The sequence below is a fragment of the Zalophus californianus genome, chromosome 16 (assembly GCF_009762305.2).
Source record: "Zalophus californianus isolate mZalCal1 chromosome 16, mZalCal1.pri.v2, whole genome shotgun sequence".
Lineage (NCBI taxonomy): Eukaryota > Metazoa > Chordata > Mammalia > Carnivora > Otariidae > Zalophus > Zalophus californianus.
In genome coordinates, this window is record NC_045610.1 from 13044366 (window position 1) to 13114296 (window position 69931).

The window sequence follows — 69931 nt, forward strand, 5'->3', positions numbered from 1 at the left end:
GTTAGAAAACACAACTATGTGTGTCTGCTGCTAACTCTTAAGTGGTTGGTGGGGAGAGGGAGGGTCTGGAGAGCCTAACAAGCGATGTATCCCGGTGAAGGTCATGTGCACATTCATCATGCGGCTTGGGCCGTTTTTGTTTTTTGTTTTTTTTTTCCCCTGGAGATGTAGACTTTTTCAGAATAAAAAAATTAGGGGAAAAGAAGAGACCAAACCAAATAGAATAAGCAATTCTGGGCTAGATCCTCGTTCAAACAAAAAATCTAGCCATAAAAGATACTCTTCAGAGACAATGGGGTAAACTGGAATATGGATCATGTATTAGATGGAGTCATAGCTTCTTTCTTTGAGGGGATAATCATGTTGTGGTTACAAGTGAGAATGTTCCTGTTCTTCATGCTGAAGGGTTTAGGAGCAAAAGGTTATGATGGCAGTAACTTACCTCAAAGGTTTCAGAAAACAGTGTATACCTACATGCGGGAGGGAGAGAGAGGCAGAGAGACAGGAAAACATGTGGGCGAAGCATTAGCAATGGCCATTCCAGCCTTCAATTTCTTGTGTGCTTGAAGTTTTTCATGATAAAAATTGGGGGTAAAAAAAATGTATGTGGGTGCTTGAAATGACCCCCTGTTTGCCACCTATCATGTAGCTCAATTAACCCCCATGCCAAATGGGGAAAATGAGGCCCAGGGAGAAGGAAGGAGCTTCCTTTGCTTTTTGTTTGTTTGTTTTACTGCTGATTTACCTTCCTAATTCCTTTCCTCACCTTTGTGCAAGAGTGGGCGCTCGGGCTGGTGGCGACAGGGCACTTCCTGTCCCTTGGTCTCTTCTTTCTCCCCCACTAGAGCTCTATGACAATGGTTCTGTTATGTCCCATTTTACAGAGGTGGAAACTGAGGCCTAGAGAGGGGAAGTGACTTGACTGAGTTGCACATCAAGTTGGGGAGGGAAGCGGGTCCTCAGGGATTCCTGTCTTTCCTCTATGACCTACAGCGAGAACGCTGGCTTTGGAGTCAACACGCCAGGCTCTGCCACCAGCTTTGCTGTGTGACCTGGGAGGCTGACCTAACCGCTCCGACTTATAGTTTAGGGTGAAGAATTAATGAGGTGATGCGTGAGCAGGTTCCGGATCCGCTGCCCTGTGAACGTTTGCCACTGTCCCATGTCACTCTGTCCTGCAGTCCCTGAAATCTCAGAATCTCCCGCTGTTAACACCCACCCGGCCTGCCCCAAAGAGCCATTGCTCCCCCCTCCAGCCCTTCTTTTCCCCAATCCCAGACCCACCTAGCTGCTATTGCCCCCCAGGCCTCGCCCTGGCTCTCTGTGTGTTTCCTCCTCTCAGGGTTGGCACAAGGCTTAGACCCATGACATCACCCTTCTGAGCATCAGGTCCCCCCAGCCCTCCCTCCACCCCCCACCCTGCGCCGTGTGGCTCAGGGCTTAGTGTCTTTATTGACCTGGCTTCCCTCCTCCTCCCTAAGCTTTATTGTTTTTTATTTTAAGATTTTATTTATTTGACACAGAGAGAGACTGAGCACAAGCAGGGGGAGCTGCAGGCAGAGGGAGAGGGAGAGAGAGAGGGAGAGGGAGAAGCAGACTCCGTGCCGAGCAAGGAGCCCAATGCAGAGCTCGATCTCAGAATCCCCAGATCATGCCCGGAGCTGAAGACAGCCACTCAACTGACTGAGCCACCCAGGTGCCCCCCTCCCCAAGCTTTTAGGGTATAGTTTACATACCATAACATTCACACGGTAAGTGTGACTTTGATGACTTTTGACACAAGTATACAGCTATGTAACCACCACCACAAGCATCCTATAGAATATTTCCTTCACTCCCCAATTTTCTTTGTGCCCTTTTGCAGTTAATCCTCCCGCCCCAAGTCCCTGGCAAACACTAATCTGTTTGTGTCACTGTAGTTTTGCCTTTTCTGGACGGCACACAAATGGAATCATATCTGATGTCACCTTTTTAGTGAGGCTCCTTTGACTCAACATAATGCTCTTGAGAGTCACCCATGGTGTTGCTCAGTCCTTTTTCATTGCTGAGTAGTATTCCACGGACAGATGTACCATAATTTGTTTTTCCATTCACAAGTTCATGGACATTTGCGTTCTTTCTGTTTTAATTATAATGAAAAAAGCTACTATTAATATTTGCATACAGGTTTTTTTTTTCTTTTTCTTAAAGTAGGATCCATGCCCAGCATAGAGCCCAACATGGGGCTGAAACTCGTGACCTTGAGATCAAGACCTGAGCTGAGATTAACAGTCAGACACTTCACTGACCAAGCCACCCACGTGCCCCTACATAGACGTTGTGTATATGTTTGTGTGTGTGTGTGTGTGTGTGTGTGTGTGTGTGTGTGTGTGTTTGTGTCTAAACACAGGTTTTTATTTTTCTTGGGAGTGGAATGGCTCATAGATAGGTGTATATTTAATTTATAAGTCTGCCAAGCTCTTTTGCAGAGTGGTCATACCATTTTGCATTCCCACCAGCAAGGTTTCTACACCTCCTGGCCAACACTTGGAATTGTGAGTCTTTTAAAATTTTAGTCATTCCAATAGGTGTGTAGTAAACCTCGTTGTGGTTTAATTTGCATTCCCCTAATGACTAATGATGCTGATCATCTTTTCACGTGCTTATTTGTCATTTGTATATCTTATTTGGTGAGGTGTCTGTTCAGATCTTCTGCATATTTTTTATTGGGTTGTTTGTTTTCTTATTTTTGCGTTGTAAGAATTCTGTGTATATTCTGGGTACAAGCCCTTTATCAGAGATGTGTTTTGCAAATATTTTCTTTTGGGCTTGTTTTGAGGATTCAATGACACCATAAATGTTCAATAAGTGGGTGCTTTTATTATTGTTATATTTATTGCTACTCTTTATTACTCTATTTGGTCCTTGTGGATAGAACAAAACCTCATGCCTCTTAGTCCAGTCTGCCAAGGGAGGCTCCCCTGGGCCTCTAAGCCCAACACTCAGGTCCCCTGAGGGACTCCCTGAGGGAGACACAGCCTCCTCTGGAGCCCAAGACATCCCTGTGTTGTTTGTCGTTTATAATATTCACTTATCAAAACCAACCAGCTGGCCTAGGCTGCTTGGCTGGGGCTGCTGCTGGGAGGGGAGGGTGGCCCAGAGGAGACCTCAGAGATGAGCTCGCCCTCCCTGCCCTGCCTGCAGGGCAAAGCCACATCCCTCCCCATCTCCCGGCCCACAGCCCTGACTCTGGGGTGCTGGGCATGCATGGACGTGCTCCCTCCTTAGAGCCTCACCACAACACGCAGGATCTGATTTCCATTTGCCAGAAGAGACGACCGAGGCTTGGAGAGCCCATATGGCCGCCCAGAGTCCCCCAGCCCAGAAAGGGTGGCACCAAGGGAGAATGGCAAGTTCTCCTGCGCACCCTGGGCACGTGCGCACATGCTCACCCAGCACCCGCCCAGCTCGCGCACTCTGCCAGGCTGAGCGGAGAACAACCGGAGGCAAACAGCGACTGTTTACGGAGCGCCTCGTCCGTGCCAAGCACTGGGCCTGCAGGAGTTATGCCACGTGGGGGAGTAGCTGTTATTGTCCCATTTTACAGATGAGGAAGCCGAGGCTTGGAGAGACCCAGTGACTCACTCAATACAGTAGTGGCAGCGCAGGCTTTGCACGCAGGCACGCCGAGGGCTTGACTGCCCGACCACACTGGGCCCGCAGCCTTTGTCCCTTCCGCGGGGCCTGCCCACGCTGGGTGGCCAGCTGCCTGTGCTCCCAGGCCTGGTGTGTGCGCATCCTCACTGACCGCCACAGTACCGCTGGGCAGTCCTTCCGGCCATCCCCACTGCACCTGTCTTGGGCCCCTTCCCCTCTCCCTTCAAGCTCACTGCCTCTCCATCTCCGCACCCTTCTCCATGCGTGCTGCTTCTCCGACTGCCTCCCCCTCCCAGGCATCGCCCTAGCTCATTAAAACCTTCCTGGCAGGGACAGGCTGGCTCAGACACTCTGCAGGGGCCCCAGCGCGGGGACGGCCCTGTGGCAGGACCTGGCCATGTTAGGATGCGCGTGCCCTTTGCCCCGGCCATCCCCCTTCTGGGACACTCCCTTCCTCAGATCCCCTTGCACGGTGGGAAAGGAGTTTGCCCCAGGATATTGGTTGTAGATGGGAAATTCCGGAGGGCACCCAAATGCCTCTCAGCAGGGGACCTGCTAAATGCATGATGGGAGAGTCCCTCGGATTCTTTGCAGCTGCAGAAAGGATTGAGGGTACCCTCCATGTGCTGAGACGGAAGGGCATGCAGGGTCTAAGGGGGTGTTAAGTCTCGAAGATACGTGCAGGGCAGCGAGAAAAGAGCAGATGTTGCCTTGTCCCTGCTAGGACTCTCGAGGGGCTGAGTCCCGGTGGCTGGGGGACAGGCGTGGAGATGCTTGTCACTCTCATACCTTGTCACTTTTGATTATGGAACTGAAATTTTCCCTTCCTCTGGGAAGCCACCTCTGATTCCACCACCCGAGGTGTTACTTTAAGGAGTGACTTGAGGTCGGCGATGGGCCCCACCTGTCTCTACATCGGGCTCCCTGCCAGGTCCTGGGAGGCACTTTCCACCTGCCCATCACTTGTTTGTCTCTGGGTCAGACTGGGCGCCCCGGAAGGAAGGGCCTGGCTGAGGCACATCCTTCAGGGAAACCCACACATCCAGCTCAAGACCCAGGAGGCCACTGAGTCGGCCCGGATCCTGAGGCCTCTCCTCCTGCCCGCAGGCCTCAGGAGTGGGCTGATTTCATGGCCAAGCCCTGGTTGAGCTCTGACTATGTGCTAAGTGCATTCTAATACGCCCCCCTGACTTTTTAAAGTGAGTACCAGTAAACCCTCCTCTTTACACAGGAGGAAACTGAGGCTCTCGGAGCAGTTATGAAATCCCCTGATTCGCCTGGCCTCATGCACTGGTAAACAGAGGAGCCAGAATTCCATCCCAGAGGCTCTTGGCAGCCCTTTGAAGGATCCGGGCCATGTGTGGTTTTCCCCCCTGCTGAGAGGCCGCTCAGCCTGGAGGTGCCTTTCTCTTGCCCTTGGGTGAGGCTGGGGACCCAAAGACGCAGTAGGGTATGGGCTGGTGGGCTCCAATCTATCATGACGAGGGCAGCACAGCATTGTCAGGAACCCAGAGTGGGGAGCACTAACTCCACCAGGAGCAGCAGGGAAAGCTTCTTGGGGGAGGCGGCGTGGCACTCAGCCTCGAAAAATGAGAGGGCTATCCAACCCTTCCAGTCAGCATGTTTCCCACCAAGCTCACTATCATGTCTTCCCATACCTACTGCCTGGCCCAGTTTTATCTTTGTGATTGGCACCCGTCTCCTGAACCCATAGGAGGCTTGAAGCCTCATCACTCCAGCCTCCTCCCTCGGCCTCCACCCCCTTCCCGTCAGCCATGAAGGCCTCCGAATCTTTCTCAGATCCTGCCACCAAGTTCCTCAGTCCCGTCCCATCTGGACTTGTCTCGGCCTCCTCACTGGAGGAGGAAGTCCCTGGCAGGGGCCCTGCCCTAAGAGATGCTGACACCCTGGGAAGTGTGGGAGATGTCTCTTCGAAGGGTCACTATCCACGGGAAAATTGCCGAAGGGCTGTGGAGCTTTTAAAGAAATGGCTGCAAGTTCTTGAACATACTTCCCGTTGTGAGGCAGAGTCTGTGTCTCCTGTCCTTGAAACTGGGTGGGCTGCTTTGACCAATCGAGTAAGGCAGAAGTGATACTGTGTGACTTCTGACACCACATCAGAAACGGCCATGTGACTTCCACCTGGTTCTCTGTCTGCCAGACTGAGGGAGCCCAGGCAACCGGCAGAGGCTTTGTGTAGGTGCTCCAGTCCACAGACCCAGCTGCACCCAACCCTGCGGTCCTCCTGGCCCCGGGGCCCAACACTGAATTGAGGGGCCTCCCAGTGACTGCAACTGAGGCCCCAGATGTCATGGGTCAGAGCCAGGCCACCCCAGCTGTGAGCATGATAAAATAGTGAATTGTCACCACTGAGTTTAGGGGGGTCCAAAACTCAGCAGGAAGTACATGGGGGGGGGTTGTGACTTTCCCTGTCTGTGACCATCATTGCTTTCTCAATACGTATCTGTTGGGGCCTAGGAGGGGCAGGGGGCTGGGGAGGCAGCGCTGGCTTGGAACTCGGCCAGGGGTCAGACCCTAGAGGCACTGTTTACACATCCTCTGTGAAACAACTGGGCTGGATTAAAGCCGGGGAACTTTGGGTGTGACCCTCTGCCTCCCCCAAAGCACTGCACACACCCAGCCCCTGACACCCCGAGAGTCTGGAGTTTTGAGTCATTAGATGGTGTCAAGTCCCGTGAGGCTCTCAGCTTGGATATTTGAGGAAGACTGCACATAAGAGGCACGACTGAGCTGTAAAGAACAGGCAGAGGTAAAAGTAATGACATTTTGTTTACATTACAATATCAAACAGGGGCACCCTGAGTGGCTCAGTAGGTTAAGTGTCCAACTCTTGAGTTCGGCTCAGGTCATGCTCTCACAGTTGTGAGATCAAGCCCTGCGTCGGGCTCCTCACCGGTCGTGGAGCCTGCTTAAGATTCTCTCTCCCTCTCCTTCTGCCCTCCCACGCTCCTCCCTGCCCTCACATGCTCTCTCTGAAAAAAATGTTTAAAAAAATGTTAATTATATTAATTGGCTTTATTAACATATTAAACTACTACATATTTAATATATATTAAAAATAACACATGGTTCTTACAGAAACGTTTGACAGAAAAGCCTAAAGAAGACAAACACATTCCTTGTGACCTCTTTGCCTAGACATCATCCTGGCGGACCTGCTAGGAGTATTTCCTACATTCCCTCAGCAGCTTGGTCCAGGCAGCAACTGTTAGCAAACTTTCGCGATGGCTCAAGCAAGGCAGAGACCAGCTGGGAGAAGGGAGGGCTCCTACCACACCAGAAGAGGCCGTATTTGGGGCATGTGGCTCAGTGCCCTCCTTCCCTGCCCTGCACAGCCCCTAAGGACAAGGTTATCACCGCAGCACCCCCTGCAGCGGCCCCAGATCTGTGTCATTCACAGAACACCACCGTGTGGTGGTGGGGGGTGGGGGGGTGGGCGTGGGTCTCCTCTGAGTGTGCAAGACCGAACTCCTTCTGGCTACTTCTTGGCTCTCGCATCCCCAAACACAAGCAATAACCTCCGGAGCCAGGGCAGTGGAAATCTATCCCTAGGAGGAAGGCAAAGCAAGCCACTTGTCTAAGCATGCCAGGGGCATCGTGGCTGCCTGCCCACCAGATGTCTGAATCAATCTCGGTCCTTCGCTGGGGCCTCCCCCCAGGACAGATTCTTCTTTCCACCCAAGAACATTTGCAACCCTCCAAATGACAAGTTTTCCCAAGATGGATAACCTGAACACCCTTTCCACCCCTTATACCAGGAAGATCCGTGGTTGCTGAAAAGGGTCTGGACACAGAACATTTTGAAGGATGGGATGGCTGAGCCTTTGACTCCGAGCAGAGCAGGCTGGGGGCTGCAGCCAAGGGCATTTCACCCAGGAAGCTTCCCCAGCGCAGGGCTGCGGGCAGTGCCCTGGCTCTAGGCCTGGACGGGGCACAGCTGGGCCGGAGGAGGCTTCCCCTGAGGCCTCTCTGCGCAGGGAGGTGGGCACCGCTCAGCACCACGTGGGGTGCTGGCCGGGACAGATCCTGGGCCTGGCTTTGGGCTGGACGGCCTCACTACCCCAGTTTCCGCACAGCGGGTCCCTCAGAGCGGCCCTTGGTCAAGGCCTGGGCCGGCAGCCAGACACCACACATTGGCCTCTCCTGCCCAGGGCCCCCCGGGTGGGCACCTGTGTCCCTTTCTGGCCAGCCCTGCAGCAGACCCCGGCCTGGGGTCTCTCCAACGCGTCCCCTCCCTCCAGGGCAGAGCTGCCTCCACCAGCCCCTGGTGCCCCAGCCCGCCCTGGGCCACAGACCAGGGCATAGCCCAGCAGAAGGGCTGCCCCGACTCACGGAAGGCAGGCCGCAGGAAGAACGGCGGCGCCGGGCTCTTCAGCGGTGGGCGTGGCTGCAGCACGGCCCCACGGAGGCCCAGGTGGGGTCTGCAAGCATCTGGCTCTGCGGAGAGACCTGTGGCTTTTCGGGGAGGGGGGGGGAGGGTGTGGCGGGCAGGCCAGAGCGTCTGGAGTGACTGAAGGTCCTCTACACCGATTCCATTGGGGTCTTCCAGCACCTGGGCCTGCTGACCCCCTCAGGCACGTCCTTCCTCTCTCCTCCCCTCCTGCTGGAACTAAGGTCTAGATGTCCGGCCTATCTATTTTCCCCTCAAGTCGACTTTTAATTCTTCTTAAAGCAATGCACGTGCACAGTGTGGAAAGGCAAACAGCACGACCTGGATAAACAGGAATTGAGCATCCGGTGTGTGCTGGGCTCTGTTCTGGCCACTGGGCACGCCGCGATGTCCCCAACAGAGCAAGTGTCCCCCCCCCACCTCCCCGCAATTGATCTTCTAGTGTGACTGCCTGCAACCCCTTTAGCTCTTCCTTCCTTATTTCTCCATCACATGCTTACATGGCCATTTCTGTCTTTCTTTTCGATTGTAGACAGCATCCGATAGCTTCCTAGGGGGAAGGTGAGGATTTGGTTCTCTTACATGGGATCCCTGGGCCTCCCCTCCCCCAGGCGCCCAATCTCATGCCCTCCAACTGTGTGGCTACATCAGTATTTGGTGTTTACAGTATTGTGATTATGGGAATACTGTTCCCAGCTGAGCTGCGCAGTACTTCATGACTACATTCTCTATGTTGTGTGAATTGTTTTGCCGGAGTTAACGATCGACATTTGTCCTTTTTGTGTCAAGGTGGGCACTCAGGCGATCATTTCAGGCTGGAAGCTCATGTCTCTGGGAAGTTGGGAGGCATAACTCACTGCTCCTTTTACAAACTCTTAGCTCGTTTTGTTTCCGTGCCCACCTCCCCCTCCCCCTCCAGAGGGACCTGGCGCCTCCCAGGCTGAGTGTTCCCAAGGGTCTGTCGGGTCGGTGGTGCGGCCTGGGGTTGGCCCCCTCCTCCTCCAGACCTGATTCCACCTTCCTCCACTCTCCAAGTTGGTTACTATTTGTCTGCTTATTTGCTAGCTTCAAAAATGTGGTGGATTCCTCTCATCCTGTCATTGTCGCCTTGTCCTTGTGAGTTTGTGCCCTAAAGATTTATTTTATTTTATTTTATGGTCATTTTAGAGGGGTTTGGGGAGGGAAGGGAGAAAAATATCCACATTTGGTTCATGGTTAACTAGAACCCCCTTCGCCTTTTCCTCTGAGCACCTACTGTGTACCATGGACTATTTGAAGTCAGCTCCTACCTCCAGTTTCACGTGGCTCTTTTTTTCCACCCAAGTCTGAGCTCAGAAGATACTTCCTCCAGGAACCCTCCTCGACTACCCTTCCTAATGGTGCCTCTCTGCCACATCACCGTCCTTTACTTTTGTTCATAGCCCTCCATTTTTGAAATTATTTTATGTATTTACTTAGTTGACATATTGCCTTCCTCCTCAGCCTCTACCAGAGGTTTACTCCATGAAGGCAGGGACCTTGTTCCTCAGTACTTAATACGGTGTCAGGCAAAAGTAGATGCTCGGGAAATATATGTTGAATGGATGGATGGATTTGAGCTTGGGATCTCCAAGAGGCAAACTTCAGCACAACTTCAGCAAGAAGCTGGTAATGGTCACTTGGGAATGGAAGACACTTCTAGTGAGGGAATGAGACCCCTGTCATGGGAAGGATGGAAATTGAGGCTTGGGGATGGCTGGAAGGTTACAGAAGCATGGAAGAGCACGGGTGTGCTAATCTCCAAGGCCTGGCTGAGACAAGTGGTTGGCTCAAGTCACTCAGCTACTTCCTGGGGAAGCCAGGCCGCCTTTAGATCCAAAAACAGCGATTTGTGGGCAGGTATTGGGGTGTGCTCTGGCCATGGAATCAGCCCAGTCGCGATGCGGTTCTGCCTCTCTTTTCCTTGGTCTAGTTGGGCAACTTGTTGGTCTCTGTTATTGCACTTGGCACAAACACCATACCAGGGTGATAAGGACAACTCTGAGGTCCTGGCTTCTCCATAACAAGCATGAGCATTCTAGTAAAATACCTGATACATAGTAGCCTGTTCTGATGATGTGGGTTAAAAGTCTGGTGTCATTCTTCCTGGCAGTGAGAATATGCCTTGGACCTCAGTTTCCTTGTCTGTCAGATGAAGGTCTGACCACGCTGACCTCACCGGGTCACGCGAAGTCTCAGCGTTGGAGTGTGACACATGTCAGTCAACACCGGTCCCTGCCTCCTGGGCAGGCAAGGCCACGTGTGAGGATCCAGGGACAGGCAGGCTCTGGACTGGGCCGCTGGACATGTTCCTGGGACAGCCTCAGGGTTTCTGAGCACATCCCTGCAGAATATTGGGCTGGACAGACCCAAGGGCTCCGTCAGAAGCAAGGGCTTGGCACTGTTCCAGAAAGCAGTGGCGGGAGCTCAAGGACAATTTGTTTTGCTCAGGAGAAGGATGTTGCAAACCATTTAATGGAAGCTCAGCAGAAAAAGGCGGAGAAAACTGTCTCCATCTGACAGTTTCAACAATAGCTCTCCCATGACAGCTGCTTTAGACATCTGCCCGGGCCTCAGTTTTCTCCTCTGTTAAACGGACGTGGTGATAATAGCATGCCTCTTGCTGGGCTGTCGGGAGCCTTTCTCCACTCCACAGTTGTTTACTGAGCGTCTGCTGGGTGCAGGGCACACTGCAATGACAAAGCAGTCACTGTCCTCATGCACCTTACATCACAGTGAGTCCACAAGATGATGTGTTTTGAGGGATTAGCACATAGTAGGTGCTCCAAAAATAGTACTTGCTGCTTTGCTGGCAGGGTCATCTAGCTTGGATGAATTCACCCTTTGATACTTGAGAGTGGTGACAATTTAAATAAGGCAGGTGAGCCCCTGCTTTCCCTCTGGGTTTTCTCCTCTGCTCGCTGCAACTTCGGAGCCTGATCCTGAGGAGGAGGCTCCCGCCTGCTGCCACGCTCTTCCCGCGTGCCCCACCACTCCCTCAGAGTGCCGCTTCCAGCTGGTCCTGCTTTGGAGGAGCACAAGGTCGGTGAGGAGGCAGATGGGGGTGCAGCCGGTAGGCAGAGCCAGGGTCCTCGAGGAGAGGGCTGGGCTGGAGGTGCTGGGGCTGTGTGTCAGGGAAAACCTCCCCACTTGATTTCAGACCTGGGCCCTGAAGGAGGGTAGGACTGAGTCAGGTGGAGAAGGCAGGGAGGGCCTTCCTGGCTGAGGGAACAGCCTTTGCAAACAAAGGTTCAGGGAGGAAAGCTTGGGCTGGGAGTGGCTGCCGTGGGATGACGCCTGGGGAAGTTCTCCACTTAGGGAGCCCTGGCAGGGTTTGGAGCACGGCCAGCTCTGTATCTTGGAAGGCTCTCTCGGGGCTGCAGTGTGGAGGAACTGGGGGCAGGAAGCAAAGAGAAGAGGGGGAGGAGTAGAGAGGGTGGCTGATTCAGCCCAGAACGCCGTCAAGTGACCCGCTCGCGTCCAGCCACCATGCCAGAAATGGTCACCAGAGGGCGTTGTGTATCAGCAAGCCGTGGAGGCCCCTACTGGTGTCCGGGTGGTGTGCCTGTGGATTGAGTCTGTTACTGTGCCTACACCCGTGTGGCCATTCCACGGGCGTATTCACACTTGTGCACCTTAGCTGTGTTCATGTGCGCATGTGTATTTGGGCTCTGTGGACTTACACAGGTGTGAAAGGGGGCTTGTGGGGTTTTGAATGTGCAGGTGGGTGTGTTGGAGAAGTGCAAGAGGTACATATAGGTGAGAACAGCACCCCGCCCCATCTCCCACTACTCCAGCCACAGTTATTCCCCTAGAAGCCATCTACCTCAGGGCCTTTGCACATGCTGTTCTCTCTGCCTGCATGGTCTTCCACCAGACATCCTTACGACTCCTCCCTCACCTCCTCAGCTCTGTGCTTACATGTCACCTTCCAGTGAGCCTTTTCCTGACCTCTGTCTTTAAAAGTATAATCCCAACATCCAGACACAGTCCCTGTCCCCTTCCATCCTTTGCCCCGTAGCACCTATCCCCTGACCGAGCATAATGATATAACCTAGGCATTTTGCTTGCCTGGCTTGCCCACCAGACCATCACCTCCGTAAGGGCCGGGAATTGTGTCTGTCTTGTTCAATGTTTGTGCCCTCAGTGCTAGGCACACAGTAAGTGCTCAATACACAGTTGAATGGATGAATGAATGAATGAGCTTCCCCAATCCTGGGTTCCCACCATCCTCTCTTTCCAGTCCTCTGTCATCCCGGGTCCCTCCCACCTCGGCTCACAGCCACATCCTAACTTTGGCCATACCCTCCACCTCCCTGTGTCTCAGTTTCCCTGAGTCTACAGAGAGGGGTGTTTGGGACGTTCCTTCTCAGAGTCCCGTTCCGTCTCTGAGTTGCCTTCTAAGAGGCAACCTGCTGGGACCCCATCAGACGCTCCTTCTGGTTTCTGAGCCATCACGGAGTTCTTTGGCCTTACCGAGCTCCTGAGCGGCAGAGGGTGGCCAGCAGATGCTGCTGCAGCTAGCTGAGAGGAGCAGGGGCAGCTCTATTGTGGTGCTTTCTGTCGTGGCAGCCATGCAGCTCTGCAGCCTTGGCTGGCCCCCACGTGCGGCCCCTTTTGCACCTCCAGCCCTTCCCAGGGAGACTCTCTCTGCTTTTCTGCCTGACAAGCTCCTGTTGATCCTTCAAGGTCCAGTCTCAAAGTCACTTCCTCTGAGGAGCCTTCCCTGACCTCATCCAGGTGGTGTCTGGCACCTTCCTGAGACTCTTGCTCATGAATCTATTTATAGCACCTCACATGGAGTTTTGTGATGCTTGGGCTGCCTGTCAGGCTCCCTGACTAACCGTCAGCTCCTCCAACCGAAGGGCCTTGTCTGAGTCATATGGGTGCCTGGGAGGCTGGCATGGGACTAGAGTCACTTCATCGATGTCTGTGGCATGCTTTTCATCCTGCCTTTGTTCATTCCTCAAGTACTTATTAGGCACCTACTATGCACCAAGGCCCTGCGCTGTGCATCAGGACTTCGGCAGGGAATGAGTTGGCAAGATTCCTGCCCAGGAAGGGCTGACGGTCTCGAGGGAGAGCTGGATAAAAAACAGAGCAAATAGGAAAGGCATCGGTGGCATGAGTTCTGTGCGGAGAATTACAACTGATTTGGGGACATGAGCAGGAAGGCCTTTTAGAGGAGTTCACTTAAGTGGAGGGCTGAAGGCTAGAAGGGAACCACCACAGGAATCCCGGGAGGAAAGGGGTTCCGGGCAGAGGAAACAGTGAGGGCGGAGTGCCCGAGGCAGGATGGGTATTGGCACATTCAAGGGGCAGCACTGAGACCCTCGAACAGGGCTCATGGGAAGTGTGGGAGTCCGAGCGGATGGCAGGAGCCTGAGCCTAGAAAACCTGAGGGACCAGGCTTACGTTCCTGGTAGGGAGGTAGCTGCTGCTGGGTGCCCATTTTACAGATGGATGAGCACCAGGTCCTGAGGTGAAATGACTAGCCCAGGGTCACATGAGCCATTGGGAACAGAGCACTCCACACACCCAGAAGTGGTAAGGCTGAGATGGCTTCCTGGAGGAGGTGGCCTGCAGTGTATTTACAAATATTTCCTGGGCATTTAGGAAGTGCCAGGCCCTAAGCCAGGCACTTCCAAGCCTGAGTTCACAAACCAATTTCAGAGAGGCCTCATTGTCCCCATGGGACAGGTCAGTAAACTGAGGCATGGAGCTGCTCCATGACTTCTAGTAAGTGGCAGAACTGGCATTTGAACCCATTCCTGTCTGAGTCCAGAGATCATGACTGTCCGCCCACTGCCCGGAAAGGGTGAGCAAGAGACGCAGGAAGAGAGTAATGATAATATAAATAACATGTCCCCCTTCCTTATCTCATCGGGCCCTCTCCATCATTGTGTGGGTGGGGCCCTGCAGAGATCACCCCTTTTTACAAATGGGCAAGCAGAGGTCAGCTCCCTGCTCCAAGCATTTCTAGCAGGTGGTGGAATCTGCTTTCCTCACGTGAGGTGCCCGGCAGGCCGCACACTCATGCCTGCCCAGAGGCGAGGGGTTTGACCCCTTGACCTTTGCCAGGCACTTCCCTCCCTCACTAGCCGGTAGCTTTCCATCTGAGTCACCTGATCCCTGGGCCAGATTGGTCAGTGGCTCCTAAAATCCCCCTAGCTCCACGTGGGAGTGGGAGGGAGGACTCGCCTATGTTGCCATTATACACCATACAGTCCGTATACACAGACAGAGGCCCCAACAGCAGAGAAGAGAACCAAAGGCCCACTTTACTCCCTCCAAGACTCAGCTTCACCGTGTAGAGAAGAAGGGGCGGTAAGGACACAACCACTAACGCTACGTTTACTGACGTCTCACTAGGAACCACAAAGTTCACCACTGTAACCCACCGGTTCCCCGGTGCCTGACACACAGCGGCGGGGGCTCGGGGGATGTCGCAGAGACAGGGAATGAATGTGCGCACGCCGGGCATTGTGCTTAAGCCCTTTACAACATTCGGTCAACCAGGATTGACCTTCTGCTAAAGCCCGGGTCCCGATCTCCTGTGCAGCGCCAGGAGGCAGGGCTGTTATGGTCGCTTTTTCACAGAGGCGAAAACTGAGACTCAGGGGTTACCAGACTTGCCCAAGGTCACCGCCTCTGGAAAGTAGTCACGTAGGGATCTGAACCCAGGTCTCGCCCCGGGGGCACACTTTAACGGCTCCACAGCACCCCGCCTTCCCGCTCCCGCCACCGTAGGATACCTGGGGTTTTTCCCAGGTTGCGCACTCCAGGAGTGCCCACCGCAGCGCCCTGGTTCTAGGGCCCTGCGGGGCTAGGCGAGCGCGGGGGCGGGGCCGGGCGAGCGCGGGGGCGGGGCCTAGTGCCTGACAGGCGCGAGGCGGACTCCGCGAGTCCGGGGCAGTGGGCGGGGGCTTGCGTCTTGACAGGCAGCGGGAGGGACCCGGCTCCAGCCTAGGAGGGGGACCCAGCCTGAGTGGGCCCCGGTTTCCCGGGTGGAAGGCGGGGCTTGACAGACAGTGGGAGGAGCCCGATTTGGGGCCAGCAGGGGCGAGACTTGTGCTTGACAGGCAGGGCAGGCCGGCGTTTGATAGGCAGGGGACGGGCCCTGGAGACTGATGGGCCAATCGGCGTTCAGGGGCGGGGCTTACGTCGGCGCCGTCCGGCCGGGGCCCCCGCGGCGCTCCCCAGTCTGGCTCCGGCACCGCCCGTCGCGGACGCTTATTTGCCGCTGCCGCCGCCGCCGCCGCCGCCGCCGCCTCAGCCGCCACCTCAGCCGCCGCCGCCGCCGCCGCCTCAGCCGCCTCAGCTCCGCCGCCGCGCCCGGCCCACTGCCCGCAGCCATGAGCGCTCTCCGCCCGGGTAGAGCCCGCCGCCCTCTAGATTAGTTCCTGCCGCCGCCCCTGGACCCGCCTGCACCATGGAGTCGCCCGCCTCCAGTCAGCCCGCCAGCATGCCCCAGACCAAAGGTAGGAACGCCTGGTAGGGAGCGCGGCTTGACCCCCCGCGCCCGGTCGGGCCCGGACTGCGAACCCCGACCTCTGTCTGTGTGATCCCATTCCAGCCCGTCCCGGACCCAGGCAGTACTCCGGCCCAGAATCCCTCCCCATTCGGGTCTCGGTCTCAGCCTAGACCTCACCTGGACCCCCAGTTTAGGCCTTGCGGCTGCTCTCAAACCCAAACTCAGGCCAGGATCTCGTTCTGATGACCCCGCTCCAGGTCAGAAAACCTCACTCAGACCTCCTCATTTAGGCCTTAACTGCACCCAGAACAGGAATTCTCCCAATCTGGGTGCCTCAGCTGGATCCAGGTGGTATTCATTCTGATCCTTCACCCAGCCCCCACTTGCACTCCCAGGGCTGTATCCCCGCTGGGATTTAAATGAGTCCCCAGCTGAACCCCAGCAGTGCTGCCCTGCTGGGGAATCTCACTATAAACTACTCCCCCCCCCGACTAGTGTGGGTGCCCTGGCTACCCTCCAGCTAAAAACTCCCTCCTGTCCCCCAACTCTCTCCATCCTTGTAGGCCGCTCATTGCCCCATCCCTGGCCGGCTTGCCGCGGTGCAGCCCTGTGCCCCAGGAACCTCTCTTGGCCTCCCACCCCACCTTAACACACGGCCCCCTCTCCGTCAGCTCCTCCTTGTCTTGACTTGCAAGCTTCTCTCTGCCCTTGGGGAGCTCACCCCTTTTTGTTCCCCTGTATCTCCAGGGTTGATCCCTACCAGGCTTGTCCCTGCTGCCTCTGGGTTCTGGGCCAGCCGCTAGGCCAGGGTGCTGGCTGTGCAATGGGCTCGCTCTTGTCTTCTCCAAGTAGCTGGCCTTCCTGGAAATTTTTGTGAGGTGGCGGCTGCGGCGGCAAAGCAGCAGGATTTGTCATGCGGGGGGGGGGGAGGGGGGTGAAACTTGGAGGGTGAAAGGGGGATTTTTTTTTTTTTTTTTTTTTTTGTGCAAGTGAGAGGCAAGGATGTTTCTGGCATGTCAGAGCCTCAGCAGGCTAGGCTGTGTGAGATTTCCAAACCGGACATAGCTGTAATGAATGGGCTGCCTCCCGGCTCTCTAAACCTGCTGCTGCCGCCTCACCCCAGCAGCAGGAGTATCTCTGGGCCTCAGTTTCCTTATCTGTAAAATGGGAGTAATCACACGTACCTTGTGTGGATTTCTGGGTGTGATATGAGGTAGCAGATAACTAAAGAGTTTCAAGCAAGCATGGGTGAGTTGGTGAAGAGCGCAGCAGGGTGCCTGGCACACAGTAGGTGCTCAGGCAGGCACAGTTGCCCACACCTTGTTGCCGTTTTCCTTGTTGGGAAGGCCTCAGCCATGTGGGGTCAAGACCTTGCCTCTGTCTGGGTTGGAGCTGCAGAGTGAGGTGGAGAAAGGTAACAGATGTCACTCAGTGCACCTCTCCTCGGAGGCTGATCCTCCCTCTCTTTCCCTGGAGGGGCCCAGGCAGCAGGAGGGCCTGTGGGGTCCTGGGGAGGGTGTGGGTCCATCTCTGCCCCTGCTGCCAGGGGCTGCAGTGGCTGTGGGCCAGAGCCCGGCTGGCCCGGTAGGCAGGGTAATTACGTCTTACGTAAGTGGGAGGCCGGATCCCTGACCATTGCCCAACCACTGTGAGTAACTCAGGAGGCACTCGAGGGGGGAGGCGGCTGGGGAGGGACTTGGACTGCACAGACCTCGTGGAGCTTGGGAACCGGGAAATCATACGCTTCTCCAGTCTGGAGAACCAGGAAATCAGACACTTCTTTTCTCTAGCTTGGGGTCTGTGCCTGGCTTGGTCAGTGCTGTGGGACTTAGGGCAGGTCCCTCAGCTTCTCTGGGCCACAGTGTTTTCACAGGCAGAAGGAAGAGGTTGGAAGCCGTGTTTGTCTTTGAATGCTCTTTCAGCTTTTCCAGGCAGGCAATGCCTCATCACAATAAAAGTTGTAGAGTTTTGAAGGGAGAGGGGTCACAGGTGTGAAGGGAAAAGGGAATTTGGGGAGGCACCGTTTGATTCCCATGTGCTATGTGACTTGAGTCCTGGTGTTGCCCTCTCTGAGCCTCTGCAGAGAGAGAACGAAGATGAATTTCCAGTTTGAGGGTCCAGGTAATAGATGGTACTGCGTGGGTTAGATGGAGGGTCAGGAGCCTCTGCAAGGCTCAGGGACCTTGTCAGCCTCTTCAGGGTCTGTGGAAGGATATGGTGGGGAGCCAAAATACCCCCCCCCACCAAAAATCCTGAGAGTTGCCACTTATCAGGCTTTTTTTCATGTTCCATGTACTCTCCCATTTATTCCTCACAGCCCCATTTATAGATGAGGAAATTGAGAGTCGGAGGTGGTTAGTGCCTTGCCTGAGGTCATACAGTTGTGACAGGTGCAGCTAGGGCTCTGTCCATGACTGTGTATCTGCAAAGGTCTCCCCAGTGCTCCTTTATGTCCCATTCCTGTGCTGGATGCTTGAGCTGAGCTGGTGGGGATCCCCCTCCCCCTTGCCCGCACCCTGCCATCCCAGCTGGCGGGACACTCCATTATGCCTTTGTCTAGTCTGCGTGTCTCCTCCAGGTGCAGCCTGACCTGGAGCGAGGACTGAACCAGAGGTGATGCCTCTTGTGTACACAGCCCTTTACAGTTGGCACATTTTATATTCACTGCAGTCTGACCCATTTGACAGATGACAAAACTGGGGCCACACAGGGGGAGTGGCTGGACGGAGTCCACAGAGCTGGGATTCTCACCTGTGCCCTCCCCATCCTGGGCACAGGGCCCTCCAGCATTGTGCTCTTCTCCACCTTCTCAGAGGAATTTGAACAAAACAGGGTGTGGTTGGCACTTGACCTTAAGGGAGCTTTACCTTTGAGCTTCCTGCCTCGCAGCTGGTGCATCCTCTGTGCCACAGGCCTGGGGAGTTTTCCATGAGTGCATGAGGCCCCAGGTTCCACAGCCCTGCTGGGTTTCCCCAGCCTCCTTGCCCACATGCCATCTTTGGCTAGAGTCAGAGGCCAAGGGCAGCTGGCGCTGGGGCCAGTGGTCAGGGGCACATTTGCTTGGCATGGTTTGGGTCTGCTGCTTCGGGCTGCATTTGTCCTTGGGGGTACCATATGCATCCTGTCACGCCCCCGCTGCACTGTGAGTGCCGCCCGTGCAGGCACGTCATGGTTGATCTTCACATGGCTCCCAGCTGCCCGGTGGGGACACTGAGGCTTCAGGAGCACCATCAGTGTCCTGGCCCTGCCTGCCATGGCCACTGTACCCCCTCCCAGCCCCCCTGTCCTGTCCTGTTCCTGCTGTCGGAAAGACTGGAGGGTGACACCTTGGGGACTTCCCCCACCCCTGGCGTGACGCACAGGAAACTCTCTATCAGCCAGCCCATGGCTCCAGGCCTGAAAGGAGCAAAGTTCTCAGTTGCCTGTGTGGGGAGAAGGCTGGGGCAGCGGGAGGCTTCCGGTGGGTGAGTCAGCGGGCACTGGGTGCTGACTCACCCGCCGGGCATGCCAGCCCAACTGGCTGTTGCTTAAAGGGGCGGTGCCTGCTGGCTGGTGGGTTGGGAGGGGGGCTGTGAGCCCCGGCCTTGCAGGTCAGCATCTAGGCCTCAGATGGGCATCAGAGGTGGCCCCCTTCCTGGACCTCAGGCTAGGCTGGGACCTTTGGGCAGGCCCTCCTGGCTCTGTTCCCGCCCCGCCCAGGAACTTCCTCTGTTAGGCAAGGGCCCTGCTTCCTCTTGCTCACGGAACAGAAGCAGGTGGTGGTGGCTGTTCGCTGCCCTTGGCCCAGGGAATCCTCGGGTCTGCTGGGGGCTCTGGGACGCTGGGGAGGAGAAGTGGTATGGGGTGGCCCTGAGCTCCTGGCGTGGAGAGGTGACCATGGTCAGATTTCAGGGCATGCTCTTCTGCTGTGTGATGTTGGCATAGTTACATTCACTGCACTCTCTAAATGATTTCAGTGCCCTGGGCATGACCCAGCTTTCCCATGAGAGGTCTCAGTTTCCTCACCTGCAGACTGGGAACAGGGACCTTACCTGCCTGTCTTGCTGGCATCCGCAAGGATGGATGCAGACAGCCTCATTCCAGTCTTGCTAAGTGTTAGGTAGTGGGCCAGCAAGACTGTCCTCAGTCCCCAGAGAACCTCAGCAAGACAGGATGGAGGTGCAGAGCCTGGGCTCAGGGGGTAGACAGGCCTGTGTTCAAATTTTGACTCACTTCACTGCTTCCTGACTTCCTGTTGTGCCCTCTCTGACCCTCAGTCTCCTTTTCTGTAACGTGGGAGTAAACACTTCTCCCTTGCAGGGTGGCGGTAAAGACTGGAGACAGTGTCTGTCTAATAAGCGGCATCTGTTATTATGTTCTTATTGTTATGGTCATGGCTGGTATTTGTTGATGCGTGAGTAAATAGAACCGTGACCTCTGGAGATGGGCTCGTCAGCCCTATGACATGAGGACTCTGGCTGCAGGGTCCTGTAATGCCAGCGAGAATGTACCAGGCTCTTTCCCCACTGGTCTCCAGGCTGGAGCTGGGGCCTCCCATTGCCTCTTGGGCCTTCCTGGGGAGGGCCTGTTGGGTACAGAGAGGACTGGGGGCTGGCCTGTTTTTGCAGGTCTGCCTCCACTGAGCACAGGGAAGATTGGGGCGGGGAATCAGGAAGATGGGCCAGCCCCTCAGTTGGTAGAACTTCATCAGTGCCAGACACGGCGCTGGCTGTGGGGATACAGGGGTGAGCAAGGGGCACCCTGACTCTCAAAGAGCTCCACCTGAGGAGCAGGAGGAGGCCTTGGGAGTCGTGGTTCTGAGAGTCCAGATCCAGGGTCAGCTGTGTCGGTGGATAGGGGGCCAAGGTGAGGGGGAGCAGTTGGGATGCAGGGCCTGGCTGGGTGCAGGGCCTTGGCGGCCATGCGGAGTATTGTCAGGGTCTCAGGAGGGGTGCTCTGTGTCACTGTTCGTCCCAGAGGAAGAACGCTGCGGGGCAGCGCAGGAGATGCCACGCAGAGAGCCCTGCCCCAGCCAGACGGGGCGATGAGGCAGGGCTGCCCTGAGCTCAGCTCCTGATGTTGGGGCTTACAGCCCTCCAGGGACCATCTGTGCCTCACCTTGGCCTTCCTTCTCGGCATGGCCCACATGAGTCAGGCTTGCTTGCCCGGCTGCTTCTGTAGATGCCCTCCCGAGCACTGACCACAGAAACCTCGAAAAGCTTCATATAAAAGGCGTGAGGAACATTCAGGGCTGGGCGGTGGCAGCCTGGTAGGCCTCTCTGCAGCTCACAGACAGCAAGTCTGGGAGCTGTACCCGACTCGGGAGAGGGTCACCAGGCTCACCCTGAAGGGCTTTTGTCCCCCCTTTCCCCCTGAAGGGTTCCTGTCACCCTCTCCCTGCCCCGAGGGTCCCTTTCTGGGGTGGCACGGCTGAGCTGGCATATCGGGGGCCCTCTTGGCTTCTCTGCCCTTCTCCCAGCTGGTGCCCTGCTCCTGGGCGGCTCTGCACTGACCCTGTTGATGCGTCCTGGCTGAGCCCACGCCGGCAGGTGGGGCCTTCCAGTCGTTGTAAACTTTTAAATTGTAAATATATCACAGACCCCAAAAGGATATATAAAATGTACCTCTGTATTTTAATAAAAATAAAATGAAATCTGTGTACCCAAAACTAGCTAAAGAAATCGAACATTACTGTACCCCAAAGTACCCCCCAGAATTGTACCTCCCTAACAACTGCCCTGACTTTTGTATTAATCATTTTATTTTAAATTTTATTTGGGGGGGCAGGGAAAGCGCGCAAGCACAAGCACAGGGGGAGAGCAGAGGGAGAGGCAGAAGCAGACTCCCCGCTGAGCGGGCAGCCCGATGCAGGACTCGATCCCAGGACCCCGGGATGACGACCTGAGCCGAAGGCAGACGCTTCACTGACTGAGCACCCAGGCGCCCCTGTATTAATCACGTCTTTATTAGTTTTTGAAATTGAGTTCTAATGTACGAGGGGCATAGTGAAGCTCACTGCCCTTGAGAAGGGTGGGGAGAGGCTGGGTTCACGCCCGTCTCCCCGACTCACGAGCTGTGTGGCCTCAGTCTGTATCATGGGGACGATCCTAGAACCGAAATTGCAGGGCTGTGGCGAGGACTCACTGCACTGCTGTGTGGAAGTGCTGAGTATGGGGCCGGTTCAGAGTTCGTGTAGGTGAGTGTTTGTAGCTGTTGAGGCCTTCGGTGGGGCTGACAGTCCCGGGCCCCAGGTGTGCAGTGCTCTGCCAGCGCGGCTGAACCTGACAGCCCCGACTCCCCTCCTCCGCGTCGCTGCCCCCAGCTTCCCAGGCGTGTCCTAAGGATTGCGCAAGCCAGTGGGCGGGAGGTGGCCAGTGAAGGGCCTTGGATGTCAGGGGAGATGTCCTGGTACTCTCAGGAAGCACAGAGAGAGCTGAGGAGCATTTCTGTGCGCCCACGAAGTAGGTGCTCTGTGTCTGGTGGTGGCCGGAGGCCTGCCCGAGACCGCAGGGGGAATGTTCCCTGCCCTCCCTGTCCTTCAGCGTGTCTGTGTCTTGGCCTTCTCCTTTACCCCCTGCCTTCCTACTAGTGGCACGGCCTGCGCTAGCCCAGCTGCCTGGGGCAGACCCCAGGGTGGTGCGGGGGGACCCTCGCTGGGTGAGCCTGTGGGCCCTTCTGGGGGGGAGGGGCTGCCTCCAGGCCCAGCTCTGCCCCAGCTGCCTTGGTGACTGAGTGTTCTCATCTGAACGAAGGGAAGGACAACACCTCTCAGGCTGCTGTTGAGAGTGAGGTGATGAGACCTCTCAAATTCAGGGACACCTTAGACACCCATTCAGTGCTGATTTGGAACCTGAGCTACGTATTGGCCTTTTTACCACCAAGAATACTTTTTAAGGTCTTCTACCCATCCACCCCATGTTTTGTAAGATTTTGTTTCGATGCAAATGATAATAAGAGCAAGAATGGCCTTTGTTAAGGAAAGGTGCTTTTACCCTGTTGCAGGAGCAGGAGTGTGGGGCCTGGCAGTGCCTCCTGGTGGCCTGGGTGACCTTACAGTGGCCCCAAGTGGAGACCTGTGGGAGCTCAGCCCATGAGCCCGAGCTAGAGGACTGTCCCGTCTCCCCTAGGCCCTGGGAAGGTTAAGTGTCACTCCGGGAATGTCCCTCCCTCGTCATAGGCTCTTGAAGCCTGGGCTCTGCAGTCCAGGGACTCACTTGGCAGTCCGGGGCCGACCTCGGTGACTGAAGGCCTCTGGGTCAGGATGGCCACTGATCCGACCCGTTTTGTGCCGGACACTTTATGCGCACTGTCTCATTCAGCTGTCATGGTTACCTAGCAACACAGTGTGTTGTCATCCCTGAGTTTTACAAGTATACCTGCCTGGCGGGGGGGCGGGGGGAGTGACTTGCCCAAGGTCACACAGGTCTGTCCGAGGTCTGTCTTAACAGCCCCTGACTAGTGCTCACCCTGTCCTGGAGGTCAAGGCCACTGTACTCCCCAGAACATCAGGGGAGGAAACAGGCTCAGGGAGGGGGTGTGGCTGGCCCGTGGTCACACGGCCACTCAGCAGCTCAGGTCTCCTGGTGCCACAGCCTGTCGTTCTGCGCTCACTGTCTGTCAGCCTCTGCCCCAGTGGCTTGGGAGATGCTCTCATGGCTGCGGGTGAGGTGTGCGGAGCCAGGATCTGGGGGCCCGGGAAGTTGGGGTCTGTGTTCGAGTCTTGGCATGTGACCCTGCGCAAGTCTCCGGGTCCCTGGCCGCAGTGTCCACACTGGCCGGCCTCTGGGGCACCATCCAGTTCTGAGCCGAGAGCCCCCAGGAGGGACTCTGGTGAGCCCGGCTCCCCCTTTCACATGGAGGAGAAGCCCGAGGCCCAGACCTGCGGCAGCCCAGGACACAGTTTACACGGGGCTTCTTTCTTTCTTGTTTTTTTATTTAAATTCTTACATTTAACTAACTGACACTGCATGTGCTTAGGAAAATCTCAAAGGTACAGAAAGGCGGTTTCTTGCTCCTTGGACTCCTCTGTGAAGAGACCATCTTTCACTCTCACAAGGTCTGCGCTCCTCCCCCGGCATGGAGAGCACTCAGCCTGTCAGCCTGCCCAGGAGCCTGCTGGACCCTGGCCAGTTCCCTGGGCCAGTCTCTCGGTTTTCCAAACCCTGGGCCTCAGTGCCCTCGTGTAAAATGGAGATCCCGTTCATCCCTGCCTCTTGGGGTTGTTGAAGGGATCCAGGGAGATGTGATTAGATGCTTAGCACAGGCCAGGCACACAGTAGGCGCTCACCAAATGTTGGCGGCTCTTTATTCTCGATCTCTTGTGGGAGCGGTATGTTAGGGATGAGTTCCTGAAGGTGGGCTTCCTGGGTCGGTGGGTGTTTGGATAGTGCCTTCGCGGTGGTGGCCGTGTGAGCTCACACAACTATCGGCACCACGGGGGTGGACTCGGGGCCCTCCTGGGCCCTGCACCCCACGTGAGAGCAGGCCTCCCTCCCCACACCCACTGGTCTCTCCCCCTTCCCTCCATCTTCTCGGACCGAGTCCCTGTGCACTTGTCTCCTATGCCTGGCCCTCTTGGCTCTAGAGCTTTCCTCCTCCTTGCCTGCCGTGTCAGCCTCAGCTTAAATCCCACCTCAGAAAGGTCCCTGTCCCAGTTTCTTTTATTCTTCAGAGCACTTAGCATGCTTGGCTTTCTGTGTAAACATGACACCTATGGGTTTTGTTAGTTTGCTGTTTGCTGGTGGTCCTGTCTCTCCGTCAGCCCCAGGTTCAGCCCTGGCACTGTTGCCATTTTGGGCTGGATCATTCTCGGTTGTCCGGGCTGGGTGTGCATTGTGGGTTGTGGAGCAGTATCTCTGGCCTCTACTCACTAGATGCCAGTGGCATCCCCGTGACAGACATTGCCACGTGTCGGCGGTTGGAGCATAATTTCAGGCGGGGTCCCGGCTGTTCATTGCAGAAGGGACGGATGCTGTGAGGTGGGCAGGCACTGACTCCTTCCCCCCTGCTTTGCGGATGAGGAAGGCCCTGAGAGTTGGAGGGGAAGGGGGTTGCTGAGGGCCTCGGAGGCCAGGGCCACCTGCCCAGGTGGCCAGCACACAGCAGGACAGAGGGCAGGGCCGGGGGGGTAGGTGCCCCCCCCCCACGGCAGAACCTGTCGCTCACCTGTGGGATGGAGCACATGGTGCCCTTGGCAGGTGCCACACGCCTGGTGCTCAGTAAATGAGAGAGCCCTTCGTCTGTTCTAAGACCTTGAGGACAGGGCGCTGCAGTGCTAGGGATCCGGCTGGCCCCCTGCCTGGGGGAGCCAGGTCTGTCCTCGCTCCCCACCAGCACTTGGTGGTGGTGGCCCCAAAAGCTCCTCTGGGGCCTCTTTGCAGGAGGGATACCAGGGGGTGGAGACTCCAGCCTCAGACACATGTGGGATTGAGTGTCTGGCTTCCTGCTTAACAGCTCTGAGTCTCAGTGGTCCTGTCTGTGACCTGGGTGCTCTGAGCGCTTCATCTAAACTCACCCACAGAGCAGTAGCTGGGCTGGTGTGATGTCTGCAGTGAGCAGAGATCATGAAGATCAAGCGGTGGACGCAGGCTGTGGCTCGTGAGAGCCAGCAAACATCAGCTCTCCGTTAGCTACCTGTACAGTAGAAGTAGGTTGGCCCAGTTGATCTTTCTCTCAGGGACCCGCATAGGCTAGAGGTGACACGCTAAGTGGGGCAGGGGCTGGGAGGGGGCACACATGGCCTTGGGCCATCTGGCCTACCACATCTCCAGGGCGGGCCCGGACACTCCAGGCCCAGGACTCCTCCAGTGGAATTGGAAAGCTCAAGAAGCACTCAAAATACCCCAAAAGTAGGGGGCGGAAGTAATAAATTGGGAGCAGCAGGTGTTGTTTTTGTCATGGGAAATCAGGGGTTGTGACTAAACATGACGATGTGTGGGGGGCTCCCTTTGTGAGTGGAGGCCCCAGTAGGGTCTGTGTGAGGGATGTTCCACGCATCCACAGGCGCTGTGGTGGAAAAGGAGGTGGCTTATTCAAGGAACGGTGAGCGGAAGGAGATGAGAGCAGGGCCAGGCAGGGGTAGGAGTTGTGGGAGTCCGGGGTGCCTCTCTGTGCGCTCTTGTCCTGTAGCTCTGTGGCTGAGTTCCTTGTTCTCTTCCTGCGGTACTGCTGGGAGGCTGGCAAAGGCCGTGGACACACAGAAGCCTGGCACTGCGCCAGGTGCCAGAGGCCCTGCGGGCTGAGGCTGGCAGGCCTGTTTGGTTTGCTGGTGGCCGCCTGTGAACCTCTGTTTGTTGTGGTGACGGTTGTCACATCGGGCCCACACCTGGGCAGCCCTGGGCTGCCTGGCCATCTGGATCCAGACTGACGTGGTCGGCGGACAGTGGCGGCGGTTGGTGGCCTGTGGCCTGTTTCGGAGCCGTCTCCCTGGTGGCCTCACCCACTCCCTCTGACAGCCGGGGAGCTGCCCCACAGAGCCCATGTCACTCCAGACACAGGCCCGGTGACCCTGACGGGCAGGTAGCTGAGAGGGCCAGGACCCTACTCCATCTGCCCACCCAGCCCATGTGCTTGGAGCAGCCTCTGTCCCACCCCAGGCCCAGAAGGAGGGCCAAGTGGAAGCTCACGTTTACTGAGTGCCTTGTTCCTCTTCACATGACCCTCATGTGCCCAGCTTGGCCGCAGGCACAGAGGCTGCCTTGACGGTTAGGGAAACTGAGGCCTGGTGAGGGGGAGCCCATCTCACGACGTTTGCAGATCCCAGGGTGGGGGATGGGTGTGCAGGTTCGGGCCAGAGAAAGGTGAGGTAGGGCCAAGAGCAGCTAGAGCAGGGAGGGGTGTTGCTGTGAGCCCCAGGAGACCCCCGAGTGGATTGTTTGTCTTTTTTAAGATTTTATTTATTTATGAGGGAGAGAGAAGGCACACACACACAAGCAGAGGGAGCAGCATAGGGAGAGGGAGAAGCGGGCTCTCTGCTGAGCAGGGAGCCCAGTGTGGGGCTTGATCCCAGAGCCCTGGGATCATGACCTGAGCTGAAGGCAGACACTCAGCCAACTGAACCACCCAGGCATTCCTGGATTGTTCATTTTTAACATAAAATGTTTTACTTTCTGGTTGCAAAAAGCTTCAAGTGAAGAGTAAAAGCTCCCCATAATTCTCATTACATGGGGTGGCTTTTTATCACCTCTGTGGAGACGCTTATAATAACCATAGTGACCATTTGTGGGCCATGATATAGGCCTACCTACTGTGCGCCAAGCCTGTGCTGAGTACCTAGCGGATGAGCCCGCCTTGTCGGGGGGGGGGGGGCGTGCCTTCTCTTTCAGAGATGCAGGACTTGATGGGCCGAGAGGAGGGTACCATGGCCTGTCTCAGCGGGGGGGGTCAGAGCTGGACTGCTCCGGCTGCCGCATGTCAAATGCAGTGTTAGCAACACTGGCCTGACCAGTGGCCTCCTCAGGCCTCGGGCCCTGCAACTCAGGGCCCCTGCCCCCGTGGCAGAGGCCAGTGGTGACTTAGTCTGACCCAGGGGCAGCACAGAGGTGGCCTTAGGAACTGACAGGCCTGGACACCTCGGCTTTTCTGTATTCCTCTTGCCATGTAGAATGTGCTGGGCCCTGGGAAACCCAGGGATGCCTCTGGGTTCCTGTTCAGCATATGTCACAGTGCTCCCTTGTGGGGAGTACAGCAGGCCCATCTCTCTCCCTACAAGGAGAAGCTTCCAGCAGGAGAGGGTGCCGTGAACGGCTGGCCTGGCCCAGTGTGGTCTCCGAGTCACCAGATCCGGGAGCAACTCCCGGCCAGACCCCTGACTCACTGTGCAGCATCTGTTTCCTCCAGTAAAGGAAGGCTAAGAACTCCTCCCTCTAGGGTTGTCAGAACATCTGGAATAGATGGGAAGGGCCAGTTGTGTGGCCAGCAGGCCGCTGCTGGACAAGAGAGAGACCCACGGGCCCCTGACAGCTGGCCATGTTGCCTCATCTGTAAAATGGGATGAAAACACCTCACACAGGGGCACCTGGGTGGTACAGTCGGTTAAGCGTCTGACTCTGGGTTTTGGCTCAGGTCATGATCTCGGGGTTGTGAGATCGAGTCCCGTGTTGGGCCCTGCACTCAGTGCAGGGTGCTTGGGATTCTCTCTCTCACTCTGCTCTTCCCACTTGTGTGCTATCCTCTTTCTGTATCTCAAATAAATAAATAAATCTTTAAAAAAAAAACCCAAACCAACAACAACCACACATGAGCTCATGACTAGGCAACTGGTCTACCCCGGTGCCAGGGGAGTGGATGGTGGCACCCAGTGGATACTGTGTGTGGAAACTTGGTTCCGACGGCCGCCGGGTTGTTCCGGGACAGGCCTGGGCTGGGGGTCAAGTCGTGCTGATGGCAGCAGGCTGCTGTTCTAGTGCTTTATGTGATAAGAACCACCTAGGTGCTGTTTTGATCCCCTTTGACTGGATGAGGGTACTGGGGCTCAGAGAAGAATGGGGACTTGCCGAAGGGCACCCAGCCTCTAAGGGGCAAAGGTGGTATTTGAATTTGGGGCAGAGAAAGCACATGATTTGGTAACAGAGGTGCCCCAAGAGCTGGGGCCAGTGTGGACTGAGCAAGGCTCCCCCTGGCTCTGGGGTTGAGGATGGTGCCGTTTGGTACTGACTTGGCAGTGGGCACAGGGGCCACGTGGGTGAGGGCCTTTGGCTGCCAGGGCCTAGCAGACCTACCTCAGAGCCAGGCATCTGGGGGGCCTTGGGTGGCTTCCGTGGAGAGGCTGCAGGTGCCCGCCTGCGCCACCCCCAGTGCTCTGCCCACCCACCACGATGCAGACCCTGGGACCCCATCCCCACCGGGGCTCTTCTATTTTGTGGCAGTTCATCTAGCTCTGAGGATAGCTGGGGCCAGGCCTCATCTTCCCAGCGGCAATAACAACCCCATCCCATCACTTGACGTTGCTGTCAGGCCCAGCCTGGCTGCTGGGTCCGAGTATGTGGGCCTCCAAGCCTGGGTCACACATGGGGCACTGAGGCCACACAGCAGGATGTGGTGGAAGCTGCATCTTGAACCTGGTTCAGAGGTGGCTTCTGGGGCTCGGCTCTCCCAACGTGCTGTGCACACTCGTGGCCGGCGGTTCCGGGCCTGGGGCAGCTCCCGGTTCCCTGGGTGGCCGGTGGTGTGAGGTGGAGACTCATGGTCAAGTCCCACCTCTGCCACCTGCATTCTCAGTGACCTGGGCACATCACTTCCCTCCTCTGGACAATGGAGCTCTGGTCCCGGTGCCTGGGAGCAGGGGCCGTGGACTCAAGCCTGCCTCGTTCCTCACCAGTGGGCTCCCTGAGGTCTCCCACCCTGTGTTTCCTGCCCGTGAGGTGCCTTTGCACCTTCCTCAGAGCACAGCACTGCTGAAGGCTTCCTCTGCTGTGGCCAGCCCGCCACGTCCAGCGCCCCATGATGCAGATTCTCCCCTAGCACTGGCTGCGTGCTGGGCACCTGGGCACCCTCTCTCAGCCAGCCCAGGAGGTGTGGGCATGGGGTCTTGGAGAGGCGAAGCCCCTCTCCCGTCCTTAGGAGCCTGCCCAGTGCCCTGGGGAGGGAAGGGGCAGCAAAGGCAAGAACTTTGTGCAGTTGGCTGAGTGCCAGGCACCAGGCTTCGGCCGGCGAGTCCCCAGCCTGCATCTGTTCCGAACTTTGCAGCCACCCCTGAGGTGGCCTCTGCATTCCTGGTTGACAGATGAGGAAAGGGAAGCTCAGAAGAGGGGTGGGCCGTAGACCTGGGACCTGAAAGGAGCTCTCTGTGCCTCAGAGGCCCCCCACCAAGGTTAGCGCCACAAGTGGGAGAAGGAGGCTGGGTCAGTTTGCTCGCACCACAGGCTGGGGGCTTCACAGACACTTCCTGTCTCGCAGTCCTGGAGGCCAGAAGTTCCATCAAGGTGCTGGCGGGCTGGTTCTCCCTCTGAGGCTGTGAGGGAGGGGCCCGTTCCAGGCCTCTCTCCAGCTTCTGGATTCCTTAGGGACTCCCTGGCTTGCAGATGGCCATCTTCCCCCCATGTCTTCTCACACTGTCTTCCATCTGTGCATATCTGTCTCTGTGTCTGCCTTTCTCCTTTTCTAAGGCCACCAGTCCTACTGGATTAGAGCCCACCCTCATGACCTCGTTTTAACTTGATCATCTCTGTAAAGACTCCATCTCCAAATTAGCATAACACTCTGAGGTACTGGCGCTTAGGACTTCAAGACACGGATTTTGTAGGGGCACAGTTCAGCCCTTACCAGGCACTTAGGATGCAGGGCTTCTGCAGGGCGTGGGGGCACAGGCCCTGGTAAGGGCTTTGGCTGCTCAGACCCGGCCCTACTCCCTCGGGGGGGTGCCCAGTGGTAGCCTGATGTGTGCCCCATGGGGGCGGATCTGTGATGGAGTGACCTTCCTTGGAGGTACACTCTGGAGGCATCGCCTTTCCTCGGGCGGTTGTGGGGTGACTACCCAAGGTCAGTTTCCAGGAGGGCCAGTGGGGCTTGGGCCGGGGACATCCTCTGGGTGCCCCCCTCAGAGCATTGCCCACACTGACCCTCAGCACCTGTATCTGTCCTCGCGTCCCCTTGAGGGCAGGGGGTCTGGGTCATCTCTGACCCTAGGTTTGTCCAGCCTAGGAGTGCCCCAGGGATGTTGATAGACTGAGCATTGACCGGATGCCTCACCTTCTCTCCATTTTAGGGAAATCCAAAAGGAAGAAGGATATACGGATATCCTTCGTGTCCAAGCCGCCCGTACCCAACCCCACGTGAGTCTACCTCAGTTTCTCCCCTGGCTCAGCCTGGAGGGGGCCCCGGGGAGGGGAGCAAGCAGGGGGGTGGGGGCAGCGTGTCCCAGATAGCACTTCCTATGTACTGGGCCCTGGCGGGGGGGGAGGGGTGGCCATGGGGGCTCCCAGGCATCACACATCTGCGCTGTGTCCCCTTTCTTGCCCATCTCAGAGATGGAAGGGTGAGGCTCTGGCCACGTCTGTGTGACCGCGCCTTGCATCCGGCACAGCAGGGGCTGGAAGACAGACTAGCTGCCTGGAGGAGCACCACCTCCCTCAGGCTGCCTCCTGGGGATGGGACGGGTGTCTGGCTCCTCTGCCAGGCTGGTTTGCTCCTTCTCTCGGGGGAGGATGTGCTTCTCTCTGAGGCTCATAGGATCTGCTTCCTCCCCACAGACCCCCCCGGAACCTTGACTCTCGGACCTTCATCACCATCGGAGACAGGGTAGGTGCCGGCTGCGCACCTGGGGTGGGCCTTCATGGGTCAGAACCTCAGTGTTTTCATGTGACAAGCGGGCCCACGCTGACCCTGTAAGGCCACTGGGAAGTGGCTGTGGGTGGTGCAAGGAACTGGGCTTTGGAGAGCAGCCTCCCTCCCCAGACGTTGGCTGTGTGGCCCTAGGCTGGCCACTCTCAGACCCTCTCAGCTGGAATGGGGACAGTGGCCTGCCTCATGGGGCCTGGAGAGCCCGAGCTGCCATGAAGTTTCCTGATCTCAGAGTTGGGGTCCTGGGGCCACCGGTGCTCACATCACTGTGGGAATGGTGTGTCAAAAGTGCGGACTTCCAGCTCTAGCCTCAGAACCAGCATCTGGACACCTGCCTTGCACACGCGCCTCCTGACGGCTTGCTCACCAGGGATTGAGATCCTGGCTCAGGGACTGTGCTTCCCCCACAGGCAGAGACCCACTTTGGAGGCCTCTCCATGGCTGACAGCCCCTCCCAGGCTCATTCCTTCCCGGTACTTGTCAGTGGGCGATGTCCAGCTTTCTTGTTTACTGTACAGCGGAGGGCAGGAGGGAGCGCAGGTGGCCGAGGGTGACACTGCTCACCATGAGGGCAAGACCTTTGTTCTGTTCTCTCTGTCTCTAGTGCCTAAAACAGGAAGGCGCACATAGCAGGGACTCAGCGAATACTGGGTGAATGAATGATTCTGTCCCATCACCTGAATGGGGTGCAGGGCAAGAAGGAAAGGGCATCTCTGGAGCTCCCTGTGCCGGCTAGGGGCATTTCACAGGCGGTGGAATTTATACCATGCAGTAGCCTTGCACGTTGGGCTGTGCCTGTTTTATGGAGAGCGGCGTGAGTCTGAGAGGTGGAGTGACTCGCCCCAGGTCACACAGCAGAAGGTGGTTCGTGTAAGATTCGAGCTCAGATCTAACTGGCTCTTTCCTCTTTCTGCTGCCCCAGCACTCTCCTGACTTGTGGCCTCTCTTTTTTCTGTCCCCCAAGAACTTTGAGGTGGAGGCTGATGACCTGGTGACCATCTCGGAGCTGGGCCGTGGGGCCTACGGGGTGGTGGAGAAGGTGCGGCATAACCAGAGTGGCACCATCATGGCTGTTAAGGTAAGCAGGGCCCCGTGCTGTCCCAGCCCAGCCCAGCCAGGGAGCTCTGGGCCAGTGGGAACTTGGGAGGCTTTCTGGAGGAGGCACGGGGGCTGAGCCTGGGGTACGGCCCCTGGATACCCCTTGGAGCTCCTAGTCCTCCTGCAAGGGGTGGGGGGTGGTCGCCCTCTGCCGCATGGCCCCTGAACCGTAGCCCTCTGTCCTGCAGCGGATCCGGGCCACCGTGAACTCACAGGAGCAGAAGCGTCTGCTCATGGACTTGGACATCAACATGCGTACGGTTGACTGCTTCTACACCGTCACCTTCTATGGGGCCCTCTTCAGAGAGGTGCGGCCCTGATGGGTGGGTGGGAGGTGGGGGCTGGGCTGCAGGCTGGGCGTGCAGGCTGCCCCCCCCACTTCACTCTGCACACCTGTGCCCCATCCGGCTGCCCCACCGTCCGCTGTTGCTCACTCTGGGCCCCCAGCAGACGCTCGCTCAGTGCCTCTATGTGTGCCAGGTGCTAGGCACCGAGGGAGTAAGACAGCACGTGCGGGGTTCTTAAGAGCTTATAGGACCCAGGCTGCGCAGCTCTCCTGCTTCCTGCCTTGGTTTCCTCCTCTGTGTAATGAGGCCAGTAATCGTACCCACCTCACAAGGTCGTGTGAGGCTAAGATGATGCGACCCAGGGCCTGGTACTCGGTCTGCCTCTGCGGTCACCTGCATGCTTCCCCGGCATCCAGGCTGCTTGGGTGGGTTTCCGAGCAGTGGCAGCCAAGGAGGTGTGCGAGGGTCCAGTTCTTGGTCTGTGAGCAGGACTGGTTGTGGGATGAGAGAGAAATCAAGGGTGATGCCAGGGGGTGTGGCTTGCTGCAGCCAGAAGACAGGCTCCTGCTGGATGCTCCCTGAGCATCTACCAGGTCCCTAAGCGTGCTGGGTCAGTGCCGCCTTATCCACTCGTCTGACTGGCTAAGCACCTGCTGTGTACCGGGGGCACTCTGCTCGGCCCCTTACTGTGGGGGTAGGGGGTGGGCAAGACACAGGTGTGCAGAGCAAAGTGGGGGTGGGGCAGCCTGCACCTCACTGCATGCTGGGTCAGAGTTGGCAGGGAGGCACGTGGGTCTGCGGGTGCCCCAAGGAGATGCCATACCCAGCCTTCCTAGAAGACTGTCCTGAAAGATAGATAAGAGTTTGTGGGGGAGCTGGAGGTGGGGGAGGCCGAGCTTTGCAGGAGAAGAAGGGAACCATCTGTCAAGGCTAGAGCTAGGATGACCCATGTGTGTTGGGGGCCATAATGGCTGAGGTTAGGAGGGTCTGCAGGGCTGGGTCATGGAGCTGAGCTGTAGCTGGGCCTGAGAGCCCCCACTGGGAGGTATACAGTTAGCTGTGTGTTTTATCGCTTCTTTCTGGAAACTGTCGTAGAATTAGGGATCAGATGGAGGAGACCAGAGGCAACAGAGCTGGGTGGGAGGCCGCGTGTGCTACCCACTAGTGTAGACAAGCATGGAAGGTGGAGAAGCAGAAGTTGAAAGATTGCGGGGGGGGGGCGGGCAGAATAGGAGGAGCTGGGAGCAGGCAGATGTGTCTGTGGGGAGGCCTGAGCAGCGCTGGAGAGTCAGGCACGTGCTGACATGGCCCCAGGGCAGGCTATCCTGACACTGGTACCGCCTCGGGCTGACCCGGGCTGATACCCAGGTGTCCTTCCACAGGGAGATGTGTGGATCTGCATGGAGCTCATGGACACATCCCTGGACAAGTTCTACCGGAAGGTGCTTGATAAAAACATGACCATTCCAGAGGACATCCTGGGGGAAATTGCTGTGTCTGTAAGTGACCTTGGGCTTGGGAGGGGTTGGGGGATCCAGGTCCAGAGCCAGGGGCCCCAGGCCTGCGCCAGCAGGCACAAAGCCTAGCCTCATGGTGATAGCTTGGGCACAGCTGGGTCCTCAGTGGGGCCGTGAACCTGGGCGACTGCCCTCCAGGGACCCAGCTCTACCACTCTGGATCAGAGCCTTCTTGCTGAGGAGACCCCAGAGCCTGGGCTCCCAGAGCCACACAGATTTGGCAGATCTTGGGTCTCTAGCTTTTGTGTGCCAACTCCTAAGCTTTCTACACCATTTTTTAAAAAAGGACTTAGTATTTAAAATTTCCTTATGCCAAAAATGCCCTGAGACAGCTCACAGAGGTACAAGCTAAATTGGGGAGAAGCTTAGCATGCACAGTGTTTGCCTTTTGAGGTAAGATGTTCCTAGAGGAAGGTAGCAATGCTGGGCTTGAGCATCCTAGCAGCCAAAGGGAAAAAGGAAATGGAATCAGTTATACTGGTGCTTCTCAATCCTGATCGCATATGGGAACATTGAAAACACACCTGTGCCAGAGTATTGAGTCAGGATCTTTGGGGTAATTGTTCACGGTTCCCCACTGTGTCCTCCTGAGGGGAATGGCTCAAGCGTACAGGCCTCTGGCTCTGCTAAAGCAGAGGAGCCGGGGATGCCACGGAAGGGCTGGGTTTTATCCAAGAGCCTGGGGTGGTGGGGCACTGGGTGGTGGTTATGGCCGAGGGAGACAGGTGGACCCTGGTGGGGGGCTTACTGCTGTGTCGTGGTGGACGGAGGCAGGAATGACAGCAGCCTTGTCTTTTGTTCTTGTGCTCTGAACGCCAGATCGTGAGGGCGCTGGAGCATCTGCACAGCAAGCTGTCCGTGATCCACAGAGGTCAGTGTATGCCGCCGGCCAGCCGGCCGCCCACAGGCACAGTGTCGCCCAGCCCTGCAAGGACGGTGCACCTGTCCCCTTTCCCAGGATGAGCCACCTGAGGTGTTAGGTAGTGAGGTGCCCACTGGGGTCATGAGTTGAGCCTGCTTCCCAGTCTAGACCACTGTCACTTCTCCAAGCCATCGTCTTCAGCTCCCACCCCCCTCCCCCGGTCCCCGCTGCACCTCCCCAGCCACTCCTCTTAGGTCCTTAGGTTTGCTGGTACTCGGAGCAAGAATTGGACTTCGGTCCTGGGAATGCTGACTGAATTTGTTTTGACGTAGCGTTTATGTATCGTGAAATGCCCAGATCCATAGTTAACATTCGATGAATCTGTTCAGAGTTTACGCCCTCGTGACCCTGGCCCCTTTCAAGATGCAGGATGTTTGTACCTTCTGCCCCGCTCCAGAAAGTTCTCTGGGCCTTCCTTGGTCAGTCCCCGCCCCTACATCCCCCCTTTGCCTTTCATCTGATTTTTCCCACAGTAAATGAGTTTTACTTGTTCTTGAACTTCATGTAAACAGATTGACATGGCCTCTTTCCAGCCTTTCACTCGGCCTAATGTTTCTGAGGCTCAGCCGGGTCGTGTATGTCATGGTTCCTTCCTTTCCCTTCTAAGTAGTTCACTTACCCAGACGTCCTCCTTCTCACAAAGTTGATTAGACCAAGCTTGCTTTGACTCCTCGGCGGCCACCCCAGCAACACTACCCGCCCCCCCCCCGCCCCGGCCACCACTGTTGGCAACTCAGCGTGGAACCTGCTGGTCCTTTTCTTGTGCATTTCTATCCTTCTGCGTGTCCCTGTAGGAAAACTTGGAGGTTGCGTGTGTTCTACGTGTGCTTTTGCTGGAAGATTCCCTGCTGTGTGGCCCGCAGCCACTCAGTATGGACCCCGAGTTGTAGTGTGGGCTCCCTTGTCCCGTGTTTGTGCTGCCACCCTGTGCCTCCTGGCCAAACCTCCCAACCTCTCAGCGTGGACGCTGGGTGGCTTCCGGGTTCTCAGCCGGGCAGTGGTGCCATCCCCCACCAGAGCCCCAGCGCGGGAGGACCCCTGAGCTGGAGGTTCTGCCATGAAACAGACCGAGTCTCCCCTCTGGACCTTATGTCCAGAGTGCTGATGGTGGGTGCAAAGACGAGGTCCTCATAGAAACTCACTTCCTTCCCCACTTGTGGCCAGTGGCCAGGGTGTGTTCTGACTGTGCTGCTCCCATCTTTGTGGTCTTGGACCGGGGCAGCGCCTCCCAGAGCCTCGTCCCTCCTCCACTCCCTGGGCCCTGGTATCATCTGCCCCTGGGGTGGTTGGGGCGTCAGAGGAGCTTTTGGCCTCCAGCAGTGCCCCACGGCCCCAGAAGATGAAAAAGGGTGTTCTATCCCTGGCAGACGTGAAGCCGTCCAATGTCCTCATCAACAAGGAGGGTCACGTGAAGATGTGCGACTTTGGCATTAGTGGCTATTTGGTGGATTCTGTGGCCAAAACGCTGGACGCTGGCTGCAAACCCTACATGGCTGTGAGTGGTCCCCACAACACTCTGAGTCCCCCCACAGCTGAGGTTCAGGAGGGATGCGCCTGCGAGATCATGGTCAGGCTGTGTCCTCTGTCCATTGGGGACAGGGCCTTCCTGAGGCCCTGCATTTCCTGCTACAGCAGGGTTGATCTGTTACCTAGCCTGGCCAAGCAACCCCTCTTTAACCCTGGTATTAGCTGTGCCCAAAATGCCCATTTGGATGATAAATTTCATGAACACCCACATGGAGGTGACTTGTGCAATTTGTGTAGGTCCGAGCCCTCTCCCACTATCCTGAGAGTGCCCCCCTTCCCCAGGCAAGGGTAGCTGTGAGGCATGATTTGGGCCTTTACCACAAGACCCTGGCCCTCACTGGCCTCAGTTTTCTCCCCTGCTGTGGGGGGGGGGGCGATTAGCACTGATCCTTCTGTTTGGGGTGGGAGAGGAAAGACCTAGCTGAGGGAAACTTGGGTGGCCCCGACTCTAGCCCCTCACTGTGAGGTGGGTGTTCACGCCTCACTGGTCCCTTTTACAGCCCGAGAGGATCAACCCAGAGCTGAACCAGAAGGGTTACAATGTCAAGTCTGATGTCTGGAGCCTCGGCATCACCATGGTAACTAACGGCTTGCAGCTGGGCCCAGCCCTTGCTGGTCGGGTGGGGCCTGGGTGGGGCCCTGCTCAGTCCAGGAGCTTTTGGTGGGCCCATCAAATAGTTTAGGCCTGGAAATAAGTGTTGGCTTCACAATCTGAGCAGAAAACGTGCCATCAAGAATTATGGTGTATCCAAGGGGATATCTACGGTGATGTTATGCCCTTTGCTAGTGGGGAGGTGTGTCCTTCATGAAAGTTCTCGACAGTTTGTGATAGCTTGTCTTTTAGACTTTACCCAGAGCTCATGGTACTTGTTGAGAAATCACAGCCAATTCCAAATTAAGTGAGCTCCTGGTACTCAAACAATTTAAAGAGCAAAATGGCAAAAATCTTAAGAAAATTGTTTTTTTTTTTTTCGCAGTAAGAAGTTTGTTGCTTGTGAGGTCCTGGTGCATTTGCTTGGGTGTAGTGGGTGGGCTGTCAGTCCTGGGGCTGTGGGGGTGGGAGGGGTGAGGGCAGGTGCCCAGCCCTTAGCTCAGCTGGGATGGTTACATATGAGGTCCAGGAGGAGGGCTGGGGGCTTTCTAGAACTGCCCAGTGAACGCCTGCCCCTGCCTGAGTCGGGGCTTGGCTCAGGTGTGGGTCAAGGTTTAATTAGATACCAATTAAGAAAGCCCATTCTGGTACCCATGTGGAGAATGGGCTGAAGGGACAGGAAAAAGACCAGAATGCGTGTTTTCCCTCTTGGATACCTGGGAAAACGTTGCTGTCATGGTGGCCCCAGTATGCACAAGGGACCGACGGAGCTGGCTGAGGGGTCATTGGCCTCCATCCCAACCATGGGAGCTAATGGGGAGTGTCCGCAGTGTGGATGTTTCCATGGTGTCCTCACCCTCCGTGCCCCAGGCCCTTTTGGCCTCCTGGTGTTGGGGGCGGGGTACAAGTGGTAATTCCAAAACCAAACCAGCATCATACCTAGTGGGAAGGAGTGTGGAGAGGGGAGACTCAGGGGTGGGAGCAGAGCAGCACAAGCTTCTGAGGAGGTAGGGGAGGGCCCTGCAGGACTCTGGGGGCAACGGCCCTGAGGTGGGGGGGGGGCACCTAGTGTGTGCCTTCGGGGCCACATTCAAGGGCAGGTCAGAGAAGTGGTGGGTGGGAGTTCAGGGTCAACGTAGATGTTTTGGATCCTACTGATAACGCAATTTGACTATCCTAACCACCCTCCTCATAGTGTGACCATAACCGTGTAAGCAGTGGCTGTTCGCAGTGACTGGGAAAGGATCAAAAGCAAAATCGTATTGTCAGAGACACGGAATTGGGTGATACCTTCCATTTTCCTTAATACTGCTGACACAATCCTTTTTCAAGTGAACGGTTTTCTTTTTGAAGCAGAGAGGAATGTTCAGAGTCTGAAGGTGCACGCTGTACCTGCAGATAAGAGTCTCCCAATTCCTGAGTTAAAAGATAAGAGCAAATTCTTGCCGGATTTCCAGACGACACAGAACTGGTTGGATGTTAGAGACCCCACTCATGACCACTTGACACATACACAGCCCTGCTCCCTTCCCTCCCTCCCTTCCTCCCATCCGTCTGTCTGTCCGTCATGACTGGGGATGCACCACATCCCAGTGACGTTCTCATGTCTCCGCTGGAACTTGGGCAAGCCCGTGCCAAGTGCATATTTGAGTTAGCAGATGCTCCAGAACCTGGTGACGGAAACCAACGATAGTTCAGTATTTCTCACGGTTCTGCAATCTGGACTGGACTAGCTGGGCAGTTCTGCCACGCCACGTGGCTCTGGCTGGGGTCAGGGCTGGGCTGAAAGGTCCAGGAAGGCTTTGTGCCAATGTGGGGCCTCCGTGTGACTTCCTCATGGCCAGCTGCTTGCTGGGTTCGAGGGTAGTTGACGTCTTCTGTGGTGTCTGGGTTCCGCGAGAGAGGGTCTCTGACCTGCCCGTCCCAGGACTGGCACCTCGTGCTTCTGCCTCATTCTGTTGCTCAAAGGGTCGCCGGGCAGGCCAGGGTCAAGGGGAAATAGGTCCGTGTCTCGATGGGGGACTAGCGTGCAGGCATAGGAGAAGCTGCGCCCGCAGCTTAGGAACCCGGCTGCCCCAGGAGAGGTTAGGCTTTTCCCCCAGAAGTTACGAAAGTCATAGAAACGCCCATCTAAAAACAGAGGAAAAGTAAAAGGGAGACAAAAATCATCAAAGACACATAGCCCCTTCTCCCTACCGTCCACTGCCAGCATTGTCCATTTCCTTCTAGATGTCGATGGCTTTTATTTTGCTTTTTTCACTTAGCACCACATCACTCATGTTTCTCGGGATTGTTAGAAACCCCTGTAGGCATCTCTTCAAGAGACTCCACACCACCAGCTACCATCTCCCCAGCCAGTCCCTCATGTGGGACGTCTCACTCGTTTCTGGGTTTCTCTTTCCTTTCGAAGTCCCTGGCTGACCCCGGGGGAGGGACTGGTGAGGCCTTGGGTGCCGGGCCTGCCACTGAGGGGGGCTTCTCTCCAGGCCTCTGAGCCCAGCCCGGGGAGCCGTCTGCGGGCACGTGAGCGCAGCCAGGGGACGTACCCGCCATGAGATTGGGAAGGCTCTTGGCTGTGACGGGTGTCAGTCTGGTGCTGATCATGTGAACACCTGAATGGGATATCACGGAGCATGGCCCTCATGGTCACGGCCAAGACTCAGCTGCCCTGCTGCAGGCCAGGCCCTGGTGCTGAGTGTTTGCGCTGCTTCTTAATAGTCTCTGTTGTAAATCCCACCACACCATGCATTTTGTGCCCAGAGGCTGTTTTGTTTTGTTTTGCATATTTTGAGCTCTTTAGACAGAATTACCAGGAAGAAAGGATTACAAGGTCAAGACTCTGGACAGTTTTCTGTTTTCCTAATGGTCACTCTGGCAGCCACTGGGTCCTTCCGTGGAAACCCACACAGGACCCTCACTTCTGCTACTTGGAATCGGTACATTCTAGGAAAAAGCACCCTGAATTTGGCCTACGAAAGTACACACCAGATCACAGCCCTACCCGCTGCAGTTCGCTCACCCTCCTTCTGTGGGGTGTGTTTATGTCTTGGCTGGAAAGGGGCCTGTAGCCTAATGGGAAGGCTCTTTCTTAGCACAATAATTAGTGAGCTCTTCAGGCGCCAGGTGCCAGCACGAAACATTTGTTTGAGCTGAGGTCTCTCGTGTTCATTATGCTGATTACGGCCTGTCAGTGAGAAGTCTCTGCTATTCCAGGCGGGGGCCTGGCTGACCTGATTTTTTTTTTAACTTGGCAGTCAAAATCAGAACCCAGAGTTTGTGGCAGGATAGCCGGTCTTTTCCACAAATGACTTCCCGCCAACTGTAGGCGACGCATATGGCCGGGGGCCTGGCGTGGCTGCAGAGGCCAGGTGGCCTCGATGTCACCTGCAGGGAGCTCCGGGTTCAGCAGGATTGACAAGTCCTCAGTGGCTGTGTGCCCAGGGGGTCCGCAGGGAGGGGGAAGTCTTCCCGGAGGAGGAGGCCTTGCAGGTGGGTCCTGCAGGAGACTGCTGGATGCATGGGGCGGCGGTTGGGGGGCGGGGGCGGGCTGTTGCCAAAGTGAAGGAGCTGACCGAACGCAGGTCTCACCGTCTACAGCTTCAGGGAGAGACAGGCCTGTGGGGATAATTTCACTTCCCATTTGCCTGCTCTGTCATAACAACTGCCCAGATACATGGTGCAGATACTGAAGACCCCATGGAGACGGTAGGGAGGGGGAGGCCTGTGGCGAGGGGGTGACTGCCCCACGTGCCTTTGCCGACTGCTGCCTGTGGGAAGGTATCCCAGGCTTGTCAGCTCCTCTGATTTTTCCAGATTAGCTGGAACTTGGGTTTTCACGTAAAGCCTTCCGAATTTAGTTTGTTTCAAAGCCCGATGACACGCCCACTGTCACAATCCCGGGCTGGATTTGCTTTGGGAGCCATCGTCTGTGCCGGCCGGGTCAGGGGAACCGACTGTTGCTGTTCTCCCAGCTTTGATCTTTGTTCTGATGTCATGTGTCCGCCCCTCAGCCTGCCTGTGGCCCAGCTTTGGGCGACAGGCCAGGCGGGTTCCCCACCTGCCCTGCCTCGAGGGGCCGGGTGTGCACGCGTCTGACCCACGCTCCTGCCTCGCTGCAGATCGAGATGGCCATCCTCCGCTTTCCGTACGAATCCTGGGGGACTCCGTTCCAGCAGCTGAAGCAGGTGGTGGAAGAGCCATCTCCCCAGCTCCCAGCTGACCGTTTCTCCCCTGAGTTTGTGGACTTCACTGCGCAGTGGTGAGTCCGCAGCCTCCCCGAGCCCCAGTCGGCCCCCCTCCCTGCCCCGGCCCGATTCCAGCTCCGCCCTGTGCCCGGCCCCCTTCTCCTTTAGCAAATAAACACCCAAACGACATAGCATCAAAATATGCAGGGCAGGAATAGAGCCAAGGAAAATCGGGCAAACGATGGTCCTTGGGGAGATTTTGATACACTCCTTCTAGAGCCAGACATACCAGGTAGCCTGGAAAAGGAAAGAAAACACAGATGGAGGACTTGAACAGCATAAACAAGAGTTGTTTTAGTGATGTTTGGAACTTTGTACCAAGTTAAAGGATGCCCATGGGAGTTCTCTTAAAAATATATATATATATATATCTATATATATATGTATATATATATACGTATATGTATGTATGTTCAAGATTACAAAGGAAATAGGTAGAAAGGAAGAAGGCAGAGGCATCCAGGTCGGGTTCCCTGGCCACAGTTAAACAGGAAGTGCGTAACCGCAGAGGGAAAAGATACGTGGAATGCAAAGTAAAATCTACTGACCAACTCTTGAATTTTTTTTTAATTTTTAAACTTATTTATTTATTTATTTTAATTTAAATTCAAGTAGCCAACATATAGTACATCATTAATGTTTGATGTAGTGTTCAAGGATTCATCCATTGCATGTAACACCCAGTGCTCATCAGATCACGTGCCCTCCTTAATGCCCATCAAGTCACCCCACCCCCCTCCCTTTGGATTTTTTTTTTAAAGATTTTATTTATTTGAGAGAGAGAGACAGAGACAGAAATAGTGGCAGAGAGCATGAGTGGGGAGGAGAGGGAGCAGCAGGCTCCCCGCTGAGCAGGGAGCCTGACATGGGGCTCCGTCCCAGGACCCCGGGATCATGACCTGAGCTGAAACCAAGAGTCGGACACTTAATGTGCCACCCATGTGCCCCCAACTCTTGGGTTTTGAAAGAGATTTGAAAAACAAAATCACAAGGTATTCAGAAGTGAGAGGCAGAACATATTGACCTTTCTGTGGATTGTGGGCAAAGAGATACTCAGGGGAAAATATGTGTCCTCAGAGAGCTGCTAGGGGAGCTAACTCACTCTCCTATGAGAAAATAAGAAAGACGGAAAACAAATGAGCCTGGCAAGCAGAGTCAGTGGTCACCTTGACCCTTTACCCTGGGGCATCCCCTGTCCCTGGACTCGTGATGAGGAGTTTCCCTCCTGATTAAGGACACCGTGTGTGCGATGGTGAACTACTGCATTTCAGTATCATTTGGTATTGGGATCGTTGAGAATTCCCTAGATCACTCCAGAGACAAGAGAACAAATACCCCAAGAGGCAAAGCAACTTGGTCTAAGTCTCTGTAGACTTAGAGGTGAGCCCACCCTGGCTTGGCTGGCCTGGAGATCTCCTTTATGCCAGCCTGGCTTCAGCTTGCCCTGTTCTCTCCTAGCTTGAGGAAGAACCCCGCAGAGCGCATGAGCTACTTGGAGCTGATGGTGAGTGTGGGGCATGAGCGGTGAATTGGCAGGGCTCTGGGGAGAGGGCCGCATCCCTGTGCACAGAGATGGGCAGCACCTTTGTCTTACCTCTGTCCTAAATCATGCAGGTACTCAGTTGTTGGCTCAGACATACCCCGGCTCCCTCCCCGCTCCTCCAGGCCCAGGCAGTGCTCTGACAGATGGTGCAGGGACTGGGGGGGGGGGGGGGCGGTCATTTTGTCCAAAGCTATCAGGGAAGGCCTCACAGAGGAGGTGACATTGGAACTGGGCTTGGAAGGATGAAGAAGGACTTATGTGCTGATGGAGAGGGCATTCCACTTGGCTGGAGGCCTGGTACCGGTGGAGAAGAGTGAGTTCAGAGTGGCCAGGGGAGAGCTGCAGGGGAGTGGAGGAGAAAGCCATCACGCTGTCTCTAACAAGGAGGACTTCCTGAAGGGGGAGGTCAGAGAAGGATGTGTAGGAGTTTGCCAGGCAGAGAGACAGGTGTCCTGGGCAGGAGGAGCATACGGGGACTGGGCGTGCTTTGGGGAGGTGGGGGCATCTCTGCCTGGCCTCCGAACTCTTACTCAAGATGACTGCCTTCTCTTGTCCCACCAGGAGCACCCATTCTTCACGTTGCACAAAACAAAGAAGACGGACATTGCGGCCTTTGTGAAGGAGATCCTGGGGGAGGACTCCTAGGGGGCGGGCCGTGAGCTCCTCTCTGGCCCTCCAGCACCCCACGCCCCCTCTGCTGGGGCAGTGCTTGTCCACACCCATAAGCTACTGCCACCGCAGCCTTGGGTGTTGGGGGGAAGAATCAAGGGGGCTGCTTCTGACTGGCTTGGCAGCAGGCCGTTGGTCCCAAGTGCCAAAGAACCAGACCACCGGGGCCCTCAGCCAGGCCCACGTGGGCCCCACCAGTGCCTCTGCCCGTGCTGCTCCAAGGACCCCAAGTCTCCAGCCCTGGACTTTGATGGGCCCGGATGGCCTCCACGGGACCCTGCTGCCCCTCGCAGAGAAGGCAGCCAGTGCCTGAGTGTGGGAAACTGCCTGGGCCCAGCCCTGGATGCCACCCAAGTTGTATATATATATTTTTTTTATCTCTTGACTGAATAGACTTTGCACACTTTGGCCTAGGGTGGCCACACCTCTGTCCTGGCATCCGTGTCGGGGGACACAGTTGGGGGGTGAGCCATGTGAATCCTCCTGAGCCCCCATGAGTAAGACAGCGGAGCCGCCCGAGCCTTCCCCCCAGCACTGGCAAAGAGGCCCTCTTAAGGGCACATGGGCTCAACCTAGCTCCCGTCCACTGCCTCGGGAGGGGGGGTGCTTTCACTTTTTTTTTAATTTATCCTGTTGATTTTTTTTTTTTTTTTTCTTTTGCTTTGTGGGTTTGGCTGGTTTTTTTCTTGCATGGTGTGGAGCCGATCACTTTTCTCCCACCCCCTAGGGACCAGCAGGTGGAGACTCCCCTATCTGCTCAGTCTGGGGTCCCGGGGGATGGGCCCAAGGTCTCTGCTCAGAGAGGTGCTAGGGGAGCTAACTCACTCTCCTTGGGGACCGGCTCAACAGGGGCTGTGGATTTGCTTTGGGTGTTGTTTAAAAAAAAAAAGAAAAAGAAAATATATTTTTTTGAAGAAAGGACTGCCCAGGGTCTTATCCCTGTTGGGTTGGGGCAGTTACCTGATTGTTGTTTTAATTTAAAAAAAATAAGAAAAAGCGGAACAAAGACTGTGTGAGACTGTGTGTGGAAGCGGCGAGTCCCACTCCTTGGTGAAGATCTGTGGTCCGTAGGAGGCGCTCTTGCCCCTGGGCCAGGGCAGCATGATCGGGGGTGGGGGTGGGGGGCGCTGCTGAACCCCTCAGACCCTTCCACATGGGAGGACACTGCAGCTCCCAGCTGAGGCTCCAGGCCCGGTGCTGGACACGGGGCAGAGCGGCAGACCCAGGCCCAGCCCACTGGGGGAACTGCGTGTCCCAGGGCTGGTGAAGGTTGCATTGCCAGGTGCACAGAGGGGTGAGCACATGCCAAGCGCTGCACCCCAGCCTTGACGCAGTCACCTCGTCCAGGTGTTAACAATATCGTCTCAGGTTATGCTGTCATCCCCACTTTACAGATGGGAAAACAGGCCCAGAAAGCTGAAGGAACTCGCTCAAAGCCATACACCTTGGAAGATGGAGAAACTGAGGCCTAGGGACAGATACAGGTCCCCTGGAGAGGGCTCTGAGGAGAGTGGGGGGTGGGCAGCTCAACGAAGCCTCCTTGCCAGGGTCCAGTGTGACTCTACGATCCTGTGATCCTTGAGGCCTGGGCTAGGGCTGACACCCTTCTCCAACAGACTGAAAGAGAAGAGGATTTTTTTTTGCTCATGTAAGGCCTGGCTTCAGGCATAGTTAGATCCAGGAGCCTGGTTAATATCCTGAAGAACTTGTGTCCAGTTTAGCTGTTTCCTGTCTTGGTTTCACACTTCCCTCGTGGGGACAAGTCAGCAGCCATTGGCTCCCACCCGCTTAGCAGAGCTCCGGCAGAAGTCTCAGGGCTGGATCTCCTAGCCAGGAAGCGGTCACATGCTTGTCCTGCCAGTCACAGGCCAGGAGGATCAAACTTGGGGCAGTCAGCCTGCCTACATCTCAGGGTCTGAGAGCAGGGGCTCCCTAGTCCTCCACGAGGAATTGGGGCATGTTCCCAGAAGGAGGCGCTGATCCCTTTGGGGTCTGTCTCTCTTCTACCTTTGTGCACACTCCTCTCAGCCTCAGGGCAGCCAGAAGTGAAGTCTGTTTTCTCCCCCAAGTTGGTCCTCCGGCTGCCTGTTAACCCTTCCCTGGCATAGGAGTTGATCATTTCAAGGCACTTCCCTCACGAAGGCAGCTTCTCACCTCCGGCCTCTGCCCTGACGGTGGCCTCTGCCTGGAGTGCCCCTCCCCCACCTTCCTGTAGCTGCCTGGCACCCCCACCACGTTCCTGGTCTGCCTGCCGTGTCCCTGCCTCAGGGAGGCCTCCCCGATCTGACCCGGCCAGGCCGGCTCATCTTCACCAGCGTTCTCTGGGTAGATCTGACCTGCCACTGTTGTGTCCCCAGTGCTGACATCTAGCAAGCAGTCACCCTTCGTTGAATGAAAACGCGAATGAATGAATACACGAAGGGAAGGAGGAGGGCGTGAATGAATTCCGCAGCCCTGTGAGTAGGTGCGCGCGTGGACGTATGCGCGTGCGCGGATCGGCCCGCAGGCGCGTGTGTGCGCGCGCGTGTGAGTGTATGTGCGCGCGCACAGGACCGGCTGGACCCGAGTCCCAGGGGCGCGGCCCCCGTCGTTCCTCCTGCCGCCACCAGGAGGCGGCAGAGCCCCGACTTTGACCCCGTGTCCCCGGAGCCCCGCCCAGCCTCGGAGCGCCCTGGCCACCCGCTCTGCTCCCCACCCCTCACCGGCACTCGAGGTTCTAGAGGGGCGGGGTGTCGGGGTCGGCGGGGTGGGGGGGTGGGGGGGTGGGGGGGTGGGGGACCCGCGCTGGGGCTCCGAACCTCTAAGCGCAGTTCTCCGTCTCTGCACCCTACGCCCACTGGCCCGCCCGTGCTCGCCCACCCCTCTCCCCGTGTGCATAGGCCGAGTGGGGAGCTCTGGGGCTGATGCAGAGACAGGGCAGAGGCCTGACTCATCTACAGAATCTCACGGGTGGGGGCAAAGCCCTCCATAGCTGGCAAATCGCTTCCCAGGTTACAGAGGACTTTGCACTTTGCAAAGCTCGGGGTTCTTTACAACACAGTTTGCAAAGTAATTTACATTTGCAAAGCCCTGTACTAAATTATAAAGCACTTTGTAGTTTACCAAGTAGTTTACAGTTTGCCAAGTACTGGCCCCATTAGAAAGCACTTCAGAGTTTGCAGATTCCTCTGCACATTAGATCAAACAGCAGTTGTTTACAGGTTCAATTACTATTTATAGGATCCTTCAGCTTTTACAAAGGGTGTCCAGGCATCCCAAGTGGGGGTGCCAGTGTGCAGATAATTTGACATTTACAAAGGACATCGTAAGTCCCTGGGCCCTTGACAGTTTATAAAACCTATGACCTCAGTGAAGGCTTCCTGCCCGCTCCTCACTGAAAGTAGCAGTGTGCCCTCTTCCCTGTCCCCAGGCTGTGAGGTGGAGATCAGAGGCCCTTCTGCTAGGGCTGGATGTCTCAGTTTCTCTCCAAGCAGCACCGCCTGGGGGTTGCCTATCTCTGCGGCTGCGGAGTCTCTCTGGACTGATAGATGGCAGAGGCACGTGGACTTTGTGTTTCAATGACAGTATGGAGCATCCTCATAAGGCAGCATTAAAATGCAGCATTCAGGCCTGGTCAGGAGTGGGAAGGCAGCCTTAGAGGGAAAGAGTTGGTGACTTCCCCTCTGGAGGCCAGGGAAAGGCCAGGGAAGGCAGCCTCCCTTGTTGAATATCAGCCCAGTCTCTCCTCTCCTTAGAACTGTGCTGTGGCTCCCACCTCCCCTAGTCCAAGCCTCCTGATGGTCCACAACGCCCACACCAACTGGCCCGCTCTCTCACCCCTCTCCCACTTCTTTCCTGGGCTTCAGACACACCGTGTTCAAACACACCGACTCTGACCCACCTCAGGGCCTTTGCACTGGCTATTCTTTCTGCCGAGAACACTCTCCCAAGATGTCCTCGTGGCTGGCTAAGCTGTGTCTCTATTTACATGCGGCCTCCTGACAGAGGCCTCCCTGACCCCCCTGTCACTCTGTCCCCTCACCCTAGCATATTTTCTCCCACTACACTGGGAGTTCTTCTAGGGTCTAGATGGGTCTGTCTTGCTCAGAGCCTGGAGTGGAGGAGGGTCTGGCCCTGACAGGAAATGGCAGGTGCAGGGAAAGTGCCCTCTGGCCTCAAGGCTGAACCTAGAACCAAGGCAGTGGGGCCCTGGGAGCCCAGCCCCATCAGAAGTGCACCAAGGTTTGGGCTGCGGGTGGGGGGGTGGGGCATACTGCCATTCTATGTATTCTGGGGCATCAGTCCTCCGAGGGCTCTCCAGGAGCAAGGTAACCCCCTTATTGTTCTGCCTGGGGACGCTGCACCTCAGAGAAGGGAAGCAAACAGCTCAAGGCCACACAGGCAGCAGGGCCAAAGCTGGGTGCTGGGCGCTCGGCCGGCGTCTCCCAAACCTCAACTGCCTCTCGCTCGGGGTCAGAGGCCAGGGCTCCCTGCGACGCTGCGGACTGGAGCACAGCTGTCCCCTGAGAACCTCCCGAAAGAACGGTGATTAAGGGTCACTCCCCCGCTCCAGTTTTTAAGCCGGTTTGGGTAACTCTGGCCCAGGGAAGCGGGAGGGGCTAGCAAATGGCTCCCAACCCTCGGCTTTCTCTTGGGCTGGCTCCCGGCTGCCTACGGCAGGGGCGGTGACTGAGCCAGCCCCGCGGCTGTCATTTCCTCTCCCGGCAGGGACTTAGCATCTGGCCCAGCCCTCACGTGACCGACTGATCTTTTCCCCGCCAACCCGCCCCCCCACCAACCCAGGGTCTGTGGCCTCTGCTTGTACATCTCCCCCGATGGGGAGCTCATTCTCCTTTAGACGTGCTTCCTGGAGGGATCAGAGATTCTTCTTGTCCTGGTTCCACTCCCTGAGGCGTGTGACGTGAGGGCCTCATGTGTAAACCCTGGCACGCTGTAAGTGCATTTCTTTGCCTCTTGTGAAAGCCGTTTTCAAATCCTTTTGGAAACCAGGTGGGAGGGGAGGGTCTATATATACATCAGCTGTGCTATGTTTATCGTAGATCATGCATCCTCACACCCGGGGGGCCTCGGGTTCTCCTGGAGGTTACTAAGGCCCTGCGAGGGCCTGGCCCTGCCCGGGGGCCCCCCCAGACAGCGAAGCAGAGCTGGGTGGACCCAGAAACCCAGGAGTCCTGCCCCGCCCCCCCAGCCAGCCCAAGCTTTGTCCTAGCCTGAGTGAGCCACCTGCCAAGCCAGGTTTAGCTGCATCCACCCCCTCTAGCGTCGCCGAAGCTGTGGGTGGCTCTATTCTTGTCCTGGGCTGGCCTCACGGCGAGACTTGGGTGGCAGGAGGCTTGGGAGGCGGCAGCAGCTGTGACCTCTGGTTGGGATGCACCAGCCCAGGAAGTCCTTCCCTTCCATGGCTCCCCATTGCCTGGGGCGGGGGCGGGGGGGGGTGTCCAGGCAAAGGAGACTTAGTGGGGACTCTCTACCGCACAGCCTTGTCTGGATTGCGCACTGCAGGGCTTGGCACACAGGAGGTGTTATGCGAGCACCCACTGTGTGCCAGGCAGCGTTCTAGAACTGGAGCTCCAGCAGGGCGGAGGCCGACCTGTGCAGCGAGCAAGCACGTGCAAACTCGCAGATGCTTAACGCAGCACTCCCTACTTCTTTTCCATTAGCACTCCCCAAGGAGAAACATCAAATTAAATTAATTAATTAAATCATTTACATCCATTAAACTTAATTATAATTAATTAATTAGGTAAATTATTTAAATTTAATTTCTCCCGACTGAGAGAGACAGTACTAAGGAATACGATTTTGTCATGTAGGGTCACAAAGTATTGTACCATTGAAGCTCTTTTTCACTCCCCCAACAGCCGACTTTTGCCAGATGTATGGCTAAGAGTAATAAAAAGCACACTCAGTGTCATGAGAGAAAAGGGGACCGGTGAGGGGGGACCCTTACTGGGGACTGGCCACGGGAGAGCGCACAGCCTCAGAAGACCCCCTGTAAGGGGAAGAGCAGGAGGAGAAGGCAGAACGAAGGGGGTGAGGAGTGGAGAGAGCATGCCAAGAACAGTCTGTGCAAAGGCCCTGAGATGCGAGAGGACTTGGTGCCATTGAAGAGAATCAAGGATTGGGGGCAGATCACGTGGGGTCCTTCAGGCCGTGATGAAGACTCCAGACTTTATTTTCAGGGCATAGGGGGAGTCGTTGGAGGGTTTTAAGCAGAGGAGAGATGCAGTGAGACTTACATTAAGAACAACAGTAACACCTTCCTGAGATGTCATCATCTCTGCTACGTGATACCTTTTGACATCCAAGCCCCCCTCTGTGCCCCAACCTCCCTGCAGGGTTATCTACCCTCCATCCCCAGCTTTTAGGTCAGACAGCCCCCCCCCTTGACTCTGTCACCCCAGGCTGTGTGACCTTGAAGATGTCACAGTCCCTCTCTGAGACTCAGTTTCCTTATCTGCAAATTGGGGGTGCTGACATTGATCTTGCAGGATTGCACGTGGTTTCAGTGAAACCGCGGAGGCCCATCACGGGCCTGGGACACAGTAGGTGCTCAGTTAATGAACCTGTCCTCTGATTTCTGTTCTTTTTTTTTTAAGATTTTATTTATTGATTTATTTATTTGAGAGAGAGAGAATGAAAGAGAGAGAGCGCACATGAGAGGGGGGAGGGTCAGAGGGAGAAACAGACTCCCCGCTGCGCAGGGAGCCCGATGCAGGACTCGATCCCGGGACTCCAGGATCATGACCTGAGCCGAAGGCAGTCGCTGAACCAACCGAGCCACCCAGGCGCCCCTGATTTCTGTTCTTAACCACCCCTCTTGGGCTGCTCTCGGCCCGGACAGTGAATGATGAGCCCCAGGCACTGTGTTCCTTGGGCTCCAGATTCATCCTCTTTCCTATAGTTGCCTTTAAACTAAAACCTCATTCCGCATAGTCGCCCCAGGATGGCCCAGATAGGCTTGCTTTGTAAGCGTTGGTCTCAGCATCTGTCCTGGGTCTGCGATGGCAGATGCGGACAGACCTCCCATCTCGGGGCCCCGGGACCTCTGGCTGCAGCAGGGCAGAGCCTGGCCAGGTGTCTGACCCCACATCAGAGCCTCCTTGGTCCCTCCCATCTATGGACAACCTTCAGCAAATCACCACTTCTCAGGGCTCCGTTCTCTTGGTTGTGCGATGGAGTGGACAGGCCCGTTTGCCCAGCAGCCTGCCTCCTCGTATGATCTCAGTGAGTGTCGAGGAGGAAAGCTCGGGGGAGGGACAGGCTTTGGTGCTGGGCCTTGGGTGGGGGGCAAGGGCCAGGATCACTAGAGCGGTCCCTCCGTTCCATTTCCTGCTCATTCTGGTCTCTCCGCTGGAAATTCCCTTCAGAATTCTTGGCTGCAAACCACAGAAAGGTGACGGTTCACCCGAGGTAAAGGGGGGATTTCTTGGCTCAGTCTCAGGGTTTACTGAGTGGATGGAAGGACTCTCAGTGGTTATGGAAGATACAGGGGCTTGGGCATCCAAGTCAGCCTGGCCAGGACTCTACTATGGCCCTTGCTCAATATTAAGCTTCCAAGTCCCAGGTAGGAGTGGCCTGTTGGCCAAACCAAAGTCTTGTCCCTTCAGGTTCCGCAGTAGCACACAGGACACTGCCTACCTGGGATGCTACACAGGAGCTGCCTCCCAGTTAAGAAGAGCTTTGGATGCTGGACAGCCACCCCCACCCCATCGCAGATATTCACTACACCTTACCTCTTCTGCCTGTGAACTCCTACTCATCCGTCAAAACCTACTTTCTCTAGCTCTGCTTTTATGCAGTTTTCCCGTATTCATCACTTGTTTCTCAGGGTTCCCACGGCGCCTCGCTTCCCTCTACCCCAACCCAATCATACTGTGTCCAAGCCTGCTCCCTACATCAGCCTCTGCTCCCTTGAAGCAGAGGCTGACCTGGCATTTACTCAACACTTACCCTTTGCCACATACTGTTCCATGCACTGTACACGGGTTATTGCATTGAATTTTCACAACAGCCCTTGGAAGCGGGTTCTGTTGCCTTTTCCATTTTTACAGAGGATGAAACCAAGGCACAGAGATGCTAGGCAATTTGTTCAAGATCACACGGGTGGTGAAGGGCAGGCCTGGGATCCCAACCCAGGTAGCCTGGCTCTAAGGGCTGGTGAGGGAGGGAGCATCCGGCCGTCGTTCCGGGTCGGGTCGGGCCGCCACTTGGCTGTTCCTCCCCTCTCAGGTGTTTGAAGACCTCCCTTCCCCCCAGAGTGGGTTAATGGAGCCGAGTAAATATAATGCCAATGTCTAAATGAAGAGCTCCGTGTCATTCAAGTGTTGAAGTTGTAAGAATAAAGAAAGCACACAGGTCTCAGAACATTGGTCAAAGCTACTTTCAGAACTAAGAGGGAGAAAGAGCTAGAAAGAGTGGGAAGATTCTGCACCCTGGGTCAACGGGACCTGGATGGCGGTGCCTCCCAGCAGCATGGCCAGGAGCAGCCCCTCGCCTCTCTGCGGGACAATGCGATCACCTGCCCGCCCTCGCCCCCCGCTCCGCAGCTTCGCCCAGGACCTTGCTCAGGGCCGGCGCGCTGCTCGAGAGGGCATGACACAGGCCAGTGCCGTCCCGGGCTTCCCCAGCTGGACTGAGCTCCCAGAGCCCCCGGGGGGACTGTGGTGAGAACACACCCTGTATTGGCTCCCTCCGGCCTGGGTCTCACTTCCCTGTGGATATTGCCCAGGATTCCTTGCTCCCACACCATTCTCTCTGCGTCCACTACTGAGTGAACCTAAGGAGATGGTGTCTCCATAAAGTACAGTGGGGGATGCAGAAGCTAACAGAGGTCGGGGTTTTAGTCCATAGAAGTGCTCAGTGAATGACACCCGAAGTCTTACAGGGATTCTCCCTACACCCCCCACCCCTGCCCCTGCGTGGGGCCACCCTGCCCCCAGAAGCTCTCCTGGCTCTCCACAGAGCCTGGGGTCTACTTCTCCAGGTTCTCACAGCTTTTGGCTTTTCTGTAACATGGCTGCTCCCTTCACCCACCCACCTCAGTCCCTCCACTTTAGCTGCAAGGCATCGGGCAAGTGGCTGCACCTCTCTGATTCTCCACATTCTGAGCCCCATGTGCTGGGACCTGTTGCTTTCTCTGGGAAAAATCAGCATGGTTTACTGGGCAACTGAACTGTAGGTCTCATGTCATTTGCCAGTACTCCTGGCTAAGGGTCCCAGGGGAGTATCTTCGGGGTTGTTGGTGTTCATCTCCACTGGGGCCACAGCATGAGGAGGCTGGGGGAAGAGGTTGACAGGGTGGGAATCACAAAGGTTCCGGAAGGCTTCACCTCCCCGTGCATGGAGCACACTGTTGGCGCCTGACCAGAGCTTGCAGACCTCCTTATGGGAACCAGATACCTGATCCCCTCTCGGGATATGTGCTCTGTACTCTCTGGCTGACCACTCACATCTCGGGCCTGTTTCAGACAATGGCCCGTGGGTCTTCTTCACCCCGTACAGCAAAGTGGAAGTACCTGAGGGTCGATGCCCACATCCGGGGGTCCCCTCAGCCAATGTACTGCAGCAGGAAAGCCCAGCCCCTTGCCTTAAAGACAGCGCAAACTTGAGAGGTATAATCTGCACGCCAGAGCTGCCTGGGACCAGGGCCTGGCCAGGACCGAGATGCACCCTTGCTTGGCTTCTCCTGTTTTCTCCCGTTTTCCTTACTCCCTACTGGTTTCTGCTTGGAACACTTCCTTCCTGAAGCCCCTGCAGCTGAATCCTCGTCTCAGACTCTGTTTCTGGGAGAACCTGACATGAGAGAGCTTGCTGGCACTGGGTACCATGGGTGCACTTTAAAAATCGAGCAAGTTTATCAGTTGGGATCCAGGTTTGGCTGCTTATTAACAACAACAACAACAACAACAACAACAACAACAGCAAAGCCAAACTGATGGTGGTTTAAACCAGACAGATGATTACTTTTCTCTCCTATATAACAGCTTGAGGACCAGTGATCTGTGCCTCAAGACAGGCAGTTTCATGGTGTCAGGGCCTGGGTTCCTTCCATCTTGTTGCTCTGCGATTCCTATAGTGTTTGATGCCTTCGCCCTTCTGACCCAGGGTGGTAACTCGGCTCCGAGCCCACCTTCTGGGTGGCCGGATGCAGGAAGAGATGAAGAGGCAGCACCTCCCTTCCCTGGAAGGGCATAACCTGGAAGTGGTACATCATTGATTCACATCCCATTGGCCATACTTCAGTCACATGGTCATCTGTAGTTGCAAGGGTTGCTGGGAAATGTAGTTTTTGTACAGGAAGCAAGACCTAGACCCCCAGGGATCTATGACTGTAGACGGAGGGGGAGTAGAGATGGGGGAAATCTATCAAGTCCCACCACAAATAGGGGCACAAATAGTGCTTTGAAGCTGGCACAACATTTATCTTCCAGTGAGGTTGGTCTAGAAGAAAATATGCTGAGGATTGTGTGGATGTGTAAAGGGGACCCCTGTCAGGGAGGGGGTCCCCCCCTCCCATGGCACGGGGGGCTGTAGGATGCCATGATGTTTTCTGGAGATGTGCGGTCACCAGGGCCTCCTGGGGCCAGGAGTTGGGGAGGAAGGGACAAGAAGTGGCCAGAGGGGAACTGCCGGTGTTACGGAACCTGGACTGGATGGCCCGACGGAAGAACCAAGCGGCACTCGGAGATCTTGGGGGATAGGAGGTCTAATTAACGCGGGTGCACTCAGAGGAGAGTGGTCTCCAAAGGTCTGAGCCCCCAGCACAAACAAAGGGGTAATTTATACACTTGTACTTCCACATACTGGGCACTCTTGGCGCGTGCGCGAAGCGGGGCAGGGAGAGGAGCCCGGAAGAGCCCCGGCGCCAGGGCTGGGATTCCCTTGCTGGCTCGGTTGGCCCTCCAAGGACACAGATTTTTCCTCATCACCGGTAGTGAGGAAACCCTCAAGCTTCTTCACTTTTCAGTTATGGTGCGACACACAGGAGCGTGGGAGGGGGTCGCTGATGGAGGGAAAGGGGCCAGGTGTCCACGGGAGTCTCACCAGACAGGCAGTAGGAACGGTTGCAAGAGACAAAGCCAAACTGATCTTGTGAGAGGCACAGGGCAGCGGAACAAGTAGGCTTTAAGGGAGCCGCCTGCCTCCTGAGGGTTTCCAGAGGAGCTCTGAGAAAACCAAATCTCCCTTACAAGGAGCCAAGGTAAAATGAAAATACGATGGGCTGTTCTGTGAGGCTGATCACTGGGTTCTATTCATTTTCCACGTATGTTTGCAAAACTAGAATCGTGTCAGACATACCACTGTGCATCCTCGGTTCACACAGCATTCGGTCCCAGGCTTTCTGACCAATAATCACCATTTTGAGGGCTTCTTAGCATTCCATCATCACGATGTACCATCCCTTACTGAGAGACAGTCCGCTGTTGTTGGACGTGGCCTCTGACTCCAAGTGTCTGCTCCGGTGACCAACCCCGGTGTGGACATCCTTGAGCCGGCAGCTTGGTTGGTGGTTCAGAGTGTAGATGATTTCCCTGGGCACGATTCCCAGAAGAGAAGTGGGGCAAAGGGAAGCACGTTTGCCTGTAAGGGCCACGGTGTGTGCAGCCAAATGGCTTCCTGGCCCGGTTCTGCCAAGTTACCCGCACACCTGCTGAGCCTGAGAGCGAGCGTCACCCCCTGGGAAGGGTGTGCTGCTTTGGTTTAATTTTCCTTTCCCAGATTTTTTAAGCGCTGTGTGTTCACTGTACACATTTTAGAAGCTATTGAACAATTTACAAAGAAAACTTGCCTATAATCCCGTCTGCCAGAACAATTTATGGTTCGCATTTTTTAGAATTTATTTCTATTGAGACATACTTGACACAGAACACTGTGTAAGTTTCAGAGTACAGCTGTACCATTTTGATGTATATCTTTCCAGCCCTTTTTTCTATATAAAAATTTTTATGGTACAAAAATTTACACACATAAGCCTTTTAATTTTTTAAAGGTTTTATTGATTTATTAGAGAGAGAGAGAGCACGAGCAGCGGGAGTGGCAGGCAGAGGGAGAGGGAGAAGCACGCTCCCCGCAGAGCAGGGAGCCCGATGCGGGGCTCGATCCCAGGACCCCGGGATCAGGACCCGAGCCAAAGGCAGACGCTTCACCCACTGAGCCACCCAGGCGCCCCCACACATAGCCTTTTATTATGAAAGGTTCAAACATATATATAAAATCAGAGCGAGTAATGAGCCACCAGGTACCGAGCACCCAGTTTGAAGAGTGCTTAGTGCTTGCCAGTCTTGTCTCTACCGTCACCCACTTTACCTCTTTACCTCCCAAATTATTGGGGCATTTATCCCATTCATCCCAAACATCATATAATTTCATCCACAAATATTCCAACGTGTCCTTATGGATGATTAGGTCTCAAAAAATAGTAATAACATTTAATACCTCACGTCCAACAATCATTCCTTAATATCAGCACATATTCGGTCTCTCTTCAAACTTAGAATTGTCTCAGAAATGTCAAAATGCAACAAAACCTGGTTTGACTCAAGATCTGAATGAGGTCCCCATGGCACACTGGCGGATGGATCTCCCAAGTATGTTTCATCTCGACGTTGCCCTGTCGTGTTCTTTTCCTTGTAATTTATTTGTTGAAGAACCTGGGCTGAAAGGCCTGTAGTGTTTCCCATGGTTTGTGTACTTCCTGCAGATTGGGAGCTGGGGCTAGAGACTCGATCAGATTCAGGTTGGAATTTTTTTTTTTTTTTTTTGGCAAGGACTCTTGGTAGAGAGTTCTGTGTTCCTCTCTCGGGAGGCACGGTGTCTGTCCTGCTGACTCTGTGGTGCGAGCAGCTGCTGGTGGTCAGTGACTGACGGCTAATTTATTAGTGGTTGCAAACTGGTGATGTCTCACTCTGTTATTACTACTTCATTTATTTCTATGTTCCTTTAGACAGAAACTTAGCTTCCTCTACTATTTGGCTACCTGCCGGTACATTTATAAAGGAAAGGCAGAGTACATGCTTGTGTAATCCCAGTAATGGTTTTCTAAATTACCCTGGTCTTCCAATGGTGGTCAAGTAGGGATTAAAAAAAAAAATTATGAACTCATGGATTCAAAGGTGTTTCATATGTTTCACTGGATTGTGATAATTACCCTTCCTGCGGGTTTCTCCCCTGTAGATAATCATTAAAACAATATATGGTGTATCCTTGGTGGCAGTTGGAAAACGTGGCCAGAAATTTTTGGACATTTGTGCCATTGAGAGTTGTGGTCTGTGTGTACCCCCTTGGCTCTGGGTGACTTGTCACTGCTTCAGCCCCCACCAGAGTGTGGCACCAGTGATGCTCAGGACCTTCTGAGCTGGGTTGTACAAGGCCACAGAGCCTAATCCTGACTCACTCAAGACACTGGTGCTTGGACCCCTCACTGCTCCCAGACCCTTTGCTGGAGGGACCACGTTTAGGCACAGCGACCCACAGCCCCCGCCATGCCCCGCCTTCCAGCTGGCCCCACCGAACACCAGTCGCGTGAGTGAAGGCATCCTGGATCTTCCAGACCAGCTCACCTCCAACCGGATGCCAGTGCGTGACCTGCCTCAGCACCCTGGGGAAAAGCAAAAGCCACCCAGCCAGCCCTCCCTCAATTCCTGACCCACAAAGTCATGGAATAATAAAACGATTGTCTAAGCCTAACGTTGGGCTAGTCATGGTACAATGGATAATGGAACATTCTTCCTTTTTTCTCTCTGACATAAGCTGGCTCATATCTGCGTGTATCCTTCCCCTTTACTGGGTCGATAGCAGCATACCCCAGTGACTGTCCTACACGTCCCAGGTTTCCACCAGACAATATGTTCTGCCCATCAGTCCAGAGAGATTTCAAGCATAGTATTGGAGTTTCCTTTCTTAGCCAACCTAAAAACCTTTTTTCTATTAATAGGTGAGCTAAGACCATATAATCAATACGTGTAGCCTCAGTTCTGTCACATTGTTTTATGATACATTTATACCTATGTAAGTTTTTAAAACAAACTCTATCTTTCAGTATGGTTTTCATCTCCCTCTCTTTGGCTTTATCTTTTTGGTCCTTAGGAAAGGTTCCTATATCTGCTCCTGTTGTTACCTTTACACTGGTCTCTGTATAAAATACTTTCTGTCCCCTCTCTTTTTGTCTACTGGTTCTCTAATGCGAACAATATTGAAACTTGTTCTGATCTTCTTCCCGCAGCATCTGATTTGAATTAATATCCTTTTACTCGTAGACATGAACCGCCAGGCATTCGGCGAACTTACTCCAGTTTCCATACACTCTTCTCACGTTCCCTCAAATATTTGGTGGCTGAATTGCATCAGACTGTACTCTAGCTCTTATAACCATTAAATGGTCTTCACTGTACAAGGAACTATGTGGTCTATATGTTTATCACTCACCCACCTTTTGTTCGTGTTTCTCGGGTCATTTCTGTTTTCTGGGCTTCAGATTTTTTTTTAAAGATTTTATTTATTTACTTATTTATTAGAGAGCGAGCGAGAGAGAAACACCATGAGAGGGGAGAGGGTCAGAGGGAGAAGCAGGCTCCCCGCTGAGCCGGGAGCCTGATGTGGGACTCGATCCCAGGACTCTGGGATCATGACCTGAGCCGAAGGCAGTCTCTTAATCAACTGAGCCACCCAGGCGCCCTGAGCTTCAGATTTTCTGAAAGCGTCCTCAAATGGTGCGCACAGGAACAATACCCTTGGAGTCCTTGCTTGTTGATAACTGTTTATAACCTTTATATTTGGAAATCCTTTTGGCTAGATCTACCATCCTTGGCTCATGCTGTACTCCCTTCCTTGTAATAAGTCTTCTAGTTGCTCCTGGCAGGAAGTGTTGATGTAGGTAAGTCTGATGACAACCTGATTTTCCTGATAAGTGACTGTGTCTTTTTTTGCCTGCATTCTCAAAGGCATCCGTAGAATTTGTCTCTCTGCTGGATATTCTGGGTCAGTCTTTCCAGGTATCCAGTGTTGTTTCAAGTTAGTTATTTCAGGAACGGATTTTGTTGTTGTTGTTGTTGTTTTGTTTTGTTTTGTTTTGTTTTAATACTGTGTAGACTTTGTTTGAGTCTTTAACTTTGGTGACCTTCTTCAGCGACCTCTATTATACATATGTTAGCTCTTTCCGCCTATTCTCTGCATAGGCACTTTTTCTTGAATCCCAGTTTCACGCCCATGTTTTTCTAATGACCCTACAACTTATCTTCGCACTTCCTTAGGTGCATCTGGTGTGCTTATTTGCTCCCGTGTTCCTTTCAGGTTGGGCTTTATTCTTTAATGAGGACTCCCTTTTGTTTCTAATTCCCCCTCAGTTCTAGCACATCATTCCTGAGGTCCTTTCGTTTTGATTTGTTATTCTTTTGTGTCTCTTATTCCTTTGAAAATCTCCGTTGACCCATTTTTAAATATTAGGAAACGGTTTTTATGTTCTTGGGCATGTGTTCTATGGGCACACATTTCGGGGGTGCCCTCATCTGCCTGCGGAGACATTGCCTGTTATTCTCATTTTCACGAAGATAACTTTGTATGGGATTTAATGACAATCTTTTCCTGATTCTCATTTTTATATGAAAGGAGTTTTCTGAACTTTCCGGAGGAGGGAGGGGTCAGTATCTGTTTTTAAGTTTCGTAGCTCTAGGGTTCCCTCTTCTGTTGTGTCTATGGAATGTTAAAAATAAAAAGGTCTTGTATCCCCTCTTCCCTTCTATGTAGACCCTCTCTTCCCTCTTTCTTTCTCTCTCTCTCACTCTCTCCCTTTCTCTTGTTTCTATGTTGTGGTTCCTATTGTCTCTGTTATGCCCAATTTGGTTTCTCCTTTCATCAGATCATTCTCAGTGCGGTCCTGCCCTGAAAGGGACTTTTAGTTTATTAGTATTGAGAGTTCATAGGGCCTGTGCTGTTCCGGCCCCTTCAGATCTTTCTGTGGGCCACTTGTGCTCATCCGCACTTGGGAGTACGTGGTGAGTCCTCCCAATTTCTGGAAGTCATATATCACTTACGGACTGAAGCAGTGAAGACTGGCTGTGCCCTTCTGTCTCTGGCTCTGTACAAAAAAGAGCCCCACACAGAGGAAGACCACCGCATGTTGCCCACAGATCCTATGCTGTCAGCTGGAGGCAATGGCGGGGTGGGACATAGGTCCCCTTTAAGGAAGGGGTGCCTTCTCTGTGTAGGGAGGAGGGAGCAAGGGTTATGTGGAGTATTAGGGCAGAAACAACGAGCACTCACTGAAGATCCACATTTCCAGTCCTCCTTGCCATTGGGGTGGGGTCATGTGACTTGTTCTGGCCACAGACCACTATCAGATGTGACCTGGGTTAATTCCAAGTTGACACGGATAAGAACTGCAACTCTCCCCCAACCATTTTCCCTCGTTGGTGGTAATTGTGGAAGTCATGTGTCAAGATGGTAGAGCCACAAGATGGCAGCTGCCTGGATGCCGGATGCACCATGTGGAGGAGGGCCACCCTGGACAGTCCTCCAACTTATCTGAGACTGGGACAGGAGTATGAGACAAACCTCAGTTTGGTGACAATTGTGGGGGGCTGTTACCATAGCATATCTTAGTCTCTCCTGACCAACAGAGATGTGTACTATTTTTTTACGCAAAATTAAGACCCTACCAAGCCATGTTATTAACAACACGCTCAGAGAAACTGGTAAACATCAGCTGTGTTGAGGTATAATTTATAGACAATAAAATATTTGTCTCTAAATATAATGGTTTATAGACAATAAAATCTGCCAATTTTAAGTGACCTTTTGACGAGTTTGATAAATCTAGACAGCTGTGTAGCCACAACCACAGTGAAGATATAGGACACTTCCTTCATCCCCCCAATTTGCTCTTGCTGGTTTGCAATTGGCCTCCATTCTCACCCCCAGCTCCCGACAAACACTGATTTGTTTTCTGTCACTGTAGTTTTGCCTGTCCCAGATTGCTGTATAGGGAGCATCATACTGTAACTAGCCTTTGGTGTCTTGACTCGTTCATTTAACGTAATGTCTCTGAGATTTAGCCAAAAGTGTGTCCCTCTTTATTGTCCACTAGGACTCCATTGTGTGGATACACCATGCTTTCCTACTCATCACCTGATGGACATTTGGGTTATTCCCAGTTTTTGACTATTGTAAATAAAACTCATGAACACATGTGCTCAAGTTTTTGTGGCCGTGTTTTCATCTCTCTTGGGTTAATGTCTAAGAGTATAATTTCTGGGTTGTATGGTAAACCCGTGTTGGATAGAAGACACTGTCCACTGTGTTCCAACATGGGTGTCCCATTTCACGTTCCAGTCATCTGTCTATCAGAGTATAACCTGCTTTTTATCTCAACTAGTACTGTCCTGCCGAAGGGAGACATTTTTCTGAAACACAACTTCAGTGGTTTTGATAGTTCAAACCATTCCCTGTTGTTTGACATTTAGGTCACTTGCATTTTTCCCCGATTGTAGAAATGATTGTGAAGGACATCTCGTACATGAATTGTACTGCACATCTCTGCCTGTTCCCTCAGGTGAAATTCCTGCAGCGGCTACTCCAGGTTAAAGGCTACACACTTTTCTTTAGACTTCGGGTACATACTGACATATATCGCCTTCTTACCAACTCATATTAGGACCAGCAGTGTGGGATCATGTTCGTCCCTTTCTTACATCATTTGAAAGACCCCTTCGTATAATGGGAATATTGGTCTTTTCTATGTCTTCTGTCTTGTTAATAATGTTCAGAGTTTGTGTTTTGCCTTTTTAACTCTGCTCAGGGCGTTTTTATCCACAGATGTTTTAAACTGTTTTGTCATCCAACATGTCAACTGATTCTTTTGTGATTTCTGTCTTTGGTGTTAGGCTTGGAAAGGCCTTCCTCATCTGAACATTATAAAAATAGTCACCTAGATTTCTTTATTTTTTAAAGAACTTCAATCTTTACATTTAGCGCTTTGTGTATTTATTTTGTAACTGTGAAATTTATGAGGCATACCGAAGAGCCTATGACACATATGCAAGTTTAACAAATCATAACAATAAAAATGCTCACTCCAAAAATAATCGGGGAAAAGAAGAAGTGACAGAAGAGATACAGCATTTGCTTTATCTGTTTCATTTATGCAGACGTTAAAACTGAGGAAAACTGAAGTATATATCGTTTAAGCAAAATGGTAAAGGAAAGCACGGAAATGAACAGCATTCTAAAGGGCCATTCCTTCTACAAAGGAGGGAGGGGTGACACCAGGCAGGGACACTCAGGGCTTCAGAGGTCTCCAATGCTGTTTCTTCAGATGGGTGGTGCTCCCACGGGTTCATCTTAGCATTCTGGTTTAAACTGGATGCAGTCATTTTATATACCCTTTTGCATGTATATTCCATGTCATTTAAAGTTTTTTAATTGTGGTACAATTTACCATAAAATTTAAGTATACAGTTCAGTAGTGTTAGGTATATTCACATTGTTGTGCAACCAATCTCCAGAACTCTTTTCATCCTGCAAAACTAAAACTCTGTCCCCATTGAACAACTCCCCACTCCCTTTTCCCCACAGCCCCTGGCAACAACCATTCTACTTTCTGTCTCTATGACTTTGACTACTCTAGCTGCTTCATATAAGTGGAATCATGTAATTTGTCTTTTTGTGACTGACTTATTTCATTTAGTACAATATGTCCTCAAGGTTCACCCATGTTGTAGCATATGTCAGAAGTTGCTTCCTTTTTAAGGCTAAACAATATTCTATTGTACGAATACAACACATTTTATTTATCCATTCATCCATCACCGCACTCCACATAGAATTTTATTTTATTTTATTTTAATTTAATTTAATTTTATTTTAAGATTTTATTTATTTATTTGACAGAGGGAGACACAGCAAGAGAGGGAACACAAGCAGGGGGAGTGGGAGAGGGAGAAGCAGGCTTCCCACTGAGCAGGGAGCCCGGTGCAGGGCTTGATCCCAGGACCCTGGGATCATGACCTGACCTGAAGGCAGACGTTTAACAACTGAGCCACCCAGGCGCCCCTCCACATAGAATTTTAAAGAAAAAAATACAAATGTCAACTCTTTTGCTTCTGCATTTGACTCTATCATTTACTAGGAATGCATTTGAGTGTATGGTGTGAGGTAGGGGTAGGCAGCCTACTCTGAATTTCTTGACTTCTGAGAACTTTGAGAAGTTCACTCCTTCATTTTGCAAGCTTTAGTGTAAACTTACACCATGTGGGGATGCTAAAATAAAGCATCTCTTCTTTTATTCACCAAGTATGAATTGAGTATCTGCTACTTGCCAGGAACTCTTGTAAGGCCTGGGGGGGTGGAGCTCCATGAAGATGTATATAGACCCTGCTCTCTCCCTGCCAGTGAATGGTGTCAAGAGCTGGCAGATGGGGACCAGTATGGGATCAGAGGAGAGAATGGTCACTTCCAGCTTTGGGAGGGATGGGATGAGAGGCAGAGAGGGAACAACCTAGACAGAGGCCTGAAAGCCTACTGCAGCTCTCATAACCTACTTTGTCACTTAGAAAGCATTTAGTGCCAGGTGACAGAAATCTCAACGACAGTGGTTCAAATAGTCATATAAAGAAAAGTCAGAGGCAGCTGGTTCCAGAGCTCGATGGAGCCCCACCACCTTCCATCCTTTAGTTTGGCCCCGGTCAGTGTGTTGGCTTTTGTTCTCAGGCTTATTGCCTGACAGCTGCGAGATGGTCACCTCAGCTTCAGCCACCACATCTTTTCACGCCAGCCTGCGAAGGCTGGAGGCAAAGGGGTAGCTGCTGTATAAAGGGTCTGCTCCTCCCAGGTCTTCCTCTTTGTACCAGGAGGCTCATCTTTCCTAGGCATCCCGTGCAGTTCACTGTTGAGAAGTCACATAACAGCCACAGACCAACCACTGGCAGTGGGGAACAGGCTTCCGTGGCCGGTTTAGGCCAGTCAGGAGTCATCTTCTAGAGCCATGCTGTCCCAGATGGCAGTCACTGGCCACGCGTGGCTCCCCAACACTGGAACAGTACGCAGCTCGGGAGACTGAGGAACTGCATCTTTATTAAATTCAATTTCAGTTCACTGAAATGTAAATGGCTACTGTGATATTAGGACAGCACAGCTCTAGAGTCTGGGCACTTTGCCTTTGGCTGAAGAAGGTCTGGGTTGGTTTATCTGGGGAGAAGAGAGGGTAATCGACGGTGTGTGTGTTGGGGGAGGCAGCGTAGAGGTGTTATGGAGGCCGGCGTGGCCTCACACACTTGTGATTCTTTCCTCAGGTTGGGGGTGAGGGGGACGCTCACCTCAGGAGGTGGCGGGTGCACTGGCCTCACCACTTCCAAGACCTTCAGCCCCATCCTGCATGCTGTAGAAAGCATAGCTTCCTCTCCAGTGTCTCTGAGGACCCTGTGGCTCTGGTTTCGTGCTTCTCCTAAATGTTCCAACCCCTCTTTGGGTCTCTCCAGCTGAGGCCCTGAAGAATATGGAGGAACTGACACAGCTGCATAATTCCAGATGTCCTTTATCCTGCCCTGAATCACACTTACTAACTCGCCTTTGCCTGGTGGACCAGAGAGGACCAGAGAGGACCAGAGGGGGCCAGCTGCAGATGTGTCATCCACAGGAACGCAAACGTGAGCCACCTTCGGGGAGGGACGTCGCTCGCCCATTTCACATGTAAGAAAGGTGAGGTCGCCCCCATGGGCTGGAAGCGGGGATGTGTACCTGGTCCGGCTCACTCAGGGTATGCACGATCTCCTCTGAGGCCTCTAGAGTCAGAGCCGGAGATGGCCACAGGCCTCAGCCCATAACTCAGGGGAAGGTCAGTGGAAACATCGTTCGCGTGTATTTTTAACCTCGCTGGCCGTGAGCTGAGAGGACAGCGCTGCTCTGTGGCATCAGTGAGGATAAATGGGCGAGGTGGTGGGCCGAGGCCTCTGGCCGACCAGGCCTTCCCAGGGAGTCGGGCGGGGCAATGAGCCACGACTTGATGATGGAAAATCGAGGCTCAGAAGGTGTGGACACGGCCAAGGTCCCACGGTATGTGTGTGGGAGGGTGTGGGAGCCAGACGGAGCTGCGAGTTGAAAACCCGCCAGACTCCAGTGCCCTCTTGCGTTGCTGGGGAGGCGCTCGGGCTCCACCTCTGGTCCGTGGTGTGGCCTCCGGCCAGTTACTTTACCTCTTGGTGCCTCAGTCTCCTCAGCTACGAAATGGTGCTATCGCACTACCTGCTGGGGTGGGGCTGAGCCTTGCCACCATGCATGGCCGACTCCCAAACACAACTGTGACCGGAGTGTGGCCAGATCTGCTCTAAGCGCTCTCCACACCGGCCCACAGTTCCAGAACTGCTGTCCAGGCCGACGCCTCCCACACCGGGCTGGCCCGGAGCACAGATCCCGCCCCAGGCAGTTTGGCGTTCCGGCCCGAGCTCCGAACTATGACCCTCCAGGCCAGGCTGGTTCTAGAGCAACTTTCCTGGCATCGCTGTTTCCCTCGGGTCTGGCTCCTGGCTCCTGGCTCCTGCATGGCGGCCACTCATTGCAGAGGCCCTGGGGCGCCCCCTCCCTCATCCTGTTGGCCTCGGCCTCTGCTCCGGGGAGACCTCCACTCCTGCTTGCCGTCTCAGGGGGTTTTCGGTTTGGCTGTTCAGTCACTGATTCATTTACTCCTTCAGCACATACCCTCCAGCCCCGCTGAGAGCGGACTGTGGACACCGCACCGAACACAGCCTGCCCCCGTGGGGCGGACAGGCATCAAAGAGATGAATAGTCATCATGACACAGCCCTCAAGAGGTGCTCGTGGAGAGGAAAGAGGGTAGGGGCGGCTCTCCAGCGTGCGGCTGAGCTGTGCGGGAGATCTCTCAGAGGAGGAGACAGAGGGTCCTAGCTTCAGTAATGACAAGGAGTCAGGCACTGGCCTGCGGGGAGCGGAGTCCCAGCAAGGTCTCCTGGAGGCCTGGAGAGAGACCAGGGTGGCTGAGTGAGCCGGGCCACCCTTGTTCCGGCCCAGCCGGTCCCAGCCCTGGCTGCGTGTGGGAGTCATGGTCATGGGGAGAGGGCAAAGCTTGTTACAATACACATTCCAGAGCCCCATGCCAGTGGAGTTGGATTGGTGGTCTGAGGTGGGGCCCAAGCCCAGGAGTTCTTATGCCTCCCACACCCCTGGACCCCACGCAGGGACTCGGACCCACGGCTGGCGTTGAGAGGGCGGGAAGAGACACGGTGCCTCAGAAATGCATTTTCTGGGACAAGTGCAGTCAGAGACGGTGCCTGAGTTTGATTTCCCTGTGACTTACTTTAATTTGGGTCCAGGCAAATCCAGCTGTGGTCAAGGAGCACGGCTCCTGCCCTCCAGAGATTCGCACGGTGGCAGGAGAGATGGTGCTGAACTGATCATTTTAGGTCAGCACTGCGGACCAGGGGGTCACAGGGAGGTAGATCCTACCTGAAATCAGAAGATGGCGAGCAGGGCCCGAAGAGCAATGAACGTGTCTGGGCCTTGAGGACGGCACACCAGTGGGCCACAGTCTGGCAAGGGAAGAGGAAAGGGCGTGCCAGGTAGAGGAAGGGCAGTTGCAAACGTGTGCCACGCGCAGCAAACGCTGGACGTGCCCCCGGGCGGCAGGCGCACGGGGAAATCACTACCAGGCAGTGGGAAGCCGAGCCGGGCCTGAGTCCCCCTCCGCTCCGCCCTTCTGCCACCATTCAGAGCACAGCTGACTTTCCAGATAGAGGAGAAGCCCCCTCCTTGTGGCCCCCACGTCAGTAGGGAGGAGGCTGATGCTGTCTCCTTTATTCTCTCTGGCGGGGGCTGGGTGCCCACTCAATCAATGAGCAGCCGGTGCTACATTGTCAGGAGCAATTAGAAAGCATGAGCTTTATCGTCCACAATACATCTTTATTAATGATGCTTTTAATGATGCAACGCAAACTGCCGGCCGGAACGGTCGTGGCCGCCGGTCCCCTGGGCGTGTCTTCTCTTCGCCTCCTGACGCATCCCTTGATTTCCTCTCGACAGGTGAGTGGGCAGGGTGTCCCTTTGCAGATGGAGGTGAGGCCTGCAGCCGTGGCCCATTAAACCTTGATGTCCCCACGATAAAGCGGGGCTAAGGAGTATATCCATCAGCTGTTGCACCATAACAGACATCCCCTAAACTCACAGGTACAAAACCACGGTAATTTTATTTAGCTTATGATTCTGTGGATTGGCGATTTGGGTTGGGCTCAGCTGTGCTCAGCTGGGTTTGCTCACTGTGTGCGACCTCGGCTGGGACAGCTGGGCCTCCCTCTTCAAGAAATCTTGGCTCCGGCGGGCCGGCCCAGGCTAGCGCTCATGGCAGAAGGGTCCCCAGCTCAGCCCGGAAGCTGCAGGGCCTCCTGAGACCTCGGCTGAGACCAGGCCTGGCATCACCTCTGCCTCACCTTATTGGCACCGCGGACGCCATGATGCAATGGGACGGGAGATGGATTCTCTCTCTTGATGGAAGTGGCTGCAAATAATCTGGAGCCATGTGTGCAATTTACACTGGTGAAGAGGAGTCAGGCATTCAATCAATCAACATGTTCAGAGCTCCCACCTCTTATGCTGGGTGTTGCTGGGGCCACAGAAAGAGATGGGACTCAGTTTCTGTTCTCCAGATGCCTCTGGTTTGATGGAGGAGGTATACATAGTCAGGGGAGGGGGAGGGGGAGGGAGGGGGGGCATCCAACGTGCTAGAAGTCAGTGGAAGGTTTAGCCTAACACAGAAATGAGGTCATGGAGGTGGGACGTGGGGAATGAACTCTGATGGCCTTTGGCAACTACGCGGTGCCCTATGGCTGTGGGGGTGAGAGCTGCCATGGTTTTGCATTTATTTACCAGGGGTGCTCAGGGTGATCTCTGGGTTGTTTGACGTTGGTTACTGCTGAGGCCCAGAGCAGGTGAGGTCACGCGGGCTGAAGTTGGTCTAGGATTGGAATCTACGTGTGTCAGGCTTTTTGCACTTGTGTCGGGCCAACTGGCTTTGTTTGACCCAGTGATTCAGTAGGTGAGACGTTCCTGGGTAAGCCAGTGAGGCCGGTGTGGATACAGGTGTGGTGGGGGAGGCAGGCGGCTGGGGGCTTGGGCACAGAGGCTGGGCCAGACCCCTGTGGAGCCTCCAAAATATAGGCAGGAAGGGAGTGTCCAGGGAGCACAGCCTGGGGCCCCTGCTCCCCACCCCTGCTCGGCCCCATTTTGCCACTAAGCGCTGCGACTGTCTCATGACCCCCCTTTGCTTTCGGCTGTGTCTGTCACATGTCGGGGGGCAAGAAGGGGATGCACTGGCCAGCAGCTGCTTCCCATCTGGAGGGATGCCTCGGTCTGCGGAGAGCCGCGAGGTGCTGGGCGGCTCGGGCGGGGGCCTACGGCAGAGCGAGGCTTGGGCAGGCTCCAGTGTCTGCTGGATGGTGGGCGGTGGGGACCATGACAGCAGCAGTGGTAGTCACGAGCATTGTCTGCGGGGCGCTGTCTTGGGCTGAGCTCATCTTGGCCCCCTGACAACTTCTTGGGTAAGGGTCATGAGGTCTGTTTTGCAGGTGAGGAAAGCCAGGCACGGAAAGGAGAAGGGGTTCGGCCAAGGTCACGGAGTGAGTCAAGGCCAGGGGTATGTCGGACTCCAGGGCCCCGGCTCATTCCCACGAAGCTGACCGGCTTCGGGGGCCGGGATGCCGGCCCCGCGGGTCCCAGCCAGCTCCTCTGTGCGTGCAGCAGCGCAGGGCTGCCGCGAGCAGCTCTGCCGTGGGGCTGCCATCATCCAGTCTTACACGACAACGACCAGCCCAAGGTCACACAGCAGCTAAGTGGCAGAGCCAGGCATGAGGCCCGAGCAGGTGGCCCTCCGGGGTCTCGATCCGGAGCCCCAAGCTAGGAGCGCCCCAGGCTTCAGGGCACCGGGCCAGCTGGTGCTTGGGGAGTGGCGCACAGGGCCCCGGTGAGGCCACCTTTCCCTTTGGGGGAAGTTCGCTCCTTAGCTTTTTGCCTCCTTGGGGACCCCTCTGACCTGGCGGGAGGGAAGAGAAAAGCTCGCATGAGGAAGGGCGCCGGCAGACACGGGGCTGTGGGAAGAGCGCAGGGAAGCGGGACTGGGCTCCTGTCTGCTCCGAGGGGCCCCAGCTGCCTGGAACCTCCCTGTCCTTTCGTCTGGGGTCTCAGGCAGGGAGGGGTCTTCGTGCCACAGTCTGGTGGCAAGTGGAGACTGCCCTGTAGTGACTTTTTATGGGTGAGGGGCATTTCCTGTCTCACTGACCAAAAATTCACAACACTGATAAAGGCTCACGTGACCCTTAGGTTGTACCAGGTTTGTTCTAAATGCTGTATGTACTCACCTAGTACTCTCCCAAGCGTACAGGGAAGGGAACAGCGTGAGCCCATTCCACAGATGGGAAAACTGACCTGGGAGACAGTTCCACAGCTGCTCAGCAGCACGGCTGGCCCTCGAACCCACATGGAGGGCCTCAGAGTCCGCACCTTACCCACTACGCTATGGGGTGGGTACGTCTATTATTTTTTCTTTTTAAAGATTTTATTTATTCACTTGAGAGAGACAGAGACAGAGAGGGCACAAGCAGGGGGAGGGACAGAGGGAGAAGCAGACTCCCCGCCGAGCAGGGCGCCCGATGCGGTGCTCGATCCCAGCACCCTGGGATCATGACCTGAGCCGAAGGCAGACGCTTAATGACTGAGCCACCCAGGTGCCCCCTCTAGTATTTTATTATACATTTATTTTTGGGGAAACAGGCACAGCGCAGTGTGTGTGGGGGGAAGGGGAGGTGTGTGTGTGTGTCTCGCCCAAGGCCACCCAGCCAGGAAGGGCTGATGCTGACACGTGAACCCGGGCTCTCTGGCCACAGAGGCTGTAGAAGTCACCATGACACCATCAGCCTCGCCATGGTCTCCCCAAGTCCCCTCTCTGCACCCCACTGGCCCTCACTTCCTGGGGCCCAGCCCAGGCCCCTCTAGTTGGTCTACTCATCCCTCCCTCTCAGTTACGCCGGCCACTTCATGCAGGCCCCCGGGCCAGTGCGTGTGACCTTTGGTGGAGCGTGACCTCCCCGGGCCTTGGTGCGCCTGTCTGAGAAATGGCCTTGCAGCCTCGCAGGGCTGGTGGAGGGTGGGCGTCTGGAGGTGGGCTCGTGTGCCGCTCCAGGCTCTGGGCCACCTCTCTGCCCCCTGCCGCATCCTCCTGGGCCCAGACTTGGAAGCCTTCGAGGGGCTGCCGGGGCTCTGGCGGGGCCCCTGGGCGGTCTCAAGGTGCCGCACTTGGAAACTGACCCGGGCCCTGTGGGATGTGGAGGGAGGCCTTTCCCATCCTCTGACACTCTTGTCTTGGCCTCCCTGTTCTTCAGTCCTCCTGAACCTGAGTTAGGGATTTGGGGGGCATCTTGCCCCGCCCCCTCCCTGCCTCAGGCCCTTCTTTTCCCTTTGAACTGTCTGTCTTGCTGCAGAGGAAGCTATTCATAGCCAAGATGATACAAAATTTATAAAGTGTGGCTGGTAGGGCTGAATCTGTGCTTGGCGCAGGCCACACTACCCCCCTCCCCACTCCCCTCTCCCAGCTTCCTGTGTGGTGGGAGGGCAGCTCCCTCCCCGGCTCTCTCCCTCAGCCCCTTTCCTTCCTTGCCCTGCTGGCCTGAGTTTCCACTCCTGGGGGGCCCCGGGCTTAGCACAGTCTGTCTGCACTATCAACCCTCGCCCCCTTCCACATTCCAG

General features: G+C 55.1%; 1 protein-coding gene across 1 annotated transcript; it reads left to right on the forward strand.

Annotated features, from left to right (window-relative positions):
- Positions 1-15279: 15279 nt before the first annotated feature.
- On the forward strand, positions 15280-44204 carry MAP2K3 (mitogen-activated protein kinase kinase 3). Its single transcript, XM_027626349.2, has 12 exons — positions 15280-15546; positions 30223-30289; positions 30707-30755; positions 31762-31875; positions 32084-32203; positions 33565-33681; positions 34519-34570; positions 35989-36116; positions 36649-36726; positions 40859-40998; positions 42443-42488; positions 43089-44204. Exons 1-12 carry the CDS (start codon positions 15498-15500, stop codon positions 43170-43172), a joined length of 1044 nt encoding a protein of 347 aa, XP_027482150.1. The 5' UTR covers positions 15280-15497; the 3' UTR covers positions 43173-44204.
- The last annotated feature ends 25727 nt before the right edge of the window (positions 44205-69931 follow it).

Bases quoted from the DNA above. Each gene is read 5' to 3' on its own strand.
- MAP2K3 (XM_027626349.2), top strand. From the start codon at position 15,498: ATGGAGTCGCCCGCCTCCAGTCAGCCCGCCAGCATGCCCCAGACCAAA. The intron at 30,290-30,706 runs GTGAGTCTACCT...TCCTCCCCACAG, and splicing joins CCGCCCGTACCCAACCCCAC to ACCCCCCCGGAACCTTGACT. The intron at 30,756-31,761 runs GTAGGTGCCGGC...CTGTCCCCCAAG, and splicing joins TCATCACCATCGGAGACAGG to AACTTTGAGGTGGAGGCTGA.